The sequence below is a fragment of the Schistocerca serialis genome, chromosome 2 (genome assembly GCF_023864345.2).
Source record: "Schistocerca serialis cubense isolate TAMUIC-IGC-003099 chromosome 2, iqSchSeri2.2, whole genome shotgun sequence".
In the NCBI taxonomy this organism is placed as follows: domain Eukaryota; kingdom Metazoa; phylum Arthropoda; class Insecta; order Orthoptera; family Acrididae; genus Schistocerca; species Schistocerca serialis.
The window spans coordinates 138880971-138953059 of NC_064639.1; the positions used below are offsets into that span (position 1 = coordinate 138880971).

At 43.4% G+C, this 72089-nt stretch overlaps 1 protein-coding gene across 1 annotated transcript; it reads right to left on the minus strand.

The window, feature by feature from the left end:
* Positions 1–13566: 13566 nt before the first annotated feature.
* LOC126455788 (uncharacterized) lies at positions 13567–38851 on the minus strand. The gene is made up of 2 exons (XM_050091550.1): positions 37717–38851; positions 13567–13838 (listed from the first exon to the last, which is right to left on the minus strand). The coding sequence occupies exons 1-2, from the start codon at positions 38849–38851 to the stop codon at positions 13567–13569; spliced, it is 1407 nt and encodes a 468-aa protein (XP_049947507.1).
* Positions 38852–72089: the final 33238 nt, after the last annotated feature.

The window sequence follows — 72089 nt, forward strand, 5'->3', positions numbered from 1 at the left end:
TCGTACTATAGAGTTTCCCAGACCGCAGCGCCATCTGTTGTTGAAAATTGTAACTACTGTAATTTCGAAAGTTTGTCTGCCTGAAAATGTACTGTTGTCCCAAGCATATTGCAACAAACGGTGTATTTCTATCGCTGCTCGTTTAGGTTTTATTGCCGTTTCAAATATACCGGTCATTTTTGAAACACCCTGTAAATGCCAAAATAGGACAAGAAGAGCAGTGGCAACCATATATAAGCATGTTCAGCCTTCACACTGAATCACATGATAATAGTATAATGCTTATTATCTTCGCCACAGCTAGAAACATGAAAACAGCAAGTACATATTTCCTCCATAGAGACATACACAAAGCAACATGGACTTCACTGGATGGATTAACTAAGAACCAAATAGACTGTTTTGGTAGAGAAGAAAACAAAAAGCCAATAACAGGACAATGAGAGGGGCTGAGATAGGATCAGACCATTCTCTTGTGCTAATAAATATGAAACAATCATTACTAAAACCACCAAGTAAGAACAACAGTGATAAAAGAATCCAAAGACTAGATATGAGTAGGTTAAAAGAGGTGAATAAACAGTTTAAGATTAAGCGCAAAAGTAGATTCGCTGAATTAGAGAATGACAACAACAGAAAAGAAGATGCAGATATTAACACAAAATGCAAGAAGATGACAACATCTGTGAGGGAGACAGCGCATGAACTACTATGAGATAATAATAATAGCAATATAAAGCGCAAATCATGATTCAATGAAACATGTAGAAAAGCATTACACGGCAGGAAGAGAGCCAGACAGACAATGATGAACAATAACAACCATGAAAATCAAACAACGTACAGGAAAGCCAAGAGAGAAATGAAGAGTATAATAAGGCGAGAGAAAAGAACATTCATATACAAGGTGGTCCATTGATAGTGACCGGGCCAAATATCTCACGAAATAAGCACCAAACGGAAAAACTACAAAGAACGCAACTCGTCCAGCTTATAGGGGGAAACTACACTCCTGGAAATTGAAATAAGAACACCGTGAATTCATTGTCCCAGGAAGGGGAAACTTTATTGACACATTCCTGGGGTCAGATACATCACATGATCACACTGTCAGAACCACAGGCACATAGACACAGGCAACAGAGCATGCACAATGTCGGCACTAGTACAGTGTATATCCACCTTTCGCAGCAATGCAGGCTGCTATTCTCCCATGGAGACGATCGTAGAGATGCTGGATGTAGTCCTGTGGAACGGCTTGCCATGCCATTTCCACCTGGCGCCTCAGTTGGACCAGCGTTCGTGCTGGACGTGCAGACCGCGTGAGACGACGCTTCATCCAGTCCCAAACATGCTCAATGGTGGACAGATCCGGAGATCTTGCTGGCCAGGGTAGTTGACTTACACCTTCTAGAGCACGTTGGGTGGCACGGGATACATGCGGACGTGCATTGTCCTGTTGGAACAGCAAGTTCCCTTGCCGGTCTAGGAATGGTAGAACGATGGGTTCGATGACGGTTTGGATGTACCGTGCACTATTCAGTGTCCCCTCGACGATCACCAGTGGTGTACGGCCAGTGTAGGAGATCGCTCCCCACACCATGATGCCGGGTGTTGGCCCTGTGTGCCTCGGTCGTATGCAGTCCTGATTGTGGCGCTCACCTGCACGGCGCCAAACACGCATACGACCATCATTGGCACCAAGGCAGAAGCGACTCTCATCGCTGAAGACGACACGTCTCCATTCGTCCCTCCATTCACGCCTGTCGCGACACCACTGGAGGCGGGCTGCACGATGTTGGGGCGTGAGCGGAAGACGGCCTAACGGTGTGCGGGACCGTAGCCCAGCTTCATGGAGACGGTTGCGAATGGTCCTCGCCGATACCCCAGGAGCAACAGTGCCCCTAATTTGCTGGGAAGTGACGGTGCGGTCCCCTACGGCACTGCGTAGGATCCTACGGTCTTGGCGTGCATCCGTGCGTCGCTGCGGTCCGGTCCCAGATCGACGGGCACGTGCACCTTCCGCCGACCACTGGCGACAACATCGATGTACTGTGGAGACCTCACGTCCCACGTGTTGAGCAATTCGGCGGTACGTCCACCCGGCCTCCTGCATGCCCACTATACGCCCTCGCTCAAAGTCCGTCAACTGCACATACGGTTCACGTCCACGCTGTCGCGGCAAGCTACCAGTGTTAAAGACTGCGATGGAGCTCCGTATGCCACGGCAAACTGGCTGACGCTGACGGCGGCGGTGCACAAATGCTGCGCAGGTAGCGCCATTCGACGGCCAACAGCGCGGTTCCTGGTGTGTCCGCTGTGCTGTGCGTGTGATCATTGCTTGTACAGCCCTCTCGCAGTGTCCGGAGCTAGTATGGTGGGTCTGACACACCGGTGTCAATGTGTTCTTTTTTCCATTTCCAGGAGTGTAGATGGTGCTATGGTTGGCCTGCTAGATCGCGCTGCCGTAGTTCAAACGGATATCAACTGCGTTTTTTGAAATAGGAACCCCATTTTTTATTACAAATTTAACATCGATTGCACCCGTATCATATTTATATGCACCAGGAATTGCATGGCGACGACTTTGAACGCCGTGTACAGTTCTGCCACTGGGCACAAGGTAAATTACGGGACGATGACAGATTTTCTGCATGCGTTCTATTTAGCGACGAAGCGTGATTCACTAACAGCGGTAACGTAAACCGGCATAATATGCACTACTTGGTAACGGAAAATCCACGATGGCTGCGACAAGTGGAACATCAGTGACCTTGGCGGATTAATCTATGGTGCGGCATTATGGTAGGAAGGGTAACTGGCCCCCATTTTATCGATGGCAATCTAAATGGTGCAATGTACGCTGATTTCCTACGTAATGTTCTACCGATGTTACTACAAGATGTTTCACTGCATAACAGAATGGCGATGTACTTCCAACATGATGGATGTCCAGCACATAGCTCACGTGCGGTTGAAGCGGTATTGAATAGCATATTTCCTGACTGGTGGATTGGTCGTCGATGCACCATACCATGGCCCGCACGTTCACCGGATCTGACGTCCCCGGATTTCTTTCTGTGGGGAAAGTTGAAGGATATTTGCTATCGTGATCCACCGACAACGCCTGACAACATGCGTCAGCACATCGCCAATGCATGTGCGAACATTACAGAAGGCAACCTACTCGCTGTTGAGAGGAATGTCGTTACACACATTGTCAAATGCATTGAGGTTGACGGAAATCGTTTTGAGCATTTATTGCATTAATGTGGTATTTACAGGTCATCACGCTGTAACAGCATGCGTTCTCAGAAATGATAAGTTCACAAAGGTACATGTATCACATTGGAACAACCGAAATAAAATGTTCAAACGCACCTACGTTCTGTATTTTAATTTAAAAAACCTACCTGTTACCAATTGTTCGTCTAAAATTGTGTGCCATATGTTTGTGACTATTACAGCGACATCTATCACAAAGCGAAAAAAGTTGTCCGACTAAAACATTCATATTTCTTTAAGGGTTACACGAGTATGTAATAAAAAAGGGGGTTCCTATTTTAAAAAACGCAGTTGATATCCGTTTGACCTATGGCAGCGCCATCCAGCGGGCCCACCATAGAGCCATCTGGTTTCCCCCTTCAAGCTAAACAAGTTTAGTTCGTTGTAGTTTTTTCGTTGGACGCTTATTTAGTGAGATTTTTGGCCTGGTCACCATCAATGGGCCACCCTGTACAAACAGATAAAGAAGGTTGAGGAGAACTATAACCAGAACAATAGTAAACAGTTTTACAGGACAATGATTAGGTATAGAAAAGAGTACAGAGTTAAGTCTGTGATATTGAAGGAGGAGAATGGAAAAGTGATCTCTACGAATGAAGGAAAGTTAGAGAACTGGAGAAAATACTTCAAAGAACTGCTGAACAACGCAGTAGATACCTACAACAACGAAAACACGGCAGAAAACAATCAGAACGTACAACCATTAGTCGAAGGACCAACTCTGATGGAGGTGAAGGAGGCAGTAAAAAGACTAAAATCTGGGAATGGCCCTGGCATTGACATAATATCAGGAGAGCTCATCAAAGAAGTGGGAGAGAAGACACGCGAATGGTTAGCCATAGTGATAAAAGAAATGTGGAGAAAAGAAGTAATGCCGGAGGAATGGAAAATTGCTGCTGTATGTCGCATACACAAGAAAGGAGACAAAATGCTGACACAGAACTGTAGAGGGATATCTGTCCTATGCACAATTAATATAAAGAATTATACTGAACAGGCCCAACCCATACATCGTGGAAATATTAGACACAGCACAAGCAGGGTTCAAGAAAGGTAAATCAACAATCGAGCGAATATTCACACTAAGACAAATGTTAGATAAGAACTGGGGGCACAGTCATGATACCTTTTGCCTGTTTATAAATTTCAACAAAGCGTATGACAGTATAGTAAGAGAGGAAATGTAGAGGACAATGGCAGAGTATGGGATACCTGACAAGCTGATAAAGCTAACTAAAATGGGTGTATTGGAATCAAAGTGTAGAGTAAAAGTACAGGGGGAGTTCTCAGAAGCATTTGAAGTAAAATCAGGAGTGAGACGGGGAGACATTATATCACCAACCCTGTTCAATTTGGCAGTCAACAACACCCTGAGAAGGGTAACATGTGAAAGTGCAGGAGTCACCATTGGAAAAAAGATATATGTCCTGGCTTTCGCGGATGATATTGTGCTGACAGGAAAGAACATGCAAGACCGGGAGAAAGTGGGGACTGTGCTAACGGAAGAAACCAAGAAAGTAGGTCTAAGTATAAATGAAAGTAAAACAATGTTCATGGTAGTAGGAAGAAGAACTCATTTAGGACCAAACCATCTAAAATTCGGAAATCTAATAATAGAGAAGGGAGACACATTCACGTACCTCGGTGTCAACATCAACCAACAAAACCTTATAGCAAAAGAGATAGTAACAAGAATTCAAGCTGGGAGAAGATGTCTAGGAGCTATACGCAACATCATAAGATCGAAGTTACCATGTAGGCAGGCAAAAATAAGATTGTATCAGACCATCTGTAGCCAATATTGTGATATACAAGTGAGACATGGACCCTGAGAAAGAACACAGAGAAAAAACTCGTCATTTTTGAAAATGAAGTACTGAGAAAAATATATGGACCAGTGAAAGAAAATGAACAGTGGAGAATAAAGAAAAACAGAGAACGCAGACGATTCTACACACTGCCTGACGTCGTAGCGAGTGTGAAAGTTAAGAGACAAAGATGGTACGGACACGTGAGGAGGGACGGGGAGAACACGGTAATAAAGGCTATAATGGATAGAGAAGCTGAAGGAAAGAGACCACTTGGATTGCCGAGAATGAGATGGAAGGATAATACCATGGAAGACATGCAGATACTGGGTCTGGGAGACGGAGACGCAGATGATAAGATAGTGTGAAAAGCTGGACGGAGTAAGGCCAGGGACCGGCTGCGATTTCTGTGACCAGTATAAGTAAGTAAGTAAGTAAGGCCCTCTGAAGAAGTGCATGTGGAAGTCAGCCTGCGGTGTGTGTGACTGACGTATATTTGTCAGTATGAAAACGGAAGAATTTTTATATCCACCAGCCTCAAGAGGATGGGCGTCGATACTTTGGCACAAGGGTTACCGAATCCTACTTTACTTCAACCTTTCTGTATACACAGTTTACAAAGAAACACAGCAGAGGAAAGTGATATGGTCCTACTCAAGTCTGGGTTTATTGACTGGGATAGGAGTGGGAGGCTGGGCCAAGTTCCGTTGGATCGAGCAGATCAGGCTCCGACAGAGATAGCGAATGGCGCGCCTCAGAATAGGCAACTCTCTCAACCCAAATACGCGCCCAAGGTACAGGGCACAAGATCACGGTTTGGTGCGGAACATCGGAAACCAATGTCGGTCTTGCAATGATCATAAATACCGATGTTTCTTGTCTTCTCAAACCTTAAGTCGGAAGAATGTATATAAAAGGATATACCAAAATTATGGTCACTACGCAATCAAACCAACAACCGGGGCACAATTCTCAATAATGACAGGTCAATTCTCAGACCTGTTGCGACCAAACATGTATATAGAGGGTGGTCCATTGATCGTGACCGGGCCAAGAATCTCACGAAATAAGCGTCAAACGAAAAAAACTACAAAGAACGAAACTTGTCTATCTTGAAGGGGAAACCTGATGGCGCTATATCAAACGGATATCAACTGCGTTTTTTTAAAAATAGGAACTCCCATTTTTATTAGATATTCGTTGACTGACGTTTCGTTGCCAATTGCGGGCAACATGATCCGAGGACCATCTGAAGGCGTTCCGTCAAAACCAAAAGGCAGCTCCGAACGCGGACAGACGACACAGTCCGACCACAAATCACGAGCACCGCCAAGTCCACGCTCTGGACATCTCGAGCGTCGTGTGCGATGACTGGACATGTACGAGGATCGTTCAATAAGTAATGTCCCGTATTTTTCCCTCAGTACGTATTAATTGCTAAGAGTCAGAATTTGTTGACAATATACATCAACATGTGTTGTCCATATCCTATTTTTCTACGTAGTCTCCATCACGTTCTACGGCCGTACACCAGCGTTGTGAAAGAGCGTGTATTCCATGCTGGTAAAAGCTCTTGTCCTGTAGGCGTAGTCATGTTTTGACTGCATGACTGACACTCTCGTCATCTTCAAAGTTTGTTCCCCGTGGAGATGTAATTCCGAGGGTGCACGGTCTGGGGTGTAGGGTGGATGAGGGAGTGATGTCCAACCCAGTTTGCCGATGTGTTCCCGGGTTCACAGACTGGTGTGCGGGCGTACGTTATCGTGTTGGAGCAAGATTTCTGCTGGATTCTTGTCCGATCGAACACGTCGGAAACGGTTCTTGAGTTTATTCGGGACCTTCACGTATGCCTCTGAATTGATGGTTGACCCTCTTCGCATCAAATCCAAGAAAATGACGGCGTCACAATCCCAGAGAACTGTCACAATGCCTTTTCCGGCAGAGGGGATTGTCTTGAATTTCTTCTTTTTTGGTGAATGAGGATGATGCCACTCCATGAACTGCCTTTTTGTTTCCAGCGCAAAGTCGGGCACCCACCTTTCGTCCCCCTTAACGATTCTCGATAGAAAGGCCTTTCCGTCGGTCTTTAAACGCTCCAACAATTCAGATGAAATGACCTTACTTTGAATCTTGTGGTCCGTTGTGAACATTCGTGGAACCCATCGTGAGCACCTACTTGAATATCCGAGAGTCTCGATCATCGCAAACACACTTCCAAGCTGATCGACTATGTAGCCAACTGTCGAGGTGTGATGCGCCGGTCGGCACGAATAATGGCATCCGCACTGTTCAGCATGTCCGGAACAGTGACTGTGACAGGACGTCCCCGACGTGGCTGATAATGGAGCTCTGTTTTTGTATTTCCTGAGGCTGTAACTTTCTTTACCCATCGATCAGCTGTACTTCAAACAATTGCCGCATCGCCAAACACTTCACACAAAGGTTTCTTTTTCTGCACCCAAGAATTCAATAACAGCATACTGCTTGTAACGTGAGTCGCATGCAAACTCCATTTTGACGCTGTACTACGGCTCTGCCATCTTCTAGAACAGTTCTAAACTTCATCAGCGCACAAAACAAACATCAAATGTGAAGCACCAACAAGAACGTTTATCTATGAATATTAATGGATTTTTTTAAAAAAAAAAAACTGTGGGGCATTACTTACAGAACGACCCTCGTAAGTTAGCTGCTCTGCGTTTGGTGCCTCTCAGGCGGGCGTCCCCCGGAGCCAGAGAGCAATTTCCGCGAATTGTACCACACCAAGTAGCGCCTGCACCGCAGCCAAGCACTCTGCTGTATGGAAAGAAAACAAGGCTTCCAGGAGCACAAAGAGCGAGCTGTCAACCGATTTAGCCGGAGCCCAGGCGAGGCAACCCGGCGCCAACTTGAGGGACGGACTGTTACTGTGAAGCCCGTCACCGCTTTCACGTATTGTCCTTGCATCCTTCAGGGAAGGTCCACGAGTCGCCACACTCACACGACCCCTGACTACCCTGCCGCTTGCAGCGAGCAAAACGCAGTACTGAGAAAAGAAACCAATCCCCTCACCGATGACATTCCACAGACATGCAGGTACTGTGAGCCAAATCACCGATTCATGCCTCGCATCCCATTACAGGAATAAAATGAAAACACGTAAATTATGACCTATTTGCATGTTGAATTGCGAACAGAAAAAACAGTACAAATGGACAGGAAAGGCCCTAGCAAGCCTTCCAACGGCAGTGGACGGCTGAGAGAAGGGCCTAAGGGCCTGTCACGTTTTAGACGAAACAAAAGTGAGCCGTGTCGGCTCGTTTTCAGAGTTGCTATATAGTTGATTACTGGCGCGATCCGTTTTCCTGTCATGTCACCAGGTGGCGCTTCGGTGGAGTTGGCTCTTTGGTCAGAGGAAGTTGAAGGCAGGTTGTCGACAGACAGTGGGGCAGTGAGAGAGAGGAACGGGTGACGAACGGTGAGCGTATGATTACGGGACCTGATAGGCGGTCGTTCGTCCAAGTGGGCGGCTACTTGTACGGGTCCGTCTTGGTGTGAAGCGTTGGGCTCTATGCTGTTGCGTCCGATTGACGATCCAGGTTTGCGAGTGACCGTCGGCTGATGTGGGCGTCCTTATCACGTTGACGTTTCTGGTAAGTGTGTTCCGGCGTAACATCAAGCGGCGGCACGTCGGCCTGGAATGTAACAGCCGAGATGGCTGTGGGATGATGTCAGCCAGTCAAACTCTGTCTAGGGCCGCACCACAAGAGCGACCTCTATACGAAGAGAATATAAGCACCGCTCCAGCTAGAAGATGCTCACTAGAATACGAGGTGATAGATAAACTCTATAGCAGTGACTTGTGAACTTGTGCGATTTGCTTGCATGGACGTTGTATATTTCTCGAAGGACATTGGTTATTTGCATGTCGCCATTTGCTTGCATCCCATCTTTGTAGGAATACAAGTTAAGTATTGCCAATTTAACCTATTGCAGTAAACTCCATTAATAAGATTTGCTCGAATTGTTGTTTAGCTATCCGAGAAAGCACCTTCTTAGGCACCCTGTATTACACGTGTGGGCAAGATCCCACAAAGAAGATGTCGAATAAAATAAGTTTGGAAACTAGAAGGCTGAAAGGTGTTTAATTTGACATCCTCTATCGAACAGCCGAATCCCGCAAGAATATCTAAAAAGATCGACATTCAGAGACTTCCCTTCTAAGTCTATCCGCCATACATAATTTTTGGGTAAGGTGCTTCTGCTAGTAGCTTTTGGCACCTGTGCTCCGGTGCTGGACTTTCCCCCAGTGGGATGGTTTTCCCGCTGTTCTCCCTCGCCGTACTGAAGCTACGAAATCCACCATCACCCTCTCTGCGCGAACTCCCCTTCTGCATGGTATATTTGAGTGTATTGACGCTAAGTTTTCCTTTTATTGCGGTTTGTTCAGCATTTAGATCTTGTCATTATTGTTTGGGTGTGAAATTAAATTGGTTGTAATGTGTTGTAGATCATATATTAGTGACCACTGAGCTCAAATGTCGAACCTAACCCTGAAGGTGGCAAGTTCTTGCTTGTAACATCGGGCTTGGTCGCGATGAGCAAACGCCTGCAGCCTGATGAATGTTGGCTCGTTTCCTATACTCACGCTGAAAGGTCTTGGTGAGATCCAGGACTTCTCTTAAAAGAAGGTATTTATTGTTTTATTGTTGTATATTTTATTACTACTGTGGTCTCGTGCTGTCCGTCCGTGGTAGCTGTGTGCTCAGCGCGACGGAATGTCATACCTACTGGTCCGGGCCGGCCGGAGTGGCCGAGTGGTTCTAGGCGCATGGATGTGTGTGATGTCCTTAGGTTAGTTAGGTTTAAGTAGTTCTAAGTCTAGCGGACTGGTGACCTCAGATGTTAAGCCCCATAGTGCTTAGGGCCATTTGAACCTACTGGCCCGGGTTCGATTCCCGGCTGGGTCGCAGATTTTCTCCGCTCAGGTACTCGGTGTTGAGTTATCCTTATCATCAACATTTCATCCTCAGCGGCAGGCAAGTCGCGGAAGTGGCCTCAACTCGAAAGACTTGCACCAAGCGAATGGTCCACTCGACGGGAGGCCGTAAGCACGTGGCATTTCCATTATCTCGTGCTTAGTTATTTAGCGCTTAAGCATTTCGTCTTACTTTTAACCTTGCTTAAGTGAATTTGTTTTGGTGGGGGGGGGGGGCATGATTAACACTTGGCTGTTTAATCAAATTAATTCCGTGTTTGGTAATTACTGTCAAATGATTAACCGGTTAAAGTTTGTTTTAATTATGCGGACATTGTAACAGATTTAGTTCGGTGTCTGGGGCGAGGTTTGCATTTGCTATTCTTGTGTCCGGGCTTGGGAATTTAATTATTTGATGGTCAGCCTTTGTAACATCCACGAGATAAATTTTAGCTGTAGTGCGACGAGAGGAAATTATGCCTGTAACAATTATAAACATTATCTATTCGACATATGAAAAAATAGTGAAAACGATGATAAATATTAATTATTTATATAATATTCTATGATGTAATTGGATATATCGATGTGCATCATACAAAGACAACGATGATTGTAAATTCCTTTTATGATCTGCGTTTGTCTTCCTTTGTTTTTACCTTTTGGTGGTTGGCTTTTGTAGGTTGCGGACACATATCAAACCAAGGTCTGTTAAGAAATTGTAATTATTTGTTAATTATTACTTGAGAATAGAGTTCATCATTATTATAAATATGAGTGAATAATTATTTGTAACTTTAATTCCTCTCTCAGTAAGCATTATCTGTGTTAATTATTTCTTTCCGCTGCAAGGAGCGTAGCCATTGATGATACCGATTTGTATCGCGTTTTTGTCTGTGTTTTCCTTAGAAACAAATCCAATGTTTGCTTGATGAAGTGTAAATAGTGCACAATACGAAAATAGATTTTATAGAGTTTAATAAGCATTTTAAATATTTACTTATTTGCTCTAACAATAGAAAGTCTCTATCAATTGTCTGCCGCCATCTTAACAATTATCTCAGCGGCAAATTCAAATTTAAAATATGCAACTCTGCAGAATAAATGTCGAAGTTAATACAAATGTGTGAAAAGAAATGTGCACTGGTGGTCCCGAACTCATTTTAGCGAAAATGGTTCGAATCAGATTGGTTCTTTAAAAACAGTGCTCATAGCACGAGCCTTATAAGAAATTTTTCTAGCTGATGTATGGAGCCGAAATTAATTACGCACGAGTTGCGAAGAATATTGTTTCAGGTAACATATGTCAGTGTTGTGCGCGGCTGATACTCTATGGTTTTAATGATCATTTTGCTGAAGATAACTGTTTCCATCATAATCCATAGTTGTATAGAATCTGTTATAAGAACTGTGATTTAGCGACACTTACACAACTTACAGACAACACTTTAACAGAACGTTAACTTGGAGTTCTTTAGCAACTTGACCAAATTTTTTGCCGGGAGAAAAATTATTTAGTAATTACTCAATGTAATAAAATAAGATTATGAATCAAACTATGGTGCCAAGGCTCTGTAAAACCTTTAAGAACTAGATTTCCCATAATCAACTGCTAAATAATATTACAAAATATATGATGAAAAAACACACAAAATAGCCAAACCTCACTGTAGGAAGGAAGGAAGGAGGAAGGTGTTTTTACGAGATTGTTTTTGCAATGTAACACTTAAACCTCATATTCTCGTCATAATACGAAACGTTTACATTTTACAACATATGACCAAAGGTGGTAATGGAACAAGACAGAAATGAAACTTTGCCAGAGATAAAGGTGGAACAAGACAGTGACGTGTGTCTACTGTGGACTGTCTGTTGTACTTCTTGGTGATGGGGGTTGGCAATTGTGTTGTATCGCATTGTTATTCTAGCCAATGCGTTATTTCTATCACACGACGTAAGAGCTCACCTGATTTATTTACTGATATCACCCTGATTTTGATCGAATTTCGAAAGTGAATTTTGTGCCTAACCAAACAGTTAAACATCTTAAGTTTTTCGAGCATGTGAGCTACAACGCAAATACGGTGTACGAGGGTCGTTCAGTAAGTAAAGCCCCACATTTTTTAAAAAAAGCCATCAATATACATAGACAAACGTCTTTGTTACTGCTTCACATCTGACGTCTGTTCTGCGCGCCGGTGTCGTTGCGAACCGTTCTGGCAGTTCGCAGAGTGGTAGTACAGCGGCAAAATGGCGTCTACATACGAGTTACGTTGCAAGCAGCGTGCTGTTATTGAATTATTGTGTGCAGAAAAGGAAACCGTAGTGAACATCCATAAAGGTTTGTGTGCAGTGTTTGGCGATGTTGCACTTGATTGGAGCACAGTTGGGCGGTGGGTAAAGAAAGTTACGTCCTCAGGAAATGCAGAAACAGAGCTCCACGCTCGAGACGTCCTGTCACAGCCACTGATCCGGACATGCTGAATCATGCAGATGCCATTATTCGTGCCGACCGGTGCATCAAAACTTGACAATTGGCTCTATAACAGGTATTAAATTTGCTTGCACATTTTTTTTCTTCCTTGCATTTGTGCCTTGAGAATGGCAGGGTGTGCTCGTGTCGAAATATCGGCGGTGTCCGACGACGTCACCCGGCAGCAATCCCGTAAGTTATTTGAACATTCGATTCGCCGGGAAAAGTTGAGGCTATATAGCAGTCTGTCAGCACTGGAGGTGCATCTGCAGTGTTCGAGACTCTCGGATATTCAGAGAGGTGCTCACGATGGGTTCCACGAATGCTCACAGCGGACCACACGATTCAAAGAAATGTCATTTCATCTGAATTATTGGAGCTTAAAGATTCTCTACGGGGAACACACTTTGAAGATGACGAGAGTGTCAGTCATACAGTGAAAACATTGCTACGTCTAGAGGACAGGAGGTTTTACCAGCAGCGAAAACATGCTCTTCCACAAAGTGGGCGTACAGCAATGGAATGTGATGGAGACTGTGTAGGAAAATAAGTCATGGACAAGACATGTTGATGTTTATTGTCACCAAATTCTGACTCTTAACAATACATATGTTCCGAGAAAAAAAATGGGGCATTACTGATTGAACGACCCTCGTGGGTCCTTTTTGCGTAAGAAGTTTTAAACCTCTTGAATGATACTCAAGTTTCCTAACATTCGCAGCCATTACTGATCAAAGTTGGTATCAAACAGCGTTTTTCGAAACTCAGTTCGAATAGACACTTCTTCTTTCAATCCAGATGAGGACGTTTCTTGAGAGGTACTTGAAGCATTTCCCGTCTTTGTGCAAAGCTTTCATAAATTGTTTAAATAGGTGCAATTTATTTTTTAGAGGTGGTAATGGAATTTTCTTTCGGAAGGTTCTTGCGCAAAAAGGGTCAAAGATCTTGACGTGTTCCAACGACGGCCACCAAACTTCACGTTATTACTACTTGAAATAGTGTATGAAATGCACATGATTATAGTCGCTAAACATGCATTTATTTTACGAATACTGAGTGTCTTCCGGTGCTGAAGAAGTTGTCTCGTTGACATCTACACCCATGCTGTTGGCTGGCCCTCCTCCTAGCGCGCACCCCGTGTTGGAGACGACGAACTGCAGCAGTATGATGGAGTAAGTGGCGACGGTTGACATGAACCCCGTCAGCAGAGAGGCGTCCACGCTGAACAGCGAGCACGCGCTGAACATCACTGGGTTATGACGCACCTGCCGAGACAGCTGCCGCAGCTGCTGCGAGAACGCCTCGCTGCCGCCCACTGCGACGGAGGAAGAAGAACCACAGTAAACGAAATCTCATCCCACGAGTGCTGCACAGTAAAGTGAAGTTTAACAAACATACAATAATATCAAAAATTGCAGAAAATTGTAAAAGTTATGAGAGTAGCGAAAACAGTTACAAAACCAATGTAAGTCTCCCATAACAAGTAAAATCATGTAATGTGATGTGATGTTTGAGACCTGAGTCCAAAGGTCTTTGTATTCAAGCGTATCTATCTGGCAAATGCCACAAGTGCAGTAATATCCATATAGACGTTAATAAAAAGCCGGACGAGTGTGAATAGCACTGGCTATCCAAGAGTTCTGTAGAAACTTCATTGTGCATACAAACAGTTCGACCATCCTGGGAATCGATAATCTCGACAATTTTTACCTGCTACCGATGTCGCACTAGCGAGATATCGGTCCCACCAATTCCAAAACTTCAGAGAAAGTTTTAATTTTAAGATTAAATTTTTCGTTTAATCTCTGATCTACTATGGTATTTTTTCATTTATTTCATTAATTCCGGAGATATAGTAACATCCTATGCTAGCTACCAATTTCAGATGCGCTGACTTCGTTTGCTGTCGTCCTGTTGCGACTTTTTTTAGTCATCACTTCTGACTGGTTTAATGGGGCTCGCCACAAGTTCTTCTCCCGTGCAACCTTTCCATTTCAGTGTAGCACTGGCAACCTACGTCCTCATTTATTTGCTGGATGTATTCCAGTCTCTGTCTTCCTCCCCAATTTTTACCCTCTACAGGTCCCTCTAGTACAATGGAAGTTATTCCGTGATGTCTTAGCAGATGTCCTATCATCCTGTCCCTTTGTCTTGCCATTGCTTTCAATATACTCCTTTTCTCGCCCAGCCTACAGGAAGCCTCCTCGTTGCTTACTTTATCATCCACCTAATTTTCAACATTCTTCTGTAGCATCATATCTCAAATGCTCCTATCCTCGTGTGTTCCGGTTTTCCCACACTATCATACAATGCTGTGCTCCGAACGTGCATACTCAGGATTTTTTTCCTTCAATTAAGACCTATGTTTGATGATTGATATTAGTATACTTTTCTTGGGCAGGAACGCCCTTTTTCCTGCTGACAATGTACATTTATGTCCTCCTTTCTCCGTCCGTCATGGGTAACGTTGCTGCCACGGTAGCAGTACAGCTTAACTTCATCTACTTCGTGACCACAAATTATGATGCTAAATTTCTCATTCTCTTCGTATCTGCTACTACTCATTACTTCGTATTTCTTCGATTTCCTCACACTCAATACTCTGTGCTTATTAGATTGTTAATTTCATTCAACAAAGCCTGCACATCGACGAGCGAAAATATTATGACCACCTGTTTAATTGCATGTTGGCCCACTATGCAAACACAATATAGCAGTGAATCTGCTAGGTATGGATTCTACAAGTCCTTGATAGGATTCTAGAAGTATATGGCACCAGAAGTCTAATCAGAAGTCAAACAATTCCCGCGAATTACGGGATGGTCTTTTACGGACAAGCAGCTGCCGCCCGATGTACACTGAAGAGCCAAAGAAACAAGTACACCTACCTAATATCGTATAGGGCCCCCCGCGAGCACGCAGATGTGCCACAACACGACGTGACATGGATTCGACTAATGTCTGTAGTAGTGCTGGAGCGAACAGACACTTTGAATCCTACAGGACTGTCCATAAACCCATAAGGGTATGAAGGGATGGAGATCTCTTCTGAACATCAAGTTGCAAGGCATCCCAGATATGCTCAGTAATGTCCATGCCTGGGAAGTTTAGTGGCCAGCGGATGTATTTATGCTCAGAACAGTGTTCCTGGAGCCACTCTGTAGCATTTGTGGAAGTGTGGGATGTCGCATTGTCCTGCTGGAATTGCCCAAGTACGTAGGAATGCACAATGGACATGAATGGATGCAGGTAATCAGACAGGATACCTACGTTCATGTCACCTGTCAGGGTCATATCTAGACGTATCTGGGGTCCCACATCATTCCAACTGCACACATCCCACACCATTACAGAGCCTCTACCAACTTGAACAGCCTCCTGTTCACATTCGGGGATCATGAGCTCATGAGGTTGTCTGCATACTCGTACACGTCCATCCACTCGATAGACGTTCTACAGTACAATGTCGGTGTTGACGGGCCCAGGCGAGACGTACAGCTTTGTGTCGTGCAGTCATCAAGAGTACACGAGTGGGCCCTTGTCTTCGAAAGCCCATGTCGATGATGTTTTGTTGAATGTTTTCCACGCTGACGCTTGTTGATGGCTCAGAACTGAAATCTGCAGCAATTTGAGGAAGGGTTACCCTTCTGTCACGTTGTACGATTCTTTTCAGTCGTCGCTGGTCTCGTTCTTGCAGGATCTTTTTCAGGCCGCAGCGATGTCGGAGATCTGATGTTTTACCGGAATCCTGATATTCACGGTACACTCGTGAAATGGTATGGGAAAATACCCTCTCCATCGCTACCTCGGAGATGATGCGTCCCATCGCTCGTGCCCCGACTATAACACCACTTTCAAATTTCCTTAAATATTGATAACCCGCCACTGTAGCAGCAGTAACCGCTATAAAAACCGCACCAGACACTTGTGCTCTACAGGCGTTGCGCCGTATCCTGCCTGTTTACATTTGAAAACGCGTGTTTATACCAGTGTCTTTGGTGCTTTAGTGTGTGTTCCAATGAGTGCAGAGCAGGCACAGTTCAGAACAAGACATCAGTAAAAGAGTCACTATAATGCCCCTCAAACCACTGTGGCACGTTTCTGAATTTGCACCACGGTCAGCTATCCTACTGGAAAGTGTCGTCGCCGTATGGGGAGTTTTAAAGCATGAAGCGATGCAGGTGGTTATTAATAATGTTCACGTAGCTCACTGTTGTTGTGATGCCTTCGATTACCATCCCAGATCCCTAGGAAGCCTAGCTCAATGTACCCCATGGCATAATTGTGCCCTCAACGGCCTGCATCTGTGGCGCATGCTTACTTCGTGGATGACGGCGTGTAAGGATCCAACTATCCACCTGGCGTAACAAGAAATGCGATTCATCCGACAGGCGACAAAGTGAAAACTCAATGATGCTGTGCCCACTGCACTGGTCAACACAGGTGCTCATAGGGGTCGCGTCACGTGGAACTCCATGTTCGACAATGGCCTTTGAACGGTGTGCCCTGAAGCACTTGTGCCTGCAACAGCATTATCTTCCCATCCAGCCTCTACATTTTGTCATGAGACGTGGTCGTCCAGTACCGTACGGCCTACTTGTTACTTCACCATCCTTCAACCACTTCCCATAGGAGCTCACGACAGATGTACGCCAACAGGCGACCAGCTGCGCCGTTTCGGAGATTCTCGTTTCCAGCCATAGCACCACAACAATCTGTCATTTGCCAGAACCGCTTATATTAGTGGATTTCCGAATTATCGGGCCGTATCTTCGCTATATTGACTGCCCAGTCTTCTCTCTTCTACTTACATTCTTACCTTAGCGTTTCTCGTGCCAGTAATAATGTTTACGCTCATGATTGTAATATTTCTTCACTTTCACTGAGGACAGCAATGCCGTTAGTGAATCTTAACACTGATATTGCCGGCCGCTGTAGCCGAGCGGTTCTAGGCGCTTCAGTTCGGAACCGCGTTGCTGCTACGTTCGCAGGTTCGAATCCTGCCTCGGGCATTGATGTGTGTGATGTCTTTCCGTTAGTTAGGTTTAAGTAGTTCTAAGTCTAGGGGACTGATGACCTCAGATGATGTCCCATAGTGCTTAGAGACATTTGAACCATTTTAACACTGATAGCGTTGCATCTTGAGTTTTAATCCCACTCTTTCACCTTTCTTTTATTTTCGTCATCGCTCCTTCTGTGTACATACTGAACAATAGGAGAGAATGTCTACATCCCAGTCAAATAGGACATAGAGCATCATCCTTAATGGGGAGAAATCTTAGATTTGAAAGTAACACCTGGAGTACCCTCAGAGACTATTACAGGACCACTGCTTTTCACACTGACACAATCGATAACGTTGTAAGTCCCATGAGGCTTTTTGTGGATGATGCTTTTGTACACATGGAAATCGAAATGAAAGAGGACGTGAAGGAGGACGATGCTTTGTTCAGGGACTGAAAATTGACATTCATCGTAAGCAAATGAAATGTATGCGTTTACATTGGCAGAAAGAGCTGTTATTGTAGGCAGAACAATCACTGTAAGTAGTCAGATCCATTAAATATCTGCGAATATGTTTACAGAATATGGACTGAGAGTAAATCGAAGAAAGACGAAAGTAATTATAAGTGGCAGAAGTTACAACGGCGAGGAACTTAACATCGGAATTGAGAATAACCATATAGACAAAGTTAAGGAATTCTGCTACCTAGGCAGCAAAATAATCCATGATGGACGGAGCAAAGACGAGACAAAAGCAGGCTAGCACTGGCACATAGGGCATTCATGACCGTAGAAGTCAACAGTATCAAACATAGGCCTTAACTTGAGGATGAAATATCTGAGAATGTGCGTTTGGAGCACAGTATTGTGTGGCAGTGAAACATGGACCGTGGGAAAAACCAGAACAGAAGGTAATCGAAGAATTTGAGATGTGGCGTTACAGAAGAATGTTGAAAATTCGGTAGATAAAATTAGGAGGTTGTCTGTAGAATCGGCAAGGAAAAGAATATACGGGAAACACCGACAAGAAGAAGAAACAGTGTCGTAGGACATATGCTGAGACATCAGGGAATAGCCTCCATGGTACTATGGTATAAGACGGAGCTGTAGAGCTTAAAAACTGTAGTGGAAGACAGAGAGTGGAATACATTCAGCTAATAATTGAGGACGTAGCTTACAGTCCTAGTCCTGGCGGGCCACATCAGATCAGTCACAAGACTGATGACTAAAAAAAAGAAAAGCATACAGACCAGTACTTGAAGAATGCTCGTCAATCTGAGATCTGTATACAACAGGATTGTAGGACTGATAGAGGAAACAGAGAAGAGTAAGGGAAGAACATGGATCAGTGGAGACGGGAACAGGAATGGCGGGAAATGACATACAGTATAAAGAGGCTTGAGGATTATGTAAGCAAATGTCGATGGGCTTTGAGTCTTTGAGTGGACAGATGTATAAACACAGTCTTATTTAAATGATCGATTGCCTTCAATTTACTTTTATCACCTGATAAAGAAACGAAATAGTAAAATTATAGCTTTAATATAATGTATCGTACAGTAGTGTGACGCAATGTGATGGAAAAGACCGCTTCAACTGTAAGATAAATATTTTTCATGATCGTAGTCTAAATAAGTATTTATCATCCATCTGTAGCGGTCTTTTTCATCACAATGCAATTCCACAGCTGTGGATGCCCATAACACAAAATTTTCTGCAGCAGTGCAATGACATATGTATAACAGAACTTGACACCAACAGTAATGCAGAAAAACAAGTGGCTCAATCACCAAGCACGTAAAATGGTGAAACATTTTCATTGTTGATACGGCGATATATTATCACGTACTCATCTTTGTTACAAAAAATTAATTCTGTATTTCAAGTGAATATGCATTAATTTATGAGAATATAGAAATTTCGACAGAAATACTTACTTCTAACTTAGAGAGTGCCAGTCGAGAATTAAAGTCTTGTCACATCTAGTCTCGTATCGTGTGTTCGCCCACCGAGACATTATTTCTAGGTAGAATGCGCACACAGTAAATTGACCCATAACTGAGCAGACGCGTTGGTGAAGGAGGGGACAGTGGTAGCGGATGGGGTTTCGTTGCATGTCACAGAGAAATAGGGGAGGGGCAGATCAACAACTGAAGCCTACACATAAATGCGTAACTTGTAAGCCACAGTTAGCAAGTCCGTAAACGATTATGTTAACAGATTATGCAAGTACAATGAATAATTCGACGAATGTAGACGTTCTAAGTCAACATATTCTCACGACAGCAATGAAAAAGGAATAGCTGCACAAACGAAAGACGAGCCAAAACAAAACAAGTCCGACCACTCTCATGCATAGCTCAAGTTGCCTTTCCTCTTTCGAAAAACTTATTTAAATTTTGTAATTCGCGGTAATTGATCTCGGTAAATGTCATGTTGGCCGTCGTGCGATGATTGAAAGAATTTCGCAGACTTGAACAACTTTCGATAACGCAACTCAGTATGTCGGCCTTTTTCGCTACGGCACCGGTAGCTATGTCGATGACTTTGAGACGCTTAGCGATATCAAGTATGAACAAAATCTTTTAGAATTTGTTTGTCACATCGGAAGGCAAAATTTTGCTGTCTGGCGGTAACTACTTGTGGTTGCATGTCAGAGGAAGATTACTGCACTTAATGCCATCCCATGCTAAAAAAGTTTTCAGCCATGTTCACACTGAGATGGACTACTGGCTTTGGGAAGAAAAGATCTGTTGGCAGTGGAACGTTTCCCTAGTTTCTAGTGACTGATAAACATGTATCAGTTACGACATGATTATCTCAGATATCATAATAAAGTTAAGGACTTCACGTCAGTAAAAACGTAACTGGTAACGGCGTGATTACTAAGTGACAAATGGATTGGTTATATAACATGTTACGTGTGAGTTAACAGTGCACTAAGATGCAAAATTAAATGCCGCTGGTTCAACCCGGTTATAGAGCAGCCTGAAAGGAAGTATAAAGCCTGTTCTTCCCATGCTGCCGTACCTTTCTGGTAATCTTAGGCTCCATTTTCGTTTGAACGAACAAGGTAGACAGATGAATGTATACCAAGAAAAACAGATCGTAGTTGTGTGACTTCCAGTTGTGGAAGAATATACGAACACCTGTCTCTTATAGAAAGCATATCAAGCGAAATACATCCTCAAATGCATACATGTCGACAGGCATTGAACAGATTCAGAGATAAGCTGTTAGGTTTACAGCCCATAAAACGCGTTACAGCATTGCTTGGGGGAACTAAAATGGGAACCCTTCGAAAATGAGACGACGTACTTCTCACGAAACCCTACTGCTACCATCGTATATCCTGTGTATGGATACTGAAACTAACAGACATTATGCCACATATAGAAGAATAGAATTTTTCCCGCGCTCAACATGCAGAAGCGTTATAATCAGCAGTAATACAATGAATATATCACGGTTTATTGACACAACGCTAATACATGTAATTCTGTTACCAAGCGCCAAGTTGTAGATGAAGACCTTATGGAAAATTACATAAATTGATGGTCGTTATACTATCGTCCAGGAAGTGCAAGTGAATTGCAGAATTCGAGCGGAAATCACAGGTCTGTTGACATACCGTAAGTAGCCTGTTTATGTGATTGTATGTTGGCAGCGCTTTAGTCTGCTGCAATATCGCTGACAGCGCTGTGCGCCTTCTGTAAGAGACTCTGTGGCTGGTCGGACACACAGTTGGAAGTTAATAGTGAGCAGCGAAGGAAGTTAAAAGTGAGTTGCCAGCAGTGATGGAAGTTGGAAGTTTATAGTTAGCGGTGATGGAGGTTGGAGGTCTGAAGTGTTAGCGCGAGCGGACCGTCAGGACGAGTCAGTCAAGGAGATATAATTTTGTTGACGGTTATGTAATTTTTTGACTGGATCTCACGGACGATTATATAATTTTTGAACTGGTTGTCACACAATTAAGGTAAAATCTGCTAAATACATTGTTTCCTTTGTAACAAAATCTTTCCTTTGCTAACCACATGACATGGAGCATACAGTAGTTAGAATCTTTCATTTAGCTGGCTGTATTGGTGCTTGCTGTATCGCTGTAGTTCGCGTAGTGAAGATTTTCTGTGAGGTATGTGACTTATGAGACTTATGAAATGTATGGGTTACTGCTAGGATTTCTTCTAATTCAGGGCCATTCTTTTGTGTTAAGTAATAGTCAGATTACGTTATCCTTGTATATTGTGGGTAATAAATGGATAAGTTTGAGTTGCATTTGTCAGGAACAATTGTGTAGGTCAGAAATGAAATGATAAAGACAAGCAAGGAGACACTACTTCAGTTTCACTCAGCAGTTACAGAATTAAATAAAGAAGTTCCACCTTCTCAATTATTTTCAGTTTAAGTCAAAATAAATAAGTTTCAGTACTAAGCCTACTGAACGTCTAAGTCCAAGTTCCAGTATAGCATTCGAGTTCTAAGTTCAGAGCGCAGCCAAATAACCATCGAACGGCAAACCTAGTCCACCGCAGCATAGCACTCCCGTGTTGCGGAGTAGAAACACAGCACAATTAGAACTGGCTTGTGGACGTCAGTAACAGCGTTAAATAAGGCTCCGTAGTTAATGGAGCCGGCGTCAAGTTGCGCTGTATCTTGTGGGCGGCCAATCTCTGAGTGTTACTGGTGGCCAATCGCTGTGGTTTGAAAAGCGCGCGCGGAGTGCGACGCTACACAATGGACCGCACACGAAGAAACGCGGTCAACGGTGCGTTTCTCGGCCGCGCTTATTGGAGCGCGCCACTGCTCGGTCCGGAGATTTAATAGTGCTGGCTATCGCAAAAAGGAATAGGAAATAAAATCGATAATAATGGTGCGACTTAGAGGCGCCAGCCTTGTCTGAGCCTCCTCCTTCCATTTCTAATTCAACAGTTCACTAAATCAGTCAGAAGGATGGATATTCAAAAAAATTACACTACTTGCCATTAAAATTGCTACACCTAGAAGAAATGCAGATGATAAACGGGTATTCATTGGACAAATATATTATACTAGAAATGACATGTATTTACATTTTCATGCAATTCGGGTGCATAGATCCTGAGAAATCAGTACCCAGAACAACCACCTCTGGCCGTAATAACGGCCTTCATAAGCCTGACCATTGAGTCAAAGAGAGCTTGGATGGCGTGTACAGGTACAGCTGCGCGTGCAGCTTCAACACGATACCTCAGTTCATCAAGAGTAGAGCTTGGCGTATTGTGACGAGCCAGTTGCTCGGCCACCATTGACCAGACGTTTTCAATTGGTGAGAGATCTGGAGAATGTGCTGGCCAGGGCGGCAGTCTAACATTTTCTGTATCCAGAAAGGCCCGTACAGGACCTCCAACATGCGGTCGTGCATTATCCTGCTAGAATGTAGTGTTTCCCAGGGATAGAAGGAAGGGTAGAGCCACGGGTCGTAACACATCTGAAATGTAACGTCCACTGTTCGAAGTGCCGTCAGTGCGAACAAGAGGTGATCGAGACGTGTAACCAATGGCACCCCATACCATCACGCCGGGTGATACGCCAGTATGGCGAAGACGAATACACTCTTCCAATGTGTGTTCACCGCGATGTCGCCAAACACGGATGCGACCATCATGATGCTGTAAACAGAACCTGGATTCATCGGAAAAAATGACGTTTTGCCATTCGTGCATCCGGGTTCGTCGTTGAGTACACCATCGCACGCGCTCCTATCTGTGATGCAGCGTCAAGGGTGACTCCAGCCATGGTCTCCGAGCTGACAGTCCATGCTGCTGCAAACGTCGTCGAACTGTACGTGCAGATGATTGTTGTCTTGCAAACGTCCCCGTCTGTTGACTCAGGGATCGAGACGTGGCTGCACTATCCGTTACAGTCATGCGGATAAGATGCCTGTCATCTCGACTACTAATGATACGAGGCCATTAGGATCCAGCACAACGTACCATATTACCCTCCTGAACCCACCGACTCCATATTCTGCTAACAGTCATTGTATCTCGACCAACGTGAGCAGCAATGTCGCGATACGATAAACCGCAATCGCGATAGGCTACAATCCGACCTTTATCAAAGTCAGAAACGTGGTGGTACGCATTTCTCCCCCTTACATGAGGCATCACAACAACGTTTCGCCAGGCAATGCCGGTCAACTGCTGTTTGTGTATGAGAAATCGGTTGGAAACTTTCCTCATGTCAGTATATAGTAGGTGTCGCCCCCGGCGCCTACCTTGTGTGAATGCTCTGAAAAGCTAATCGTTAGCATATCACGGCATCTTTATCCTGTGGGTGAAATTTCGCGTCTGTAGCACGTCCTCTTCGTGGTGTAGCAATTTTAATGGCCAGTAGTGTAAGATCTAGATTACAAGACTTTGTTTCTATTTTGATTACAGACTGATTTACAAATGGATGCTCATTGGTTACGGATTGACGTGTAATGGGTTCTTCAGTTGATTTTATTTACCATAAAATTCCTGCTTGGGTTACAGTGAGCGCCAGGTTTGTTTTCGCAAAATGTTCTGTGTTCCACGCTGAAGGAGAAAGAAATTAATGGCCTTCTTCATTGGGCTGGGGTGGGGTTTATGGCTCCTACGTTTACATGAGTTTGGAGATGGCAAGGTGTGTCACACTGCCTATGTTCTGCAAACTCGCCGGAGCAAGCCTAGTGTTTGGAAACAAGCAGTCAACAAAGCACAAAGACCATCTGGCTATGAAAACTGAGTCTTCCGCTACTCTCTGCTGGCCGAGGGGACGCCAGAAAACTCTACTCGATAAAATGTCATGAGCCTTGGGAATGCGGCGACAGAGCATTTCAGGTCAGACATCTTCAGAGTCTCGCGAGAGCATAGAGCGCGCAACGTAACACGTTTGGCTTTTGACGTGCATTGCTGTGGGAGAGACACTAGATGCCTGTGTGGGAATTGGCGGGCGCATCTGCTTGAGGTGGGAGCGTGTTAGATTGGCTCCTCTGTGCTTACTACGGCTGTGGGAATTAATTATTATTGCCAGTCCCTTTGATTGGCAGCTGCACTTTCTGTCTGCCTCGCGATTGTTCGTGGGAGTGGAGGGAGCACACTGCTACGAACTCAGGTGGTGAGCCACTGAGAGCGAAACTTGGTCATTCTGATTCGAGAATCCGTGGCGAGATTAATTCGGTTTTGGTTGTCAGTTGAAGGCTTCTATCCTGCACTGGGCAGTGGAGTGGACTTCTACATGAGCACTGATGACTCACGGAGGCACACAGTGGTAGCAGTCTGTCTGCATACGCTACTCGCGAATGAAGTGAGAGCACGACTTGCAGATTTGAGGTTATGCAACATTAGTTAGATTAACGGTAAGATGAGCTTGCGTGGAAAACACAGCGTAGGCACGCAGCTAATGATATTTTGGGTTTTTCTCTTCTTTTATTGTCTGAGTGGAGTAATCACTCATCTCACTAGTTAAAGTCGTGGGAGCTCCTGCCGTTCCCCCATGAGAAAGGTAAACGTACCTGTTTCCTTTGCGATAATCACCTCGGTCTGTGCTCTACACATTCCAGAGAAGTGTTTTGGTAACTGTTCATTATTATTGACACTGTGTAATTTCGTATGTTAGAATGTTCACTCCACTTTTTACTTTAAGGAAATGTGCCGTTCGTGGCGACCGTGATTTGCTTATTTTCTTGTGTTTCGTGACTAAATCCATATTGTTGAACCGTAGACTTTCATTTCGTACAGTAACCGTATTCCATATTGTACTATGACTATGTGACTCGACCATCATAACTTAGTTGTTACGGCCACTTCTTTCATTACTTGTTTCCCAAGTAGGGAGTTAGTAACGTGCCATTTAAAAGACGTGTCAATTCTGTATCCACTACGTTCATGTTGGCTTCCTGCAGCAATGGGCCAACGTGTCAAGGAACAGCACGAACTATGTTCTTAGACCAGGAGATATCGCACGATGTACACCCTCACCCCCGATCCCCATCCCCACTATATCTTGAGGGTGTTTCAAAGCGTTTGCGAGAATCGTCTAGGGGTGATAGATTACATCATGGGGGTACAACTTTTTTTAGAGTCAAAATATTCACTGACGCTTAGCGGCGATCATAGGCCTCGTTTTATAATTCGTTACGCCCCTGAGAGCGTAGCCAATCTGCGGCGTATGTATGCCACGTGTATTGCCTCTAATCCTGTAGTCTTCTCCAAGCGAAAGGAGTATAATGATCGAAATTAAAGTTCCTGGTCCACAACTAAAATACTTTTCTCCATTTCGAGACACCCATTCCTGTCTTTTCTTTTGAAAATCAATTTACCAGTTTTCCGGGGTGGGTAGTATGCGGATTAAGCACCACTGGTGAGTACACTCAGCTAGTCGGTGAAGTCACGTTACTCCAGGGCCGGAGAATTCAATGTAGACAGCTCACCTATTCATACTAGTTCGCACAGTAGTTTTCCTCCGACTCGGCTGTTTCTATGCGCTTACCTGCGGTGTGTTAAATTTGTTACATAGCCTCTTCTGCAAGGAAAGTGACTTTCCCAACGATTTAAAGCAAACCTCCCACGAATACTAGCACAGTGTCCTCTCAGTGAGAGCCGCAGATTAATTTCCAAACGAGACCGAGGCACCGCCTACATTTTAAGCACTGAAAGAGCAATTTTATCACAACAATCTCTTCTTCTCCGAACAGCTACATGTCTTTCCACTATGGATACCAGGAGAAGACACGAAAAATCGCGTCTCTAAAACAAACGACGTTCCATGGCAAGAAGTCCTTGAAAAAGCAAAAACAAAAGATTATTGAAAATCTGTCGCTGGTAATGTATTCCTTACTCCTTTGCTGCAGAATATTTAAAGGAATAAACAGGTGCGAAACCGAACAAAAGTAAGGCAAAGGAAATGTCACACTCATTTACCAAACGTTCAGTCGAGTCTCAAACTATAAATGCAGTGCATCTAAATCGAAAGGCTCACACGAACCTACACTACTAGCCATTACAATTGCTACACCAAGAAGAAATGCAGATGATAAACGGGTATTCATTGGACAAATATATTATACTAGAACTGACATGTGATTACATTTTCACGCAATTTGGGTGCATAGATCCCGAGAAATCAAGTACCCAGAACAACCACATCTGGCCGTAATGACGGCATTGATAAGCCTGGACATTGAGTTAAAGAGAGCTTGGATGGCGTGTACAGGTACAGCTGCCCACGCAGCTTCAACAAGATACGACAGTTCATCAAGAGACTGGCGTATTGTGACGAGCCAGTTGCTCGGTCACCATTGACCAGACGTTTTCAGTTGGTGAGAGATCTGGAGAATGTGCTGGCCAGGGCAGATGTCAAACATTTTATGTATCCAGAAGGGCCCGTACAGGACCTGCAACAAGCGGTCGTGCATTATCCTGATGAAATGTAGGGTTTCGCAGGGATCGAATGAACGGTAGGGCCACGGGTCGTAACACATCTGAAATGTAACGTCCACAGTTCAAAGTGCCGTCTGTGTGAAGAAGACGTGACCGAGACGTGTAACCAATGGCACCCCATACCATGACGCCGGGTAGTACGCCAGTATGGCGATGACGAATACATGCTTCCTATGTGCGTTCACCGCGATGTCGCCAAACCCGGATGCGACCATCATGATGCTGTAAACAGAATCTGGATTCATCCGAAAAAATGTCGTTTTGCCATTCGTGCACCCAGGTTCGTCGTTGAATACACCATCGCAGGCGCTCGTGTCTGTGATACAGCGTCAAGGGTAACCGCAGCCATGGTCTCCGAGCCGATAGTCCATACTGCTGCAAACGTCGTCGAAATGTTCGTGCAGATGGTTGTTGTCTTGCAAATGTCCCCATATGTTGACTCAGGGATCGAGACGTGGCTGCACGATCCGTTACAGCCATTTGGATAAGATGCCTGCTAGTGATACGAGGCCGTTGGGATCCAGCATGGCGTTCCGTATTACCCTCCAGAACCAGCCGATTCCATATTCTGCTAACAGTCATTGGATCTCGACCAACGAGAGCAGCAATGTCGCGGTAAGATAAACCACAATCGCGGTAGGCTACAAGCCGACCTTTATCAAAGTCGGAAACTTGATGTTATGCATTACTTCTCCTTACACGAGGTATCACAACAACGTTTCACCAGGCAACGCCGGTCAACTGCTGTTTTTGTATGAGAAATCGGTTGGAAACGTTCCTCATGTCAGCACGTTGTAGGTGTCACCACCGGCGCACATCCTTGTGTGAATGCTCTGAAAAGCTAATCATTTTCATATCACAGCATCTTCTTCCTGTCGGTTAAATTTGGCGTCTGTAGCGCGTCATCTTCGTGGTGTAGCAATTTTAATGGCCAGTAGTGTAAAACAGGTGCTCTAAGTTGCAGTTGGCCATCCGGAAACAGACGTTGCGTAGGGGACTCGAAGATGCCAGGAGTGATTTGAACGGCATTCATTAAACACTACCTGCATTCATTCGACGAGAGTGTGTCGAAACTCTACAGGCGTAGTATACGCATTACATTTGATGTGACTCAACAGAAGAAATCGATTGACGTCAGGTCGTGTGACAGTGGTGGCTAAGGCACTAGGCTACACCTCCCAGTCCAGTGTCAGTGTGGTCCTGGCGCACATGACGGTTAAAATGTTGTGGTGTGCTATCTTGTTGAAACTATGTTTTCGCTCGTACTTCTGCGGAACATCGCCTTGTAGCTTAGGTAGGTCATTTGGCAGACAGACTTTTTATTTGTGAAACATTACTTAGTAGCTGAATTACTGCTATGAACAAAATCATAACATGTAATATACCTGTCTGTCTAGTCGAGCTGGATGCGCAAAGGGTCCAGTAATATGTCCGCCGACAAAGCCAACCCACATGTTTACTGAAAAATGTTTTTGGTCAATGTGCAGTTACAAGTGCACTTGAGTTTTCGTCTGCCCACTCGTGGCTGTATGGCTATTTACAAAGTTGTCACTTGTAAAACACACACCATCTGTAAACAACACATAGTATGCCAACTCCGGCGCAGCAATGCATTGCTGCATAAATCACTTTGAAAAACATATACAGGGCTCAAAGTCAGCTGGTCTAAGATCTTGTACCTCTTGTAACTGGGATGGTTGTAACTGGTGTTGATGGAGCAATCTTCTTGCAGAGTAATCATGTAGATGTTGATGTAGATGTAGATTCCCCTGGTAACTGGACGCGGCGAACCATCTAGAACGTGAGTGAGTAATAACAAAATGTAATATAAAATGATGAAAAATAAAAGGAAGGCTTCTGAAGTGCCAGTAAAGATGTAAACAGAGGATGGTACTGTGATGACCCAGGGAATATAAAAGATCTCTGGAAAGAACATTTTAAGAAACTGTTAAACGCTGAGGAGCAGGTACGAGGAAACCACAAATAATGGAGAAATTGAGAGAAGTCGGGAAGCAGAATTAGACAAATTACACGAGAAGAAATGGAAATAGCTGTGAAGAAGATGGATGGGGGGAAAGCCCCAGCACCTGATTAAGTATCAGTGGACATAAGAGCAGAAGGTCCAGCGGGAATGCAGTGGCTGTATAGAGTACTATCAAGTGTGTGGAGAAATAGTACAATACCTGAAACTTCCTGGCAGATTAAAATTGTGTGCCCGACCGAGACTCGAACTCGGGACCTTTGCCTTTCGCGGGCAAGTGCTCTACCATATGAGCTATCGAAGCACGACTCACGCACGGTACTCACAGCTTTACTTCTGCCAGTATCTCGCCTTTGGAAGGTAGGAGACGAGATACTGGCAGAAGTAAAGCTGTGAGTACCGGCCGTGAGTCGTGCTTCGATAGCTCAGATGGTAGAGCACTTGCCCGCGAAAGGCAATGGTCCCGAGTTCGAGTCTCGGTCGGGCACACAGTTTTAATCTGCCAGGAAGTTTCATATCAGCGCACACTCCGCTGCAGAGTGAAAATCTCATTCCAGTACAATACCTGACGACTGGAGATTAGGAAACATTGTTCCCATCTTCAAAAAAGGCAATAAAAGGCTTTGTGAAAACTACAGAGTATTAATCCTTATGGTTCTTACAGCCAACATTTTTGAAAGAATTTTACTAAATCGATTAAGTGAAAAGATAGAAAAGGAGCTGAGTGAAGAACAGCGTGGATTTAGGAAAAGAAGAAGCACAATCGACCTGATTTTTCTATCTGTCAACTGATGGAAAAATGTTGGGAATGTAACAAAAGGGTGATAATGGCTTTTATGGACATAGAAAAGGCCTATGGCTCAGTTAACAGGGAAAGACTCTGAGAAGAAATGAAGAAAATAGATATAACACATGGATACATTAATGAAGTAAAGTCACTGTATAAAGGACACAATTGTAGAATTAGAGCACCATTGGGGAACTCTGAATAATTCGAAATAAGACAAGGACTTAAACAAGGAAGTATTCTATACCCTGCACTTTTTAATGTTGTTATGGAGGGAATGAATAGGGCAGTTAAAGATATAATAAAAGAAAAAGAAAAAAAGATGATTTTTGCAGATGATATGCTAATATGGGGTGATAAAGAGGTAGATGTGCAGTTACAACTTGATGCGTGGAAGGAAATAATGAAAAGGTATGGATTAAAAATAAATAAAGATAAGAGTGAAGTAATGGTGATTGGAAGAGACAAAGGGATCAATGGAAATATTACTTTGAATGGAGAAACCCTCAAAGTGGTAGACAGTTTCACTAATTTAGGGAGTGAAATACCTAATGATGGAAGAATAACCGACGAAATTAGTTGGAGGCTACAGAAGGGAGGTAATTTCTACTAAACAATGAAACACCTGATTTGGAATAAGGAAGTTTCAGAAAAAGCAAAACCCCTTACGTATAAAAGTTACTACTTCCCTTTTGTCGCCTATGGAGGAGAAACATGGACAATGCAGAAACGTACTGGAGCAGACTGCAAGCAGGGGAAATGAAGTTTCTCAGAGCAGTTAAAGGAAAAACAAGAATGGACAGAGTAAGGAACGTAGATATCAGAAAGGAACTTAAAAAAGAAAGGGTGAGAGAAGGAATTGAAAAAAAAGAGATTAAGATATTACAGGCATGTTAAGAGGATGTGTGGGCAGAGACTCCTCAAAATCGTGGAAGAACTAAAGATGGATGGAAAAAGACCTAGAGTGCGCCGAAGAACACGGTGGAAAACGGGGTTGAGAATATCTGTGGAAAGGAGAGGTGGCTGGCAGCAAGTGGAGGAAGAAAAGTGGTGGGAGGACCGAGCCAAATGGAGAGGACTCGTCAGCACCCAGACTCGGCAGTAGCTGGAGCCGGATCCGGATATAGATAGATTTGGTAGGCATGTCAAAACACAATATTGTATTTGAGAAGTCATACCTGCCAAACTGGTCCAGTGAGATATTCATAGTTTCCAAAGTGCAGAGAACAAATTCCAGAAATTAAAATCTAAAAGGAAAACAGTGGCACTGAAATTTCGGGATGCTTTTGCACGGAGGAAATATAGAACAGCTCAGAACAATAGGTCTTTCACAAAGAGTGTGTCATAAGATGTTGAGATGTTGAGGGAATAGAGCATTAGTTAGATGGATTGGTTTTCCTGCAACACAAAGCATCCGGATTTATGCTGGCGATTTCCTATATAATGTGCTGCTCAGACCACAGCGTAACATGCTCAATGGGAGACACATTAAGGGCGGTGGTGTTATTATCGCCAAATGTCCAGCTGAACTGCACATCCAGGGATATAATTACAAAGCATCAAATACGCTTGGCTCATGGTGATAATGGGATTAATCTGGTTGATGCGACAGGTTTGTAAACACAACATTGCTTAGACAAAACGTAAATATCTCCAAGGATGTCATGCTGCAGGTAGAATCTTAGCTGATAAAGCCAAGGAAATATATGTAAGAAAGGACAGTGATATAGGGCAGCGCATTGCAGCATTTGTAGTTCATAAAAGCATGCATGGTAAAATTAACTTGGGTTTGGATGTGAATTTCAGGGAAATTATGAACGTCATATGTGGAACACTGAAGAAGAAGAGTAAATCTATAAAGAGGAAGAAGAAGCCAAGGCTGGAGTGTTTAAAATAACTATCCTGAGAGTTTGGTGTGCAGCTAAAAGTGGCCTGAAGTATAAAGGAGCGATAAAGCCCCCTGCTTCTGCCGATAACCAAGGTATCAGGCGGAATTATCCCCTTCCTCAGTCCTGCCCTTGCAGGTCTCTCAGCGATGGGTTCATTGGATGCTAGTGCTGTGGCTATTGCCAGAACAGCCAAGAACGCACAGAACTACAAGGATCGGCTATAGGAAGATATAACTGCATGATGGGAGGAGAAACCATTGTAAAAGAGCTGTACCTAAAACCATGCAAAGAGACTAGGTCTCTTCACAAACAGAAAAAGAAGTCCATTAGCTATCTTACTAGGTAGACCGCTTGCAAATACAGGTCTACTCAAGTCTGTTAGGAAAGAATGCAGCATTCCCAGATTCTATGTTGTGCTTATGTGGGATACAATACTGAAGACTATACGAAAATCTAGAGAATATGGGAGTGCGAATTCAGATGTTGCTAGGGGAAGAGGAACCCACTGTGTGGCGTAAGATAGAGCAATAGAAATAACGGCAACTATTTCGAGTCATTTGGATATTTGCAACCACCAGAACAGTTACATCGATACTTAATCGGCAAAAGACGTTTTTCCTACAATTTTCATCGCTACAAAGACTTTATACTTACCTCTGTAGGAATCTGTGCATCATGTTCCTCCAACTTCTACGACGAAGGTTATATAAGGAGGTGGATTAAATATTACTCATCAGATGAGGTTTATGTACAGTGTTATATATACTGACTTCAAAAGAATGATCGTTAGCATTATACGTGAATTACTTCCCACCGACTGATTTAAGCAATGGAGTGTATTGCGCTGATTGGATTCGAGACGTACAATAGCATTACTGATATCACAGAGGCTAACAATAAACTTCATCTGGAAATTAATGGTAGAAAAGAAATTGTGGAACTAGAACTTGGTGCATACGATATTGGCTGTTTAAACAACGTGCAACACGCAAACATCAATGCACAAAAATCTGAAATAAATACATCGAATGCAGTGATAGACCTTAACCAGAAAGCCTCAATAGGACGACTATTGGGTTTCACAAAAGGACAGGTTTTGAAGGACGCCAATAAATTTTACAGATCGGAGCAGTCAGTGCATATACTTCCTGTCAGTACAATATGTGTTGAGTGTAATATTGCAAAAAATTCCTATCTCTACAATAGATTGAGTCATACAGTTTACGGATTCTTCCCATAGGTTGCAACAAGGCACAAGATAATTGGGACACCTACCATTGCTTTTTTACCTCCCAGTAACAGTTCAGACATTGGACTATCTGGAGCTGTGTACTGTGTACCAGGATAACCAACTCATCGACTTGCGTAGCGAGGAACTCATTGTACAGCTACATCTATAGCAGAACCAGTAGTGGATATGGACGTGTAGAAACTTGTAAGGGCCTAAAGAGGCGGTGTCGACCTTCAACCAGTCAGGGGTCACAGCAGTCCCAGCTTCCCAGTGTCTGCGTGTTGTCAACAAAGACAGGAAAGGCGCAAGATACGAAACCAATTTGCACAACGCACCCTGTGGCACTTCACAACATAACAGCAAGCTGATGACACGTCCGAACTAGGAGTTTATTATATCAGCAAGTCTGAAACCTCGCAGTGACGTCGTTCGATATAACTAGTCAGGTGGAATATGATGAGTGTGTTATACGCCAAGAATACTTCTCTCATAAACCTCACGCATCAACCACATTTAACCAGAATTGCGAAATTAGGGTGTCATCCAACGCGACAACGCTTAAATAAAATAAAAGAACCTAAATGACTTTTAAAACAGAGCTTTATATGCTCATTCGATAGAGTGGTCTATGTTAGTCTAATGCAATACTTTATTTACAATTTTCTTTAACTTGGCCAGTAAAACACGAAGAATAACCAGTACAGCCGTGACAGCACTGACTGTTAACGCCATACGGGACGCTGCTTAATCGCCGTTCTTTGCCTTTTACTGTGTCATTTAATACGTATTGGTAAAGCAAACATAGCGCTAGGCTAATTTGGGACAGTTCTATTGAATGGGAATGTAAAATTCTTCTTGAAAAATCAATTTGTTTGTAAAAGGAATCCAAAAAACTCTTTCTGTCGACAGTGGGTGTCGTAAGAAAGACATGATAAGCAGTATTACATACAGCAAAACCGAAATTGAAAACATCTGTCAAAACACCAGAAGAAATCCACCTGATGACCTGATGACCTGATGACCCTAGAAGATGGGGGACTGATGACCTTAGCTGTTTAGTCCCCCTTAAACATCCCAACAACCACCACCACCCTAGAAGATAACAATAACAATGATTGTGTTTGTGTGTTGGAGTAGGTACTGATTTTCATGATTCTGAGAATCATCATAGTAACTTCCTGGTTTCTGATTGTTTGTACTAAAAATAGCCTGCCGTTGTGGCCGAGCGGTTCTAGGCGCTCCAGTCTGGAACCGAGCGACTGCTACGGTCGCAGGTTCGAATCCTGCCTCGGGCATGGGTGTGTGTGATGTCCTTAGGTTAGTTAGATTTAAGTAGTTCTAAAATCTAGGGGACTGATAACCTCAGTTGTTGTCCCATACTGCTCAGAGCCATTTGATCTATTTTTTCTCCAAAAAATAAAATTAATGGTTAAGTCTGGTACCCTGAATCAAGTGAGATGATTCAGCTGCAAATCAGAAAAGAGACAGAACAATGCAAAGAGTGTGTGTGTGTGAGAGAGAGAGAGAGAGAGGTTCTTAGAATCATCATACTAACTTCCTGGTTTCTTATTATTTCTTCTAAAAATAAAATTAATGAGTAAGTCTGGTAGCCTCAAGCAAGTGAGATGATTCAGCTGCAAATCAGAAAAGAGAGATAACAATGTAAAGAGTGAGAGAAAGAGAGAGAGAGAGTGAGAGAAAAAGAGAGCGAGAGGAGACAATGGAGATGTGGAAAGTGTGTTAATGAGGCCGTGTTTCAAAGTGCATACTGACATGCCAAAAAAGTATGTAACGGTCTTAGTTAGAGTTGAAGAGGGCCAGTAAACCCGACATAGACTCAAGTGATTGGAAATAAACAAAGAGAATCTCTGGAGTCGGAATGGGATTGAAAGGGAGAAATACAGAATTCTGTATAACCGAAGGAGCTAAGTATCAGAAGACTAAAAATATGCTAATATCCATAAATATATATCATGTAATAGCTGTTGTCGACGAACTGACATTGTTGCCTCGATAAACGAAATTGTTGTGCTGACGAGAAATATGTTCTTTATCACATTGCCTGAACGAGAACTTAACTTGTGACATAAAATAGCGCAGTAGGCTTGCAAGCATTACCTGAATAATTGAGCAAGTCATAATCACCGCTATTTCGGCCGATAATAACGAGAGCCCGCTTGATAATACTTTTTTAATTACGCGTTTCAGGCGTGATCCATCATCACAGAGAAAAGGTTAATACAGACAGTCTTTCGTGTCAAGTGATATCTGTCGTAATACTGATACTCGGCAATGAGCGCTCGTGTTACCATTGACACGATAATCTGTATCAAATTTTTTTCTCTGCTGTTCTCATGCCCGAAAAGCGTAAGTAACGAAGTTCTAATGAAGTGAAAGGCTTTTGGCTATCACCTCGTGGTGCTAATTTTCTACATTTTACGACTGCAACCTCTCCAGTGTAGATTTCTCTCTGGCAGATTTGTGACATACGGTTTGGAACAAGTTCTTGTTACTGCAGTGCAAATCGTTTCAAACTTCCAGAACTGTCGCTCCGTGGCTAGAATTCGCGACTGTCGGCTTTACGCGTTGCGTAACGTGCCGTTGGAGGAATCTCCACTTCTGTAGCCGAGTGGTCAACGAGACAGGCCCTCATGCGGAGGACGCCAGCTCGAGTCCCTGTCCTACAAGAAATTCTTTCAGGAAAAAGACGAAATCCTTCAAGGATCACTTTGATATCAGTCTGTCTGTCCGTCCGACTGTTCAGAACCATCTTTCTCAGGAATGGGTAGACGTACCAAGTTGAAATATGTACCACATATTAAGGTCTACGCCCCATTGACGATTTAAAAAAGGTGAAACCTTCAGGTCAATGAAATCAAAACGTACGGACATTTATGTCAGATATTTTGATACTTGCAAACTCACTGATCAAAACCTACATGTTACTTCCCGTTGACATAGCACCATGAAATTCGGCAAGAAGCAAGGTCAAACACTAAAACCATAGAAAGAAAAATCCGAAAATCACACGATAAAAATGTGTAATTTCTCATCAGACTGTCTGTCTGTCCGTGGGCCTATTAGACCCTTTTTTTCTCAGGATCGGGTAGGCAAACATAGCTGAAATTTTTGTCAAATAGTAATCCTTGTGGCACATTGGCAACTGGCTAAACATTATCTTCTAAGTGAATCCATTGAAAAAATACGACTGCATGTGTCACATGTTTAAATACTCGCAAACTCAGTCGTCAAGACTTACAGGGTACTTTCCGTTGACCTAGAATCTTGAAATTAGCAAGAAGCAAGGGTTAACAGTACAACCAAAGGAAAAAATCCTATAAGTGTTAATCTGTTATCATATCACACGAAAAAACTTTTTTATCATTTGTTATCAGACTGTCTCTCTTTCCGTCTGTTTAAATCCCTTTTTCTGAGTAACGGGTGGACGTATAATGTTGAAATCTGAGATTTACAGACCTCTGTTGGTGGACAATGTTGAGCTTCTAAGTAAATGCAATAAAACGATACAGCCATTTATATGGCACATTTAGACACAAAGTGAATCATTAAATCCTATAGGGAATACCGCTTGGCGTGGGAACATGAAATTCGGCAACAAATACTTGTACTGTACAAGTGAGGGAAAAGAATTCAGAACATAGCAAATTTGTAATTATGTCACACGAAAAAAATTGCTTTCGGCATTAATTATCCGAGTTCCGACTTGAAATTAAAAGTTTCTCGAAAGTTTTGGACTGCCTGGGACAGATATCCTGCCAGTATAAATGTCGATAACAGGCAAAAATCGTCAAGATTCTCGATTTCCAGGGTGGACGAAGCGTCTGTATAAATAATTAAGTGTATGTAAGAAAATGAAACACCTGAAGCCGTCCTTGCGATATCATTTATTGTGTGGCTACAAGTTTCGGTGCTTCAGTGCACCATCTTCAGGCTTTAGCTAATGCCAAGAGGATTAACATCATCCCTATACACGTTTATCAGCGACTAACGTCCGTAACTCGTTTTTGCAGACTACCTGTGACCACAATGTTGTCTCTCCAATCATCAACTATCAAATGCATTGAAACACCGAAACTAGTAGCCATACAATAAGTGAGATCATGAGAACAGCGCAAAATGTTTCATTTGCTTACATAAGTGTACGGTCCAAGTCCCCCAGACCTCCAATCACAAGGATGGACACATAAAAAGACAAGTAAGTTTTTACGGACCCTTCAGTGTGCCAGTCCTACTCGCATCTGGTCCTTTCTTTTCCTTGGTGGAAGGACTGCAGTCAGTTTCATGATGCCGATCCAGCAGCTTCCTGACTGAGAGGTGGCGGCTCCAGTGTCGGAATCCCGACCAAAGCTGGGAGGGCCGTGAGCTCATACTGACCACATCCGATTATGAGCAACTGAGGATGACACGGCAGGCGGTCGAATATCGGTTGGTCTTAGGTCTTGATCACTGGGTTTCCTTTCCCTTTCCTTTACTGGTGGAGGAATGAGGCGCGCCAAGAGTGTATTGGCAATGGATGCACACTGCCATTACTGTGAATATCAATGAAAAGAAAGACAGGAAAATAAATGGTGCCGTCGACGATGGGGTCATTAGAAACGGAGCACAAGTCCAGATAGGGGAAGGAAATCGGCCAGGACGTTTCCGGGAAATAATATAGCAAAATAGATGAAAATTTAAAGCTGAATAGCAGGACAATTAAGAGAAGAGTTGGAAATTCTATGGCAATCTCTACAATCTTCTATGGAGCTGGCTGTTGAACCGTCATCATCCCTAATGTAAGTGCTCGTCCACTTCTCCGCTTCTCTCTGTCACTGTACAAAATAACTTGCGTACGCACCTGCTGCGTTGGCCAGGACGAGGTCCTCTGCTATGCTGGCCGTTCTTCTTGCTTGTGAAGTAGTGCACTCACAGCAGTACGTCAGAGCTAGCACACTTGTCACAGTCATGAAGAGGTAACAAACGTCAGGAAGAATCATCTTATCATTGTCTTCATCCTGGTCCAAAAGGCACAGTAGGATGTTGAAAACCACCTGCACGATGGTCACCAGCGCTTGGAAGGCCATCACTGTAATAGGTACTGTGTACACGTCATTCAAAGCGTCGGCCAGTTTGGTGAGTTTCATGTGTGCTACCTTTATCGTCAACAACTGGTCGCAGGAAACCGGCCAAGTGCTTTGCTTTGGAGAATCATCCATCCCTGATGGATGGAGATACCGAAGATGACATTGTCCACTGTTTATTGTTGGCACATTCATTTCTCTGAACGTTTTCAGTTGGGAGCTGAACAAGTGCAGCACAGTTTCATTGAGCAAGAGGAACCTGTATTTGATAATCAGAGCGAACATGAGAAACTGCTCGAACGTCACGACGATTACAAATTCAATGATCTCGACCAGTGAATCGTAAGGGGAAATGGCGATGACGTCCCAAACTACATTCACCGTGTAGCCCGCTAGTAGCAGTCCCAGAGAAGTATACAGGTAGAACTTGGTGGCACGGTGCGCCTTCCACTTGTCGACGGCCAGGAGGTCGTCCACCTGCCGGATCTCCGCCGAAAACACGGACAGCCAATCCCCACGGGCGAGCAGTAGCGACAGCACGGACACGCAGGCGGCGCAGCTGACCACGGAGCGACCGACGAACTCGGGCACGTAGTAGCTGTGGCAGGTGGCACCGTAGGCCTCTACGATGTACGCCGCCGTGGCGTAGCCCATGTACGCCAGGCATCCGACGACAGCGAGGCTGTAGGCGCGCGACGCGGCATCCAGCAGTGCAGACCGCCTGGGCCGGCACGGGGGAACCCCCACCAGCGCCGACAGCGCCACTAGCGGTCGCAGGGCGTACTCGATATCAGGGGGCTCCGTCTGCGCTGGAGGCGGTCGTCCGCCGTCGGAGCGGGTGGCCACCGAAGGAGTCCGCACAATGCGCTGGTGAACCTTTGTCCTCCCTCCACCGCCGACTCTGTAGTCCATGACAGTGCCCCTTCCCAATTTCGCTGTTCTCCGGCGTCGACGCTGACAAAGCGGCGCCCTGCGAACTGAGAGTGGTGGCATTGTAATTACAAGTAACTAAATCTCTAAATTGGCACGTAGTAATGCTGTGATAACCTAGGAAGACTGAAGAAAAGTCAAGACACGTTCAAAGGATTGGGAAAAGCGGTCCTCAGAGTTAGAAGCCGCAAGATTTTCGAAATCTGAGAAATTTAGGGTAAGCTGTAGTGAAATATGGGTAATATACAATATGTACGAGAACCAAAAGGGAACAATAAGATTGGAAAATAAAGGACGAAGAGCTCGCATTAAAAAGGGGTAAGACAGGGATGTAGTTTTTCGCCCCTACTTTTCAATCTATACTTCGAAGAAGCAATGGCGGAAATAAAAGGGAGGTTCAAGATTGGAAGGGAAATTCGGGGTAAAAGGATATCAATGATTAGATTCGCTGATGTCATTGCTGACCTCTGTGTAGATGAAGGTGAATTACAGGATCTCTCCAATGGAATGAACAGTCTAATGAGTACAGAGTAAGATGTGAGATTAAATCAAAGAAAAACAGAAGTAATGAGAAGTAGCAGAAATGAGAATACCGAGAGACGTAAAACCAGAATTGGGGATCACGAACTAGATGCAATTAAGAAATGTTGCTACCTAGACAGTAAAATAAATGATGGACAGAGCAAGCAGACTTCCTCTGACAACACCGGCATTCCTCGCCAAGAGAAGTCTACAAGTATCAAACACCGGTCTTCATTTGAGGCAGAAATTGCTGAGAATGTGCTTTGGGAGCACAGCACTGTGTGTGTGACGTTCGTCAGTCATACGACCACACCGCCGCCTGAGAGATCGATCCGCCGGATGCGAATCTCTCGATAAACGGAACAGAAGAACGGCTGTGCCAGCCAAAGAGTACACAGCCAGTCGCAGTACTTATGCTCGTCGCGAGGCGTCGCTAGGCCGCTTCATGTGTAGTAAGAGTGTAGTGCAGTTGTGACAGTCTACAGTTCGTAACCGCGCTCAGTGGTCAACCAGCGCCGATGTTGGTCAGTCATCAACACTTTGTGGCCCAGTTCCGTCTTCAAATTCACCGGGCTCGACATTCAAGATTATGAGAGATTATTTCGGCACTACAAGATTTGTGACTTGTAAATTATGTCATTCTACAGACGTTTAATCTAGTCGCGTCTTCTATAAATGTCAACCAACAGGTCATGGACTACAACAAAGTAATAAATACTTTCTTATTTTGTACCCCTGCTAATTAATTGTGTTTTCCTGTTCTAGATACCAAGCGGTCTTTGCATAGTAGAACCCACATTTCCACCACCTTGGCTGCCTCGCATTTGCTACCTCATGTTGATGGTTATGGTGGGAGATCGAGAGTATAGCACTGAAACTTGGATTATGGGAAAACCTGGACAGCAGGGAATCGAAGCATTTGAGATGTGGTGCTATGGACAAAAGTTGAAAATTAGATATACTGATAAGGTGACGATCGAGGAGGTTCTTTGCAGAATCCGCGAGGAAAGGAATATAGGGGAAACCTGACAAGAAAAAGGGACATGACGATAGGACATCTGTTCAGACACAAGGAAATAACTTCCATGACGCTAGAGGGGGCTGTAGGGGATAAAAACAATAGAGGAAGACAGAGATTGGAATACATTTAGCAAATAATTCAGGATTTATGTTTCAACTGTTACTTTGAGATGGGACGGTTGTCACACAAGAGGAATTCATGGTGGGCCACATCAAACTAGTCAGAAGACTGATGACTCAAAGAAAAAACAGTGCTATGAAGGACATGGGAGAAAAGCCAAGATTGAATTGAAATTAATTATACGTTGTCTGCATGATAGTTTCGCTATATTTTGATGGTTACACCAGGCTGCATAATATTAGATGATTACAAAAACAATTCAATTCATAACCAACCTCTATATGGTGATTCCCAAATTGTTCTCAGTTTTTCTATATCACATATAGTGTTTTCATAATGGAATAAACTTCATTTTATTCTAAGATACAAGAATTTCTGGGTACAAGAGAAAGCTTTGCTTTTTATGTTCAAATGGTTCTGAGCACTATGGGACTTAACTGCTGAGGTCATGAGTCACCTAGAACTACTTAAACCTAACTAACCTAAGGACATCGCACACTTCCATGTCCGAGGCAGGATTCGAACCTGGAACCGTAGCGGTCGCGCGGTTCCAGACTGTAGCGCTTAGAACCATTCGGTCACACCGGCTGGTGCTTTTTATGTCTCTGTGGGAGTTGAACGTGGCAAAACCATTGCATTGTAAAGGATTGGCTAACAAGAGATCTGAGTTTGTTAGTTACATATTTCACGGATCCAGATCACGTCAATGACCCTTTTGGTAAAATGATGTGTAACAAGTCAGTTTACAGGATATATATACAAGATTAGTGTTAACATTACTGAATACACTATTTTTAGCACTACTCATGCAACTATAATTAAAGACAACTATTCTTACACTTTTTTGTGTTTTTCAGGTTAACAATTTTTAAACAGATGTGATTGCATTGAACAGAAGCTGTCTGAAGCTTTATGTTGTTTGCCAAATGATCAAAGTTTTTTGTTTCTGTATATTGAACCCCTTTCTGGGCCAAATACAACCTTAATAATGGGTAATAAAGGTAATTTTACCCTCTAATGTAGTAGGTATGGGCATCACTGTTGTTCTCAAATTGTTATGGATTACTTATGAATGCATTTCATTAGGGAATACATGTACCCTCATGATGCAGTTAAAATACGCAGCTCCTTGTAGTGGTACATACATTAAATCCATGGGTACACACCAGATATAATTCTTAAAGATTCCTTTTTTGCAATCAATACTTTTTCTAAATGGTGAGTCATCCCAGAGAATTATCCATAAGAATTTATTGAGTGTGAATATTCAAAATACGACATGAGGTTAATTCGTTTGTTTCCAAGACTAGCAATTATACGAAGTGCAAAAGAAGTGGAATTTAACTTTTTGAGAAACTAAGTAATACGTTTGTTCCAGTTCAAGTTTTCATCAGTCTGGAAGATTCTACCCTTTTTACTGACTCCTGTCAATGCCTTAAGTAAATTGTTGGTATGACTATAATCGTCCTACAAAACTGAATATACTCAGATGTGTTTTTTTTTAATATTTAGGGAAGTTCACTTTGAGAGAATCATTTAATAATTATTTTGTTAATATTGCAGTCATTCTCCTCAGTTGCTAATTATAACTTCAAAATGTTTTATCACAAAGACAAGAAAACTATTGTCCTTTGAAAATGAAATTTATTCTTGGGTCCCAGACGTGTGTCACTATTTATAATAGGCATCTTCAGTGGTCTATAATATAAGTATAAAATTAATTAATCATACATTTTTATGTGATAGTTGTAGTGATCCGTTGCTGTTTGGGTTTATCTTTTTGCATTTTTTACTTTTGTATCCTGTTCGTATGGTCATTTGTTGTTCTATAACACGTGCATTTAAGAAAGCAAATAGCTGCATAATCAGCACATCAAAATGAATGTAAGTATATTACACAAACATATAATTCCAAATAGAAATAGTTTGATCCAAACAAACTGCCAAAGAATCACTAGAGATTTAAATCAAAGTATGTAAATTAAATAATGTTATATGTAATAAAGACCATGGGAAGTGCCTACCATGAACCGTAAAAACATGTCTGGTACTCAAGAACAATTTTCAGTAGCAAAAGGTGGGAGTTTCCTCATCATTATTATAAACATAAGTGAAGTTATTTAACAATTCTTTGAGAAATATCATTAACAATTCCTTCTGTTGCTTATTCTCTTTGGGATTTGTTATAATACTAATATCATTTGTTAAATGTACAAATTCTGCTTGTTGAATGGTATGTGGATGATCACCCACATATATAACGAATAGAAGTGGACCAACAATTGAACCCTATGGGACACCCTTTGTAATAACCCCTCGGTCTCTAAAATTTTCTACGCTTCCACCATCGTCTGAATTCTTCAGCACAACTATTTTCATTTTGTTTTTTAATTATGATTCAAAAAACCATTGGTAATACTATCAGCTACATGAAACTTGAGTTTTTCCAAGATTGTAACAAGACCTGTACAATGAAATACCTTGGAAAGTTCACAAAAATTGTTTGAGGCTTCTGATGTATGTTAATGAATGTATGAGGGGCATTCAATAATTAAAGAGACAAAGTGATGTTTAAAAATACTTGTTTGTAAAAGGAGACGTTTGTTCCTTGTAACATAATCTTCCCCAGTAATACACTTGTCCCAATGATGAACTACTTTTTTTTATACTTCATGCAAATAAGTATTTCTCTTGTACGAAATGGTAAAACCAAGATTCATCACACTTTAAAATCTTGTTTATTAAAGGTCAACTTACCTTTCATGGCGTTCTTTCAAGTTTGTGTGCACTCTGAGTCTTTTTCCCTGTGTTGCTGCATTAACTCTCTGGAGACCCACCTTGCACCTATTTTTCTTTACTTGAACTAGTTAATGGCAATGTTATCAACTGTTGCAGTATTTACTGCAATTGGTTCTGTTATTTGTTCTAACGTAATACTTTCTTCTTCATGAATAAAGTCGCCAATGCAAATATAAAGTAAAGGAGTCGATACTTCAAATTGCCAGTCCAAACTTTGCTGGTCAGTCACAGTTAGGATTATTTTTGAACTGTTCTACCAACTTATAAGAATTTCTGCTGGTCATACAACATTCACCATAGTGTAAAATCATACAAGAAAAGATTTTATCCAGGTTTTTGCGCCTTAAGGAAACAAAAAATGGCTTTTATTTTTTAGAAATTTTATAATTCTGTTAATAACTGTGAAGGATGTTGATGCTACTTGTAGTCAGTTAACAACTAGTAGGATGACATTTTTTATACGAGGCCTGTTCAGAAAGTAAGCTCCGATTGATTGCCAAATTGAAACCACAGTGAACATCAGAAATGTTTTACTTGTAACAATTAGCTACACCTTTCAGCTACTTCTGTACGCAGTCGCCGTTCTGTCTTAGACTTTTGTCATAGCATTGTACCAACTTTTCAATAGCCTCATCATAGAAGGCAGCCGCCAGTGCTTTCCGCCAATTCTCCACGCTGGCCTACACCTCGTTGTCTGTGTCAAAATGTTGTCTTCAAAGACAGCGGTTCATGTGACCAGAGATGAAACTCAGGGGGAGACAATTGTGGACTGTATTGTGGGTAATCTAACATTTCCTTTTGAAAACGATGTAGGAGCATCTTCATTGCCCCTGCAGAATGCGGCTGAGAATTGTCGTGAAGACGAAACAGCACGACAGTTATGTAATGTTAGCTGCATAGCTTCAGGCGAAATTTCTCACCAGGCCCTCGTACTTGGCGGCAGACACTATTTTCTAGACATCTTTACGCACTCACTGCGAGCTCAGAAATGAGAAGAGCGACGTGATGCTAACTGGGGTTATACTAGAGACACTACCCAACACATCTGTGCAAAGCTTTATCGGATTTTCATAGTCGTTTCCATTTCGCGACCGATCGGAGCTTACTTTCTGAACGCCCCTCGTATATTGTCTAGTTTCTTTAAATTAACTATTTGATTCTGTTTTTGCAGCTACATATAGAAAGTGATCGTAAAAAGTACTCGGAACTTGTCAGGTATCAGTCACAATATTGTCATTTAGTTGAACTCTTATGGAACCTTGTACTTGACTGGCTGTTCTGACAATTATTTGACAATTTCCCTTATAATTTTGCTCTTTTTATCTACATTGTTCACTTTTGTTGTGATGTATATAACTCTTGACATTGTAATGACTTTCCTTAAAATATTACAGTATTTTTTGTAAAACTGAGGAACATCGGATATTGACTTTCGTGTGTGAACCACTTGTAGACAAAAAACAAAAAAAAAAAACATTACTTCTGCCAATACATGTCAACAACGCTTGATTAAGCAGTTTATAAGGACTTTCCCTCTATGTGCACCTGCCTTAAGAAGCTATGAATTTTGCCTTCATCAGTCAAGAAAAACTGAACGCTGGAATTTTTGTTGATCCTCAGATCGATGAAAGATTACGAACTTCAGTGAATGTTAGAGTAGTGGATGAATGATATACCATGATGTCTGTTACTGAAAATCTTCTAGGGAATAAAACACAATCAACTTCTAAGAACATTGCCAAGACCTTGTTGGAGAATTTCAGTTAAGTTGATTTGCAAACTGTGTGTGGTATGCCGCTTCTTATACTCATGTATTGAAAATTTTCCTAAAAATCTGGGAAATTATAATGAATAGCAAAGAGGACGCTTATACCAAGACATTAAGGACATGAGATGTCAGAAAATCTATGACTTTGACTTTAATTGGAAGTCTACAGTAATTTGTAATAAATAGGGCCTTATACTGATGATTTGTTTCAATCAGTAATAAGATAAACTACTATTACAGAGCCAAGGGGTAAGAAATAACTGGTCTTTCACTAAAGAGACAGCCTATTAGGATTACTGCTGTCCTTTAGTGAAGGACCAGTTAATTCCTACCTCTGGGCTCTATAATATGCACCAAATCAGCTGTAAAACATTTGGAATTTTGGAACCTAAGCCAGGCATTCACTTACTTAACATCATGATCAGTTGCACTTGTAATTAATGTCAGGTTTTTTACGTGTGGCTGTGCTAATACACTCCTTGAGTGTAAATGGCTCTTCACTTTGCTGGAGATAACCTAGACACTCACCCCATCATTGCTTCTGTGCATTCAGAATATGAATATCAGAATTTAAATGTCGCCACAACCACCAGAATGTTCCCCTAGTTATGGTTTGAATGCAAGTATGTGCATTTCAAGGAAGAGACAATATATTGATGCCATACCAGGGAATATGGTTTCTGACGCTTAATCTCAAAGTGGCTGGTAGTTGCTGAAACGTTTACCACTCCATGAATTCGATGTTTGTTCTTTTTAACTGCGTTGAAAGATCAGTGTATTTCAATGTATTATGGTCTAATTACTGTGTAAAGCATGAGGCAGTCGCTACAAGAACATGAAAATTTCATACATATATTCACAAACACCCCAAACAAAAGAACACATACAAATTACAAAAATCATCACGGAGAGTAACTATTTTTATTTGGTAGTTTATTCACGGACAAACCTAAAGCACACAAACGGGAAGGTAACATCCTACATATTAATCAGTATTTTAATGAACCACACTGAAAACAGTGTTTTTACTGAAATAATAGAAGTAAAAATTATAAAAACATTGCTCTGGCATTATTGGGCAAGAGATACCATCTACAGTTGTTCGGGCGCCTGGTGCAAGATTTTCTATTTGACGCCAATCCAGCGACTCACGCGGTGATGAAGCTGAGATGAAATGATGAAGTCAACACAAAAACTCAGTCACCGAGTGAATAAAATCCCCTACCGCAAATAGAACCTGGGGCCTCAGAATCTAGAACTAACATACAAGTTGCGGAAAACAGGCTAATGTTCGCTGCTAATACTGGCATGTAGACGATACAGCTCTCACAGGCAAATCATGGGAAGAAATAAAAAATTTGAGCACACAGAGATGTAACAAACGACACAAAATTTAATTCAGAATGGAAACGGAAGCAGAAGAGACAATGCATTATCTTTGATTCAAGAGCTTCAATATCTTCATAAACGAAAAGCCTATGTGCGTGTTTATACTCAACTAATGTAACCTATAGTTTGCTCCTAAATTGTCGGTCAGGAGTCACATCATATCCAGGCTGTGAAGAATACCTTGCAACAAAGTTAACTTTCACGAAGCGCTAAAAGTGTATCAATATCTAAATCAATATACCTACTCTGTAGACATTACTTAATGTCGTACCACATGCATGATTTCTTTCCTATCATCATGCGTATGAAGCTCGGGAAGAGCGCTGTGATTAATCTAAGCTTACTTTGCTGGTGTTACGCGTGCGATACGTAGAGAAATCAAGTGCATCAATATACAAGAGATGGTGACCCACAGCACTTATGTATTTGAAAAATGTCATAATACTGCCTTGAGCTGCTGGTAAAATACTTTCTTTACGTAACCAGTGTCAGCCGTCTGTCCATCATCAGGTTCAAAAAAGCATTCACAGCATAACTTTAGACGAAATATAAAGCCGTTATCGCCAGGCAATAAAACCCTGAATTATACACTGTTATCACAATCGTAATATAAATCTATAGGATATATCACAATCACAATTCGTGTAACACACTTCAATAGGTTGAAGAGGGGATCAAGGTTTACATAGGAACACATGTCATACAACGCCATGCAGAGCGTCAAAGTGGTACACGCTGTAGTCTGTCAATGTATGAATATCCAGGGTAATTCATTGATGATGTTACAAACTTTTAAAGATGATGGAGACGAGCAAATGTATCAATTTGAGGTAAGGCCATTGGTTCGGAAATGACCGTGTCAAAAATTACAAGCGAAAATCATTCCGATATCTCAGAAGGTGAAATACACGTATCAGTACTGTTGATAATTATTAGTATTATTATTACTTTCGTATCCAGGTCAGTACAATAAAATTATTTACAAAATCAAACACATCTACAATAAATACACAGGATTTTATTCAATTCAAATTTGTTTTGAGGCCCAGAAACTGGCATTCCTGATTGCTGGTACATCTGCTGCGACCAGGTTATCAAGTGTGCAGGATTCTGGCAACTTGGAGTAGACCAAGAGGTGCGCATTACCTTGACATTCTCCTCATCATCATTTCAAGTTTTGTTTGCACCGCACTCCAGTCCGCAGTGTGTTCAGAGTTTTCCACGTCTGATAGGGTAGTTGGAAATTGCTGTAATTGCTGATAATAATGCGGGGTTTGTTATTTTCAGAGGTGGTAGTATGGGCCAACACAAGAAGAAAAGTACGGTAAACATGGGCTCTAAAATATAAACAACAGGAAGTAAGAACAATTGTTCATCTTCGTTAGTGTGAAACACATCTCCTGTCCTGAACAAATACTCCTAGCTCTTAAGGTATGCATTTTAGAGCCCATATTTACAGACATTTTTTCTTGTTGTGGTCCATACTACCATCTCTGAAAATTGCCTAGCCTATAAACTTAGCAAACACAGTGTCAGTACATGTATTCGGCAGTTCAGAGGCATCAGAACGGTTTTCGCTTATAACTTTCGACTCGTTCGCTTCAGGTACAGGACCCTTACCTCAAATTGATACATTTATCCATCACCCTTGACAGCTTGTAACATCATCATGAAGTCACCTTGTATATGCATACATATATAGGCGCCCGGTGCCTGAGACTTTGACGCTCAACAACGTCGTTGTATGACGTTTCTGGACACGCATTCCTATGTACGACTTGATCTACAATGACCCTTCTACAACCTACAGAAGTGTGCAAAATGAATTGTCAAATACCCTCTATAAGAACTGTGTTAGCTGGTGTACTCATTCTTGTTAAAACTGTAATCCGTGTTAACGCTGTGAACAAATTCGTACCACACAAACACGCCTAACATAATGCTATGAATACCTTCATGAACCTGACAGTGGTCAGAAGACTGAAACTGGTTGTATATATAAAGTATTTTAGCAGCAGCTCAAGGCGGTAATATTACATTTTTCAAATGAAGTACAACACCTGACAAAAAATTGAGGCAGCCAGAAGACATGATCGGACGTCAATGAAACTTCCTACTTCAACATGCTCTTGGAGGCTGTGTAAATGTTTAAAGTTGCAATTACCTGTCAGAGAAGTAACGGACACCAGAGTTGATTACTGTTATTCACGTTCAGTATAGTTACCACCAGACCTGGTAAGCTATATAAGGCTAACAGAGTCAAAATTTTAGTGTGTGGAGGACACGGAGATCCTGTGTCCTCTCGTGAGACAGTATTACCAGCACCTGACAGAGTTTTAAAGAGGTCTCATCGTGGGTTTCTATTTGGCCGGCTAGTCAAATCTTCGCATTCAGATGTGACAGTCGCCAGATGGCGGACTAAATAGAAACGTGAGGGCAGACATACCTCGCTGTCAAGTTTCCGGTCGACCATCTCTGATATCCACAAGAAACGATCGTCTTATTGGGTACCAGGTAACCTGTGACCCTTTCACATTGGCGTCTACTATCCGTCAACAAGTACGCCCTGCTACGGTATGTTCTGATTCACCCGCAGCAATGGTTGGAGATGAGCAGAAGCCACAATGGGGACTCACCCTCCAAAGTGTAGGTTGCCGTTAACACAACACAAACGGCAAGCACGAACAGCTGAGAAAGACGTCGCATTGTGTTCAGCAATGAAGCGCGTTTATGCATTATCCTTGGTTACCATCGTTGGCAAGTACGATGGCGAACTGGCGAGAGATCCCTTTCTTTTTAACGTTTTCGAGACACACACGGTTTTACCAGCTCGGACGTTAACGCCATCCCAGTGCTAATATCCAGGATATGAAGAGCCAATTACAACTGTTATTTGCCACCTCGCCTCAGAAGAGAACACAACCGATTTTTAACGTCCTTACCAACAAAATCAGCGCATGCATCCAGACCGTATGGGGTGCAACGGCTGCGTTTTGGGTGGTACAGTGGACGGTAAGCACGGACTACTGTGGGTGACATCGCATTGTGTTCAGCGATGAATTGGGTTTCTGCATTATCCTGGGTGACCTTCGTCAGCAAGTATGATGGCGAAAAGAACCAATTACAACAGCTGTGGGCTTGCTTTCCTCAGGAGAGAACACAACTGATTTTTGACACCCGTCCCAACAGAATCAGTCCATTCATCAAGGCTGTATTCGGTGCAACGTCAAACAGATAAGTGGACTCCTACTTCCCAGATCTTTGTACGGAAACTAATGCTTCCAAATTTTTTATGTGAAAACTCTTAAAGCTTCTTAAAAAAAACTTTAATAAACATTCAATATTTTCATTCTTCATGTCTACATGTTTATTTGTCAACATACTGTGTCTGCTGACGAACACATTTCTTCCAACGAGAGATCAGTTCGTTGATACAATCACTGCAGAAGGTTTGACGTTGTTGACGGAACCACAGCTTCACCTTTGCTTGCACCGTTTCATCTCTGTGAACGTGAGGTCCTCGAAGGTGTTCTTTAAGTTTTCGAAACAGTTGTTGGATGGAACAAAACAGGTCAGTGCAGAGGATGATCATTGATATACCAAGCTGTCGGGTTGCTGCAGATGTCGCAGCACCCGTGTGTGGTCTGACACTGTCGTGCCAGAGGAGAGGCTGCTCCACGTATAGACCGGCTCTTCGAATTCGTGCATTCGGTTTTCTGTAAGTCTCGCATTACACCGGCATAGCTACGTTACACAATGTCACGTAACACCCCTGCCCTCTAGCGGCATAGGGTTGCAACTTGCGTCAGCAGAGCGGGAAACTCGATGGAATAAGACGCATGTCATGTGATATTGAGAACGAAAACAATATCTGGAGGCATTACGTTTCAGCACGGACTCGTAAATTTGAATAGACTCTGTAATCTCTAAAATAACGTCACATATCCTCTCAACCCGCGAAGTTGTATTTCGTTTCTCTTCCCCTTCTCTGTGTTTCACTTTATTTTGGCAGGATGTATATTTTTCCACATTCTTCTGTTAATACTGGATCTTGAAATTTAGTAGGTAGGCTGTTGTGGGATTTTTTTCCATGCGTCTTCAATTACGGGTTTTCGGCATTACCGTGGCGCTCTCCAGTGAGCCAAACCAGCGACCTGCCGTGATGTATTCACACATGGCACTATCTGCACTCTCAGAGCACATCCAACAACACAAACAGCTAGCAAAAAGTATCAGGAACGTTCCATTAGAAAAAAGTAAAAAACAAAATGGAATAAAATAGCCTTAAAGCAAATAGTACAATTCAAAAGATCGTCCAGTGGTATACGAATTAATATGTAATAACTGCAGTTTAAATAGATTAGATTCACTTTCATTTCAATTGATCCGTAGTGAGGAGGTCCCCCAGGATGTAGAACATGTCAGAAAAACAACAATACATGACAAATAATTACAACTAAAACAGATAAGCTAATGTACCATTCCACAGGTCCCAAGTGAAATTATCATCATTTTTTAATGGACGCTATACGAAAGAATCATTTGACAATTACTGATGCACTGAATTTAAAATAACAAAGTTTTTTATTTATTTATAAGGTAATAAACGTGTAATACAACTACTACAATACTTATTTACAATGAACACATTAGTGCACTGAAATGGTGCAGAAGTTATATTGTACTTATATATACATATATACACACAAATCAGTTGGTTTTACTCAGAAATTCATCAATGGAGTAGAAGGAGTTGGCCACCAGTAAATCCTTTAGGCTTCTCTTAAACTCAGCTTCATTGATTGTTAAGCTTTTTATGGCTGCTGGCAAGTTATTGAAAATGTGTGTTCCTGAATAATGCACACCTTTTTGTACAAGACTAAGTGACTTTAAATCCTTGTGCAGATTATTATTATTTCTAGTATTGATCCCATGAATTGAGCTGTTGATTTGAAAAAGTTATATATTTTTAATGACAAATTTCATTAAAGATTAATTATATTGGGAAGCAGTAGTAAGTATCCCTAGTTTCCTAAACAGGCTTCTGCAGGATGTTCTTGAGTTCACACCACATATAACTCTTACAGCACGTCTTTTTTCCCGGAAAACTTTAGCTTGGTTTGATGAATTACCCCGAAAAATAATCCCATATGATATTAAGGAATTGTTATGATTGAAATGAATGAATAAAAATGTATTTTAATGTGCGTACGAAATACACTCAAATAAAAAATAGGAAAATACACCACGAAGGAATTATCCGAATGACGGAAATAAGTAAATGCGATGTACAAACGGTTACAGTTTCAGAAAAACTGGATGATTTATTCAAGAGGAAGAGCTACACAAACTGAGCAGGTCAATAACGTGTTGTCAACCTCTGACCATTGTGAAGGCAGTTATTCGGCTTGGGATTGATTGACAGCGTTCTTCGATGTCTTTCTGTGTGATACAGTACCAGATTCTGTCCAACTTGCGCATCAGATCGTCAAAAGCCTGACCTGCGAGGAGGGCCCTGCTGATGATGCTCCAAACGTTTTCAATTGGGGGAGATGCGGCAACCTTGCTGGCAAAGTCAGGGTTTGGCAAATACGAAGACAAGCAGCAGAAACTCTGCCGTCTGCGGGCGGGTATTATCTTGTTGAAATGTAAGCCCAGGATAGTTTCCCATGAGAGGCAACAAAACGGGGCGTAGAATATCGTCAACCTACCGCTGTGCTGTAAGGGTGCCGCAGCTGACAACCCAATCGGTCCTGCTGTGAAAAGAAATGGCCCGCCCCATCACACCTGGTTAGGCTGTATGACAGGTGACACCAGGATGGTATCCCTCCACTGTCTGGTGTGTCGCCACGCATGTTCCCGTTGGTCATCGGGACCTTGAATCCCATTGACTGGACTAGAATTGCCTTCAGTGATGAGTCCCTCTTGGCAGATCCGATGACCAGCATGGAGACACCTCAGACGGAAATGGGATGACAACTTGACTGTCGACCACCTTACAGCCTGACACCCAGGAGTGATTGTCTAGGGCGCCTCTTCTTTTCATAGCAATATCCCTCAAGTTGTCATTCGCGGTTCTCTTACAAGCGCAGGGGTATTCCGACGATATCTGCGCCCCGTTTTGTTACCTTTCATAGCAACCATCCTGGACGTTGCAGTAACATAAGGCCTCCGCGCAACTCCTCCCCCTCCAACGGACAACAAGAGTTTCTACTACTGCTTATCTTCTTAACTGCCAAACTGTAACTTGGCCATCAACAGCGTCGGATTTCTCCACAGTTGAGAATGATTGGAGTATTATGGCAGGGCCCTCCAACGACCTCGGGTTTTTGTCAACCTACGGCTCCAATTTGACAGAATTACAGAATTTCAATGCCAAGCCGAATAACTACTTGCATAAGGGCCAGAGGTGAAGCTCTCTCTCTCTCTCTTAAATAAATGATCTAATTATTACGCAATTGTAATCTTTTTTTTTTTGTCTGTGGATGTTTGTCATATCTACTGATTTTTTGTCCCACTGGGATAATTTCTTCGTGGCGTGTCCTTTTTGGTTTTGTTTTGTTTCTTGAGTATATAAGAGTGTAAGAGTTCACCATACGTAGAACACTAGATAAAGGAACGTCATCAAGACAACGGAATAAAAACAGACGTGGTAATACTTAGCAAAACTAACAGGAGGAATAACATGCCTACTTATTCTGAGGGTGATAAATTAATGAGTGTACTTAACTGGCACATTTACTGAAAGCTGTTCTACAAAAGCGTTTGGGACCAGAAGTCTTTGCAAAAGAGGCAGCTGAGCTATATACAGAGGTATATCTCGCAGACCAAACGTAAGTACTGAAAATTTCTAAAACGAATCTTCTAGAGTGAAAGATTCATTCTTGAAACAATTCTATAGGATGTGAATAGCCCATTACTACAACATCCTTCATCAAAAAGCGTTACTCCCCCAATGTATGTAGAAGAACTTCAGTTTGGAGAGTAAGAGAGAAGTATCGGCGGCAATAAAGCTGTGTGGACGAACCGTTAGCCTTACTTACATAGCTCGGTCGGTAAGAGCACTGCCCACGAAGGGAACACGTCCCTGGTTCGCATCCCTGTCCAGAATACATCTTCAGTCTTCCAGGAAGTTCCAGTATGCACTGTGCTAATAGTCGAAGTGATATAACGGCGAAGAAATATGTTGTGATGTCTTGCCCGTCTGACGTCCAGTCCAAGGTCTGGTCACATCATCGTGATTAAATCTGCATGACGCACTCGTACAGATATTTCTGTTGTGACTGAGGATGGCGTACTGAACAACTCTACATCAGTATTTGCTTCATTGCCGACCAACAATTGTAGCTATCAGGAGTAGTATGTTTTTAGGCTTGTCAGAACCACCAAGTACAGGGTGATAATTATTGATCTATATGGAATAAAATCGGGTAACTTCTGAACGGTTGACTTAACTGAATAATGTCTTCGTTCGAGCTATTTTAAACACAATAGTGAAATCTATGAAAGGCTGACGGCCTTGCTGTGGGCTCACCGACATCGCCAGTTGCCACTGACATTTTTGAGGAATATTTTGAGCAACAGGCATTAAGTAGTGCCTCTTTGAAGCATTCTCGTTGACTTCGCTATGTGGACGATACATTTATTATATGGTCACACAGCGAAGGACAACTTTATGCGTTCCACAGTTCCCAAAATCAAATTTACCTAGGAGGTTAAGGTGGGGTCGATCTCCTGTTCCTAGATGTGTTGGTATACAGAAGATCTGACAAGACTCTAGGTCACAGAGTGTATAGAAAACCGACCAACACAAACGGATGTTTAGATGCCACTTCGCACCACCACCCAGCGCAGAAGCAAGCAGTGTTCAACATTTTGTCTTCACGTGCCTTTCGTATCAGCGATGACGACAACCTGGAGCCGGAATTGGATTTTTTAAAGGGGACAATGAAAGCAAATGGCTATGATAGTTGTTCAATCGACAGGCTTTTAGGCGGAATATTAATCACGCTAATAATAATGACGAGGAATCGCCTTCTCACTCCATTAGGCTACCGTTAGTTTCTGGAGCTGCTGACCCCATAAGTAGAATTCGAAAGAAAAATGATATCCAGACGTCTTTCTTTAGTCAAAAAAGAATAAAAGATTATTTCTGACGAAAAACGGATTCACATGATTGCCTTCACAATGCAGGCGTCTATCAAGTGATATGTGGCTGCGGCAAAGTGTTTATAGGCGAAACGGGAAAAACTGTTAAATAATACATCATGCGACACGAACAGCACACGCGGCTAAAACAAAGTATAAAATCGGCAGTAGCGGAACTTCATGAGAACGGTGGCTCTGACATCGATTTTAATAACATACGTGTGCTAGTGTTCGTGTGCTGCCTAAGGAAACCAACATTTATAGAAGAAAGGTCCGAGAAGTGGTTGAAATATCCCAGAACGCATGTAATTTCAGTAGAGAGGACGGCTATATGCTTCTGCATCGTGGCTCCCCGCCATCAAGGCAGTGAATATGCGGCCGCGGTGTGCGAGCAATACAAACAACGCGCTACAAGAGACATCGGCGGACAATAATATTTTGGGCAAACATTCTCCCTTTCTAACTCTGCCCGTTTCATATCAAGCCAATGATCGTGGTCAACCAATAGCAGCAGGAGAAATTTCAACCAATGACCTTTCCCCAGCGTAAGTGTGGAGTAGTGCCTTCCTAACTAACGACGATAGGCCACCAATACTATCCACAAGAGTCTAGCCAATAACGCCCCTTCTTCTGCATCAGGGCAGGAATGTTAGCCAATGACGGTGGCCCACCGATGGTAGCCACAAGAATTTTAAGCAATATTCCCACTTCTACAGCACAAACGCGGGAAATTTCCCTTTATGAGAGAACGCGACACTGGTCTGTGTTCTAGCAATAGTGGACACCGAAACATCCTGAAGAAGTTCCCAGCAGAGGGCTCCGAACGTCGATTATTTTAGATGGGAATATGACGCGGCCTAACAATTCAGAAGATTTTTACTTTAGTCGAGTCCATGCCACGTCGTGTTGCGGTCTCTTCAGCGTAGCTGCGCATGATAGCTGGTTCGTGGCCGCGCTATTAGCCTTCATTGTTGCTTGTTCGCCTTGTGTGAGTTTTGGCTCAGAGAAACACGGTTTCTGTCTGAAAGCGTACGCCGTAGTTTCGCGTGTGAGTGTGATTGCCCCGGTCTTGTAATAATCTCGCTGCCCCTCCTGTCTCGTTTCCGAGACCTTTGTAAATCGGAGAGCCGAGGTGAGTTGCAAATTTCTGACTGTTTAGGTTTATTAGTCCATGTTCGGCATTTCTTCTGGAATTATTTTTCTATCTTACCATCTTGGTTTGTGATATCCACAGTGCGTGTGTACTATAACACGTTTACTCAACCTTAGCCACCTCGCAGAGCGTTCTAACTGCGCCTTTACTCTCATCCAGCACCCCGGACAATGCGGTATTTGTCTTTATGGGACACTTGGACTCTCGTGATTCTACACGCAAAGCCAAAAGCCGGCCTACACCATCTTTGCCACCTGTTGTCGATGTATGATGCTCGCAGTAAAAGGTCGTAACAACGTGATAAAATTGTCTCTGATAGTGCTGTTAAAAGAATTACTGTTTGTTCGCGTATGAAGAGTCTTGGGAGAGACGGCTGGATATGTTTAGCAGCTATTCATACATGAGATTGCAGGTTCGAAGTGCTGTTGTTCACGTCTCTTCCCGTACACGTCGCATTCCATCTGAAACAATTCTGCTACTTCAATACTTCCAAAAATACTAATAAAGGTCGTGACGCTCACTTTTGTTATCATGAAATAATAACGGTTTATTGTGTCTCTAGTACAATTCTCCACATAACATCAAAAGAAGCGAACAGAAAACTCTAGTTACCCATAGTTACGAGTAAACTACAGAGAGGGTAATATTCCGAGTCAACGATATAATTATCATAGAGTCTGTCAGATAACGTCTCTTTCACTTAGCTTTCTCACAGTCGATTCAGTACATTACATATTCATTACACTACAGCACGCTTGGTAATGTAATTGTAAACTGTAACTTTTTCTTGTTAGTGCTGTTTTCCTCATTCAAAATGCTTAAGCGGTCACTGGAGGTCGCCGCCTGCTAACTTACTTAATTGTAATCTACATTTCGATCGGTGTCCAGGGGAAGGGCAGAGGGGGGGGGGGGCAGGTTCATTCGGTACTCTTGTGTCGGTCCTTGGGAATTTACTTATTTGATACCCAGTGTTGCATGGGAGGGGAGGTTCATTCAGTATTCTTGTGTCGGGTCTTGGGAATTTACTTATTTGATATGCAGTGTTGCATGGAGGGGGGGAAGGTTCGTACGGTATTCTTGTGACAGGTCTTGGGAATTTACTTATTTGATACCCAGTGTTGCATGGGGAGGGAGGGGGAAAGGTTGATTCAGTTTTCTTGTGTTGGGCCTTGGGAATTTACTTATTTGATACCCAGTGTTGCATGGGGGGGGGGGGGGGGGAGCTTCATTCAGTATTCTTGTGTCGGGCCTTGGGAATTTACTTATTTGATACCCAGTGTTGCATGGGGGGGGGGGGGGGGAGGTTCATTCGGTATTCTTGTGTCGGGCCTTGGGAATTTACTTATTTGATTCCCAGTGTTGCATGGGGGGGGGGGGGGGGGAGCTTGATTCAGTATTCTTGTGTCGGGCCTTGGGAATTTACTTATTTGATACCTAATGTTGCATGGGGGGGGGGGGGGTGAGGTTCATTCGGTATACTTGTGTCGGGCCTTGGGAATTTACTTATTTGATACCCAGTGTTGCATGGGGGGGGGGGGGAGCTTGATTCAGTATTCTTGTGTCAGGCCTTGGGAATTTACTTATTTGATGCCGAGTGTTGCATGGATGGGGGAGGTTCATTCGGTATTGTTGTGTCGGGCCTTGGGAATTTACTTATTTGATACCGAGTGTTGCATGGGGGGGGGGGAGGTTCATTCGGTATTGTTGTGTCGGGCCTTGGGAATTTACTTATTTGATACCCAGTGTTGCATGGGGGGGGGGGGTGAGGTTCATTCGGTATTGTTGTGTCGGGCCTTGGGAATTTACTTATTTGATATCGAGTGTTGCATGGGGGGGGGGGGGGGAGGTTCATTCAATATTCTTGTGTCGGGCCTTGGGAATTTACTTATTTGATACCCAGTGTTGCATGGGGGGGGGGGAGGTTCATTCGGTATTGTTGTGTCGGGCCTTGGGAATTTACTTATTTGATACCCAGTGTTGCATGGGGGGGGGGAGAGCTTCATTCAGTATTCTTGTGTCGGGCCTTGGGAATTTACTTATTTGATACCCAGTGTTGCATGGGGGGGGGGGAGGTTCATTCGGTATTGTTGTGTCGGGCCTTGGGAATTTACTTATTTGATACCCAGTGTTGCATGGGGGGGGGAGGTTCATTCAGTATTGTTGTGTCGGGCCTTGGGAATTTACTTATTTGATACCCAGTGTTGCATGGGGGGGGGGGGAGGTTCATTCAGTATTGTTGTGTAGGGGCCTTGGGAATTTACTTATTTGATACCCAGTGTTGCATGGGGGGGGGGGAACTTCATTCAGTATTCTTGTGTCGGGCCTTGGGAATTTACTTATTTGATACCCAGTGTTGCATGGGGGGGGAGGTTCATTCAGTATTGTTGTGTCGGGCCTTGGAAATTTACTTAATTGATACCCAGTGTTGCATGGGGGGGGGGTGAGGTCATTCGGTATACTTGTGACGGGCCTTGGGAATTTACTTATTTGATACCCAGTGTTGCATGGGGGGGGGGGGAGGTTCATTCGGTATTGTTGTGTCGGGCCTTGGGAATTTACTTATTTGATACCCAGTGTTGCATGGGGGGGGGAGGTTCATTCGGTATTGTTGTGTCGGGCCTTGGGAATTTACTTATTTGATACCCAGTGTTGCATGGGGGGGGGGAGGTTCATTCAGTATTGTTGTGTCGGGCCTTGGGAATTTACTTATTTGATACCCAGTGTTGCATGGGGGGGGGGGAGGTTCATTCAGTGTTGTTGTGTCGGGCCTTGGGAATTTACTTATTTGATACCCAGTGTTGCAGGGGGGGGGGGGAGGTTCATTCGGTATTGTTGTGTCGGGCCTTGGGAATTTACTTATTTGATACCCAGTGTTGCATGGGGGGGGGGAGCTTCATTCAGTATTCTTGTGTCGGGCCTTGGGAATTTACTTATTTGATACCCAGTGTTGCATGGGGGGGGGGGGGAGGTTCATTCGGTATTCTTGTGTCGGGCCTTGGGAATTTACTTATTTGATTCCCAGTGTTGCATGGGGGGGGGGAGCTTGATTCAGTATTCTTGTGTCGGGCCTTGGGAATTTACTTATTTGATACCTAATGTTGCATGGGGGGGGGGGGGTGAGGTTCATTCGGTATACTTGTGTCGGGCCTTGGGAATTTACTTATTTGATACCCAGTGTTGCATGGGGGGGGGGAGCTTGATTCAGTATTCTTGTGTCAGGCCTTGGGAATTTACTTATTTGATGCCGAGTGTTGCATGGATGGGGGAGGTTCATTCGGTATTGTTGTGTCGGGCCTTGGGAATTTACTTATTTGATACCGAGTGTTGCATGGGGGGGGGGGAGGTTCATTTGGTATTGTTGTGTCGGGCCTTGGGAATTTACTTATTTGATACCCAGTGTTGCATGGGGGGGGGGGGTGAGGTTCATTCGGTATTGTTGTGTCGGGCCTTGGGAATTTACTTATTTGATATCGAGTGTTGCATGGGGGGGGGGGGGAGGTTCATTCAGTATTCTTGTGTCGGGCCTTGGGAATTTACTTATTTGATACCCAGTGTTGCATGGGGGGGGGGAGGTTCATTCGGTATTGTTGTGTCGGGTCTTGGGAATTTACTTATTTGATACCCAGTGTTGCATGGGGGGGGGGAGAGCTTCATTCAGTATTCTTGTGTCGGGCCTTGGGAATTTACTTATTTGATACCCAGTGTTGCATGGGGGGGGGGAGGTTCATTCGGTATTGTTGTGTTGGGCCTTGGGAATTTACTTATTTGATACCCAGTGTTGCATGGGGGGGGGGGAGGTTCATTCAGTATTGTTGTGTCGGGCCTTGGGAATTTACTTATTTGATACCCAGTGTTGCATGGGGGGGGGGGGAGGTTCATTCAGTATTGTTGTGTAGGGGCCTTGGGAATTTACTTATTTGATACCCAGTGTTGCATGGGGGGGGGGGGAACTTCATTCAGTATTCTTGTGTCGGGCCTTGGGAATTTACTTATTTGATACCCAGTGTTGCATGGGGGGGGGAGGTTCATTCAGTATTGTTGTGTCGGGCCTTGGGAATTTACTTATTTGATACCCAGTGTTGCATGGGGGGGGGGTGAGGTCATTCGGTATACTTGTGACGGGCCTTGGGAATTTACTTATTTGATACCCAGTGTTGCATGGGGGGGGGGGGAGGTTCATTCGGTATTGTTGTGTCGGGCCTTGGGAATTTACTTATTTGATACCCAGTGTTGCATGGGGGGGGGAGGTTCATTCGGTATTGTTGTGTCGGGCCTTGGGAATTTACTTATTTGATACCCAGTGTTGCATGGGGGGGGGGGGGAGGTTCATTCAGTATTGTTGTGTCGGGCCTTGGGAATTTACTTATTTGATACCCAGTGTTGCATGGGGGGGGGGGGGAGGTTCATTCGGTATTGTTGTGTCGGGCCTTGGGAATTTACTTATTTGATACCCAGTGTTGCATGGGGGGGGGGAGCTTCATTCAGTATTCTTGTGTCGGGCCTTGGGAATTTACTTATTTGATACCCAGTGTTGCATGGGGGGGGAGGTTCATTCGGTATTGTTGTGTCGGGCCTTAGAAATTATCTTATTTGATACCCAGTGTTGCATGGGGGGGGGGAGGTTCATTCAGTATTGTTGTGTCGGGCCTTGGGAATTTACTTATTTGATACCCAGTGTTGCATGGGGGGGGGGGGTGAGGTTCATTCGGTATACTTGTGTCGGGCCTTGGGAATTTACTTATTTGATACCCAGTGTTGCATGGGAGGGGGGGGGGAGGTTCATTCGGTATTGTTGTGTCGGGCCTTGGGAATTTACTTATTTGATACCCAGTGTTGCATGAATTATGTACAGTGTCCGTTTGTTCGGCATCGGCTTCCCAAGTTGGTCGTAGTGCTCGGGCCTCTAGGCCCAGTATGTTATCCACTGCCTGCCGATTCACCGGGCGTGGCTAGTCCACGTCGGCTGTGTGTGTGTGTGTGTGTGTGTGTGTGTGTGCAGTGTGGTGTTTCGCCTCCTGTGTTGCGGTAGCCACTGAGGCGGCGCCGCCTTCTCGCTTATCGCGCCGTCTTTCTATAAGTTGTGTTCTTAATCTTATGGCGATCGGACTTAAGTTTAAATCAAACTGTCCGCTACCATAAGCCGTTTTGTCGTGTATAGCTGCTTGGGAAATTGCCCCTAAAGGCGGAAGTATCAACAATGATCAACGACATGAGGATGCAGAAGGCAATGGAAACCACTGCATTAAAGACACGTAACGTGTATCCACAGGACATGTGGCCTGTATTTGAAGAAGTGTCATGATGATCTCTCCATTGGCAAAAGATTCCGGAATAGTCCCCCATTCGGATCTCCGGGAGGGGACTGCCAAGGGGGAGGTTACCATGAGAACAAGATTGAATAATCAACGAGAGGATAACGTTCTACGAGTCGGGACGTGGAATGTCAGAAGCTTGAACGTGGTAGGGAAACTAGAAAATCTGAAAAGGGATATGCAAAGACTCAATCTAGATATAGTAGGGGTCAGTGAAGTGAAGTGGAAGGAAGACAAGGATTTCTGGTCAGATGAGTATCGGGCAATATCAACAGCAGCAGAAAATGGTGTAACAGGTGTAGGATTCGTTATGAATAGGAAGGTAGGGCAGAGGGAGTGTTACTGTGAACAGTTCAGTGACCGGGTTGTTCTAATCAGAATCGACAGCAGACCAACACCGACAACGATAGTTCAGGTATACATGCCGACGTCGCAAGCTGAAGATGAACAGATAGAGAAAGTGTATGGGGATATTGAAAGGGTAATGCAGTATGTAAAGGGGAACGAAAATCTATTAGTCATGGGCGACTGGAATGCAGTTGTAGGGGAAGGAATAGAAGAAAAGGTTACAGGAGAGTATGGGCTTGGGACAAGGAATGAAAGAGGAGAAAGACTAATTGGTTTCAGCTAGTAATAGCGAATACCCTGTTCAAAAATCACAAGAGGAGGAGGTATACTTGGAAAAGGCCAGGAGGTACGGGAAGATTTCAATTAGATTACATCATGGTCAGACAGAGATTCCGAAATCAGATACTGGATTGTAAGGCGTACCCATTAGCAGATATAGATTTAGATCACAATATAGTAGTGATGAGGAGTAGGCTGAAGTTCAAGACATTAGTCAGGAAGAATCAATACGCAAAGAAGTGGGATACGGAAGTACTAAGGAATGACGAGATACGTTTGAAGTTCTCTAACGCTATAGATACAGCAATAAGGAATAGCGCAGTAGGCAGTACAGTTGAAGAGGAATGGACATCTCTAACAAGGGCCATCACAGAAGTTGGGAAGGAAAACATAGGTACAAAGAAAGTAGCTGCGAACGAAACCATGGGTAACAGAAGAAATACTTCAGTTGATTGATGAAAGGAGGAAGTACAAACACGTTCCGGGAAAGTCAGGAATACAGAAATACAAGTCGCTGAGGAATGAATTAAATAGGAAGTACAGGGAAACCAAGACGAAATGGCTGCAGGGAAAATGTGAAGACATCGAAAAAGATATGATTGTCGGAAGGACAGACTCAGCATACAGGAAAGTCAAAACAACCTATGGTGACATTAAAAGCAACGGTGGTAACATTAAGAGTGCAACGGGAATTCCACTGCTAAATGCAGAGGAGAGAGCAGATAGGTGGAAAGAATACATTGAAAGCCTCTATGAAGGTGAAGATTTGTCTGATGTGATAGAAGAAGAAACAGGAGTCGATTTAGAAGAGATAGGGGATCCAGTATTAGAATCGGAATTTAGAAGTGCTTTGGAGGACTTACGGTCAAATAAGGCAGAAGGGATAGATAACATTCCATCAGAATTTCTAAAATCATTGGGGGAAGTGGCAACTAAACGACTATTCACGTTGGTGTGTAGAATACATGAGTCTGGCGATATACCATCTGACTTTCGGAAAAGCATTAACCACACCATTTCGAAGACGGCAAGAGCTGACAAGTGCGAGAAATATCGCACAATCAGCTTAACAGCTCATGCATCGAAGCTGCTTACAAGAATAATATCCAGAAGAATGGAAAAGAAAATTGAGAATGCGCTAGGTGACGATCAGTTTGGCTTTAGGAAAAGTATAGGGACGAGAGAGGCAATTCTGACGTTACGGCTAATAATGGAAGCAAGGCTAAAGAAAAATCAAAACACTTTCATAGGATTTGTGGACCTGGAAAAAGCGTTCGACAATATAAAATGGTGCAAGTTTTTCGAGATTCTGAAAAAAGTAGGGGTAAGCTATAGGTAGAGACGGGTCATATACAATACGTACAACAACCAAGAGGGAATAATAAGAGTGGACGATCAAGAACGAAGTGCTCGTATTAAGAAAGGTGTAAGACAAGGCTGTAGCCTTTCGCCCCTACTCTTCAATCTGTACATCGAGGAAGCAATGATGGAAATAAAAGAAAGGTTCAGGAGTAGAATTAAAATACAAGGTGAAAGGATATCAATGATACGATTCGCTGATGACATTGCTATCCTGAGTGAAAGTGAAGAAGAATTAAATGATCTGCTAAACGGAATGAACAGTCTAATGAGTACACGTATTGTTTGAGAGTAAATCGGAGAAATAAGAAGGTAATGAGAAGTAGTATAAATGAGAACAGCGACAAAATTAACAGCAGGATTGATGGTCACGAAGTCAATGAAGTTAAGGAATTCTGCTACCTAGGCAGTAAAATAACCAATGACGGACGGAGCAAGGAGGACATCAAAAGCAGACTCGCTATGGCAAAAAAGTCATTTCTGGCCAAGAGAAGTCTACCAATATCAAATACCGGCCTTAATTTGAGGAAGAAATTTCTGAGGATGTACGTCTGGAGTACAGCCTCGTATGATAGTGAAACATGGACTTTGGGAAAACCGGAACAGACGAGAATCGAAGCATTTGCGATGTGGTGCTATAGACGAATGTTGAAAATTAGGTGGACTGATAAGGTAAGGAATGAGGAGGTTCTACGCAGAAACAGAGAGGAAAGGAATATGTGGAAAACACTGGTAAGGAGAAGGGACAGGATGATATGATATCTGCTACGACATGAGGGAATGACTTCCATGGTACTAGAGGGAGCTGTAGAGGGCAAAAACTGTAGAGGAAGACAGAGATTGAAATACGTCAAGCAAATAATTGAGGACGTAGCTTGCAAGTGCTACTCTGAGATGAAGAGGTTAGCACAGGAAAGGAATTCGTGGCGGGCCACATCAAACCAGTCAGTAGACTGATGACCAAAAAAAAAAAAAAAGCTGCTTGATTTCCAGATCTTTCAATTCTTATTTGCGCATTATTGTAAATTTTAAACTCGTTGTTACCTTCAGTTCTAAAATTTTAGTGCCCAAAGGGTGCTCGTATCTTTGTTGTAATGCTATTCGTGTAAGTTTTAAAATATTGTCAAAGTGTTGTAAAATTTTGAATGTTGTTACTTTCCTGATTGAATAGTTGGTAAACTGCCAGCTCCAAAAGAGCACTCAGGTTATTTTATTGGTAATGCTGAGATTTTACAAATTTTTCTGAAGAGGGGCTACCTTCCTTGTTTCAAGTTTACTGTCTAATGTCATTTTCAAATTGTATGGTAACGCTCTTTCTGTAATTCTAGTGATGTCCACATTTGCCTGGCTGAAATCTTACGGACGCTTAAAGGGCATTCGAGCTGTATATTTATGAACGTTATTTTAAAGAGGTATTACTTGTTTTGAAAACGAAACTAACATTATTGTAAGTTTGGTCCTTTTGGTTCGTCGTCTTGAAGAATAACTGACAGTTAATACTGAGTTACATGTTACTGAGGTTTTTAAGTGTAACTTACTAAATAAAGGATTACCAAATATTGAGAAGCAACTAACGGCGTTCTGTAAAGTCAATCTGTACCTTCTTCTGACTCGTTAAGTTGTTGTATCCAGGGGCACCCTCTGAGAGTTCACTGTAACTCTTCGATGTAATTGCTTTTTTTCTCATTCTAAGGGTCTGAGCGGCCGGTTATTCTATGGCGGTATTGTACCCCTTTTTTTGAAAGTTTGATATGGTTTTAAACTTGGCCACGTCTTTTTGATTAATAGGGGAAGTTACTTGTGTTGTAAATTGCTCAAACTTTCCGTTTAGTAGATCATTTAGTGGACTGTCCCGCGTTCCCTTTCTTTTAATGTCAGGTACTGTAACAGTACTGACTTCGGACACCTCGTGCGCGGTTTGGCCGCAGCTGACTGTATTTCATAGGCGTGGTGCCTAGGTGCAAACATATTGTTTTTATTGTTCCTTGCCGCACGGGATTAGCCGAGCGGTCTGGGGCGCTACAGTCATGGACTGTATGGCTAGTCCCAGAGGAGGTTCGAGTCCTCCCTCGGGTATGGGTACGTGTGTTTGTCCTTCGGATAATCTAGGTTAAGTAGTGTGTAAGCTTAGGGACTGATGACCTTAGCAGTTAAGTCCCATAAGATTTCACACATTATTGTTCCTTATTTTGTCAGGTCATCGTCCTATTGGATTCTATTTACCGTGTTTGGCGTTACCAGCTAAATTTTGTCAGAGTAAAGCATATAGTTTAAAAAAATTCTTTATTTTCAAAACCGTTATAATTATACAATGTAAACCACCACATTATATAATTAGTGGGTCCTTAGACGCTACAAATTATTATAACTGCGTCTAGTTTACATGTTAACAAGTGAACTACAGACAGTACAGATTTACAGATTTACGATGGGCAGCTATATTACTATTGAAAATCTACTTTATAAGCTACTACTGTCTAATCACTACTGCCTGCAGCGACACAGGTGTGTCAGCTAGTATATAAATCTACTTACAGCCTTGCTCATCGAGCTAACCCCAAAGAGCGTGCCCCTGACACTAGACAGACCGAGGATGTGTGTGTGAAATCTTATGGGACTTAACTGCTAAGGTCATCAGCTCCTAAGCTTACACACTACTTAACCTAAATTATCCGAAGGGCAAACACACGTACCCATACCCCAGGGAGGTCTCGAACTTCCGCCGGGACCAACAGGGACCGAGGATGTCTAATCGCTGCACGTACGTATTTAAATTTCCTAATTCTACACTCCTGGAAATGGAAAAAAGAACACATTGACACCGGTGTGTCAGACCCACCATACTTGCTCCGGACACTGCGAGAGGGCTGTACAAGCAATGATCACACGCACGGCACAGCGGACACACCAGGAACCGCGGTGTTGGCCGTCGAATAGCGCTAGCTGCGCAGCATTTGTGCACCGCCGCCGTCAGTGTCCGCCAGTTTGCCGTGGCATACGGAGCTCCATCGCAGTCTTTAACACTGGTAGCATGCAGCGACAGCGTGGACGTGAACCGTATGTGCAGTTGACGGACTTTGAGCGAGGGCGTATAGTGGGCATGCGGGAGGCCGGGTGGACGTACCGCCGAATTGCTCAACACGTGGGGCGTGAGGTCTCCACAGCACATCGATGTTGTCGCCAGTGGTCGGCGGAAGGTGCACGTGCCCGTCGACCTGGGACCGGACCGCAGCGACGCACGGATGCACGCCAAGACCGTAGGATCCTACGCAGTGCCGTAGGGGACCGCACCGCCACTTCCCAGCAAATTAGGGACACTGTTGCTCCTGGGGTATCGGCGAGGACCATTCGCAACCGTCTCCATGAAGCTGGGCTACGGTCCCGCACACCGTTAGGCCGTCTTCCGCTCACGCCCCAACATCGTGCAGCTCGCCTCCAGTGGTGTCGCGACAGGCGTGAATGGAGGGACGAATGGAGACGTGTCGTCTTCAGCGATGAGAGTCGCTTCTGCCTTGGTGCCAATGATGGTCGTATGCGTGTTTGGCGCCGTGCAGGTGAGCGCCACAATCAGGACTGCATACGACCGAGGCACACAGGGCCAACACCCGCCATCAAGGTGTGGGGAGCGATCTCCTACACTGGCCGTACACCACTGGTGATCGTCAAGGGGACACTGAATAGTGCACGGTACATCCAAACCGTCATCGAACCCATCGTTCTACCATTCCTAGACCGGCAAGGGAACTTGCTGTTCCAACAGGACAATGCACGTCCGCATGTATCCCGTGCCACCCAACGTGCTCTAGAAGGTGTAAGTCAACTACCCTGGCCAGCAAGATCTCCGGATCTGTCCCCCATTGAGCATGTTTGGGACTGGATGAAGCGTCGTCTCACGCGGTCTGCACGTCCAGCACGAACGCTGGTCCAACTGAGGCGCCAGGTGGAAATGGCATGGCAAGCCGTTCCACAGGACTACATCCAGCATCTCTACGATCGTCTCCATGGGAGAATAGCAGCCTGAATTGCTGCGAAAGGTGGATATACACTGTACTAGTGCCGACATTGTGCATGCTCTGTTGCCTGTGTCTATGTGCCTGTGGTTCTGTCAGTGTGATCATGTGATGTATCTGACCCCAGGAATGTGTCAATAAAGTTTCCCCTTCCTGGGACAATGAATTCACGGTGTTCTTATTTCAATTTCCAGGAGTGTAAGTTCTACAAACTAAGGTTCCAGTCTGTCATTTTTGGTGCATGCCACGATTCGGTTTTATTGTACGCCGCTCCCCCCTGGTGCTGCACGTGGCGGATCCCAACTATGAAGTAAGTCGGCCTGTCCATGCACAGGCGGTATACGATTAGGGCACTGGACACGTTTGGTGTTTATTATTATTCACGGATGTCCTTCAGTTATCTGTCAATACTTCGCGTCTTACATTTGCCAAACTGTTCAGAGTTTGAAATGTGTCTTCACGTCTCAGAAAGTGGTAGGTGACATTGTTAGGTAGTTGGTCTCATAATGTAGTTGCTACATCACTGAAAAGGGGACACTCGTAAACCACATGGTCAGGAGTACCCTCTGATGCGCCACAGTCACACTCGGGAGTAGCCCTTTTCCCAAACCTATATATGTATGTCGGGTAGGGCCCATGACCAGTGAGAAAATGAAACAGTCCCCATGTTGGCTCGAAGTATTTCATCCCTAATTGTTCCTTCACGTCCGGCAAAGATTCAAATGTTCTTCGGCCTTTTTCTTCTGCTTCCCATGTTTCCTGCCACAACTATATACCTCTTCTCCTTATCGCTCCCTTGTTCTCACCCCTTACGCCCAGTATATCCCCTATTTTCACGAAGTCCCCTTTTCTGGCCCAGTACCACGCTGCCTGTTCCCTGACTTTGATGTCCAGAGGACAGAGCCCCATTATGACTAACAGGGACCCCCCTGTAGATGTACCATAGGCTCCCACAGAGCTTAAAATCATGTTCCTCTGCACTCTATTCACTGCCATTGCGGGCATTACCCTCGTGAGCCTGCGCGTCCAGACTCCCGAGCCGTAACCCACTATTGACGTTAAGATGCGGTTTTGGTATACTTTTATGACATGAGAGCGAAGGTAAAATCTTTTGTGACATATGGACATGAGATTGGTAAGTACTTGCAGGGCTCTCTGGGTTACGGTTTCAATGTGCTTTCTGAAGTTCCACCTTTTGTCAACGATGATACGTAGGTAACGCGTCTCGCGTCGCCGGAGAACTGGTGAGCCCTCAGTTCTCACGGTGGGATTTCTTATCAACTGTCCTTTCAGTAAAAGATATGCCTACTTGCTTGGGGAAATGGTCATTTTCATATTTCAGGACCATAAATGTAATACCCCTAAGGCCCTTTCTATTTTTGGCTCTATATCTTCTCGGCTTCAGCTGCCAACCAGCAGGAGGAGGTCATCCGTGTAGGCTATCACCTCTAGCACTTCTTCACCTTTTTGTAGGTTGTCCAACAGTGGTTCCATGTGGATGTTCTGGAACATGGGCCCGAGAACAGAACCCTGAGGGCATCCCGTTGTTATTGTTTTCTCACTCCCCCACGAGGTGGCTAAGACTTTGTGCTTAAGGGTTTATCAGTGGCGGACGTTCTGGCCGCGAGTTGTTAACTGTGGTTAGAGTTCCTTGAAACTGATTTTTTTTTATTTATTTAAAGGTGGTAAGAAAAAGACTGCAGCCCAAAATATTAAATTTGCTTCTCCACTCAGTAATTCTAAGGTTAACTACGGATCCGGAATCTGTTTTTTCACTGGAGACATATAGAATCAGCGCCTGGTCCTCACATTTAATGTTTGTTACTTTTTGTACAATTCTAAAATTCAGGCCTTTGCGCCTTAGTTTCATGGTTGTTTAAATGTTTAATCAGCCCTGTAGGGCAAGTTTGTAACATTCTTGTCAAAAATTCTGGAAAATTGTATTTGACGTATTGCACCCGTTGCTGTTCTCCTAAGCTGTGCCCTTTGTTAAAACATGTAGTGTCTGTGGATTAAATTATAACATTTAGTCGTAATCTGAGATTAGACTTTTCCACTTTTATGGACTTGGCTACAAAGAGTTATAATTGAATAAAATGCCCTGTTTCGTTTTACAACTATTGCTCGTATCAAAATTGTTCTTCCCTTTCTTTTTACTTACTGTTCAATGTAGTTGTTGCTGATCTCAAACTGTTTCTTTTTTATTTTTTATTTTACACGTCCTTAGTACCAAACTGAGGAGCAAAGCACCAAGGTAATGGAACACGTCAGTACATGAAATTACAACATAAAAGTAATCACAGATAAAACAAAATGTTTATGAACCCAAAAAGTCAAGCCATAAGTTTAAGTAAATGCAATCAGCAATATAACATAGGAATCAGCTTAATTTTTCAAGGAACTCCTCGACAGAATAGAAGAAGTGACCCATGAGGAAACTCTTCAGTTTCGATTTGAAAACGCGTCGATCACTGGTAACATTTTCGAATTATTGTGTAGCTTACTGAAAATGGACCCAGCAGTATAATGTACAACATTCTACACAATAGTGAAGGAAGTGTGATCTAAATGCAGATTGGATGTCTGCCTAGTATTAACTGACTGAAAGCTTCTAATTCTTGGGAATAAGCTGATACTCTTAACAAGAAACGACAGTAAAGAATACGTATATTGGGAGTCCAACGTCGGAGTACCCAGACTAGTGAACGGGGTTCGACAAGAGGTTCGTGAACTTACCCCACTTATTACCCGAACTGCCCGTTTCTGATCCAAAAATATCCTTTCAGAATGGGAAGACTTACTCCAAAATACAATACCATTAGACATAAGCAAATGAAAAAAAGTCAAGTAGACTAATGCTCATGTCGAACGATTACTCACTTCAGATACTGTTCGAATAGTGAAAATGATAACATCAAGTCGTTGGACAAGATCCTGGATGTGGGCTTTCCACGACAGTTTGCTATCTGTCTGAACACCTAGAAATTTGAACTTTTCAGTTTCACTACTAATATGCCCGTTCGGTGAAATTGAAACATCGGGTTTAGATGAATTGTGTGTTAGGAACTGTAAAAACTGAGTCTTACTGTGATTTAGTGTTAATTTATTTTGTACAAATCATGAACTGCACTATTTGAAAGAGAGCCAACGTTATCCTTTTCTCTCTTTTTATAACGCAGCTTTACTACTGAGTATTTTAATTGATCAGGAAACTGAGCCTTCTTAAAGGAAAAGTTACAAATATGCCTAAGTACAGAGCTAAAATGTGCAGCATAGTACTTTAATATTCTGCTAGGTACTCCATCATATACATGAGAGTCCTTAGTCTTCAGTGATTTTATTACCGACTCAGTCTTCCACTTGTCAGTATCACAGAGGAGTATTTCAGACATCAATCTCGGAAAGGCATTTTCCGAGAGAGTTATATGATAGGAACTATGTTTTTGTTTAAGTCATCAGCAGTGCTCAGATAATGATTGTTAAATACTATACACATATCTGACTTAACAGTAAGAGAAATATTTTTACTACGAACTGACTTTATATCGTCCACCTTGTGCTGCTGACCAGACACTCCCTTCACAACTGACCATATCGTTTTAATTTTATGCTGTGACTTAGGTAGTCTATTTGCATACCACATACTCTTTGCCTTCCTAGAAACAATTTTAAACACCTTAAAATACTGTTTGTAATGGGCCACTGTAGCTTAATTGTGACTACTTATAACATTTTGATATAATTCCCAATTTGTTCTTCATGATGTCCTTATCCCACTGGTAAGCCACCCAGGCTGCCTTTTACTGCTAGTACCCTGCTTAGATTGTTATAATGGAAAGCTGCTCGCAAAGAGCACGAGAAATGTGTTAATGAAACATTATATTTGTCAAAATTCTAGATTATATTTGTCATCTACACTCCTGGAAATTGAAATAAGAACACCGTGAATTCATTGTCCCAGGAAGGGGAAACTTTTTTGACACATTCCTGGGGTCAGATACATCACATGATCACACTGACAGAACCACAGGCACATAGACACAGGCAACAGACCATGCACAATGTCGGCACTAGTACAGTGTATATCCACCTTTCGCAGCAATGCAGGCTGCTATTCTCCCATGGAGACGATCGTAGAGATGCTGGATGTAGTCCTGTGGAACGGCTTGCCATGCCATTTCCACCTGGCGCCTCAGTTGAACCAGCGTTCGTGCTGGACGTGCAGACCGCGTGAGACGACGCTTCATCCAGTCCCAAACATGCTCAATGCGGGACAGATCCGGAGATCTTGCTGGCCAGGGTAGTTGACTTACACCTTGTAGAGCACGTTGGGTTGCACGGGATACATGCGGACGTGCATTGTCCTGTTGGAACAGCAAGTTCCCTTGCCGGTCTAGGAATGGTAGCACGATGGGTTCGATGACGGTTTGGATGTACCGTGCACTATTCAGTGTCCCCTCGACGATCACCAGTGGTGTACGGCCAGTGTAGGAGATCGCTCCCCACACCATGATGCCGGGTGTTGGCCCTGTGTGCCTCGGTCGTATGCAGTCCTGATTGTGGCGCTCACCTGCACGGCGCCAAACACGCATACGACCATCATTGGCACCAAGGCAGAAGCGACTCTCATCGCTGAAGACGACACGTCTCCATTCGTCCCTCCATTCACGCCTGTCGCGACACCACTGGAGGCGGGCTGCACGATGTTGGGGCGTGAGCGGAAGACGCCCTAACGGTGTGCGGGACCGTAGCCCAGCTTCATGGGGACGGTTGCGAATGGTCCTCGCCGATACCCCAGGAGCAACAGTGTCCCTAATTTGCTGGGAAGTGGCGGTGCGGTCCCCTACGGCCCTGCGTAGGATCCTACGGTCTTGGCGTGCATCCGTGCGTCGCTGCGGTCCGGTCCCAGGTCGACGGGCACGTGCACCTTCCGCCGACCACTGGCGACAACATCGATGTACTGTGGAGACCTCACGCCCCACGTGTTGAGCA

Excerpts from the sequence above, each read along its gene's own strand:
- LOC126455788 (XM_050091550.1), bottom strand. The coding sequence starts at position 38,851 with ATGGACTACAGAGTCGGCGGTGGAGGGAGGACAAAGGTTCACCAGCGC. Across the intron at positions 13,839-37,716 it reads CGTCCTGGCCAACGCAGCAG|TGGGCGGCAGCGAGGCGTTC; the intron begins GTGCGTACGCAA and ends CCTCCGTCGCAG.